The following is a 71,779-nucleotide window of genomic DNA, read 5'->3' as shown; positions in this document are numbered from 1 at the left end:
GCGTGTGCTCTGTCTGAGAAGACACCAGCTGTGTCCCAATTCAAGAGGCGCATCCTTTGGAAGCTGCATTTGAAGACAGATTGCGTCATAGCACAATAGGGATGTCCCATTTCAAAGGCTCCTTCAAATACAGTCAAGAAATGTGGCCTTCTTTTTCTGGGCAACCAAGACTCTAAGGCAGGGGTCTGCAACCTTTATCATCAAAAGAGCCATTTTTGTCCATTCTTTCACCAAATATAATTCGGCTGGAGCCGCACTCATCTCCAGTTTGGTACTTGTATGCTTGTTCTGAAAATGTCTTTCAACATTACATTTTTTGTTGTTCGCTAATTTCTCACCACATATCAAGCATACAGGTAAGCCAACATCGTTGTCAGTGAAAGCATATGAATCTGTCCACGTGGGATTAAATTCTCTATTTTCCTCCAAGACTTTTCTTTCAAGGGCAGGGGTCGATTAGCCACCTGCCGGTAAAGGCGCTGGACCATAGACGTATTAGTGTGACGTATATTTTAGTTGACAAAATATTAAAGCTTTTTTTTTTACAGTGTCACAATATCACTTCGAACACCTCGAGGATAACTGCAATAAAATAAATAGATAAATGAACAAAAATTAAATTTTAAAAACGTTATTTATTTCCATGTTAGTTTTTGTCAAAGCTACAGGGAGCCACTGCAGAGGGGCTGAAGAGCCGCATGCGGCTCCGGAGCTGCAGGTTCCCCACCCTTGCCCTAATGGGTGGGTCTTTAGCGGCCCAACCTATCCCAAGATTAATTGCATGCTGAATGAAAATAATATGGCAACAAACAACCAACAGAGACCCTGGGATTTACACTTAAAAACAAGTGTGTGTTTTCAGCTCAGTTGAACGGCTAGCAACCGAACTGTTAAAAAACCAAGGGCCTTAAAAGTTTTTGTAACAAAAAGTTACATGTTGTCAAGGTTGCTAGGCGACAGGAGCAGCGCTTCGTGACTCAATGGTAAGGTCTCATTTTGGTTGAGCTTTCATGGGTTACAGCAGCGCCCTCCGAAGGCTAGCTAGCTGTACTGGAGAGATTTATTTTCAATAAAATACCTAAAAAATAAATGACAAATGATATTCAACCAAATAAAGCCAGCCCAACTTTTATGCGCTTTTTAAGTTAGAATACATTACTTTGGTCCACAGACATTCAGAGACTCGTTAGCTAGTGGCACGTCCCCCATTGCTTAGAGGATTACCCATAATCCTTTGCTATTACCACTCTGTGTAGATACATATTTACAACAGTGGGCGGCATATTTGTCCCATTTAGTGGGATTTAACCTGAACCTTTTCAACTATGTTACATTAGCATGTTAGCTACCTCCGGCCAGTAATACTTGATTGCCCACAGTTGTTCCTTTTACCCCAGCACAAGTAAATGTCACCCTGTGAAATTGTGTCTGACTGCATCATTAAGACTTCGTCACACTAGCATCTACCATCTACCATCATCTAGAAGGTTAAATTTCACAGTGGAATCATTTCAAATCGTTGTAAACTGCAAATCTTTCATGTCAAGTTCAAGTTTGGTGAACTTTACCACACATATTTCCAGTGTCAACTAACAGAAAAACACCCTCACCCGCTGACGGGCATGTTTTGAACGCACTTATGAGATTGGAGTCAATGTTACAAATAAGTCTGAAGTTATTGTTACATTAGTGACTGAGCTAAGAAGCTTGCAAACTGGGGGTTAGCCAGCAGGCTAGCTCAGAGCTTTTGCAGCCTAATCATAGTCCTGCCTGACTGGTGGTAGCGTTTTATTGGTTGGTTAGCGTGTTAGAATGTTCATTAGCTCGCCACCTACAGTAGTTCACCAACTAGCCTTGTGAGTATTTGCTATGTCACTAAGTTTATAGCACTGTCTATTTTGCAAGATGACACAAACTTAAATGTGCCACTTGATGTGACCAGGCCTTATGCCTGTTCTTACTGTATAGCATGCTACAGGAATGAGTCCTAAAACCTGGAAATTTGTTCGCATTTTAGCACTTCTGGTTCCCTCGTCCCAAAGTCTATGGATATTATGAATGGGTTTTTTGGTCAGATAACTTCACAAATTATTCTATGACATAAAACATATCACTAAGGAGCCCAGTTGGGATTTTTTAAGATTTCTACAGGTTTGGCAGGAGTTTGGCAGGGACAATAAACTTCATCATGCCAAACACCAAACTACTCACCAGTCCACTTTGACAGTCTTGTTGTGGTTATACTCACGTTTTTGCAGACAGTTGGAAGTTTAGTGGTGGTGGCATTAAAGTAATGCGACCAGGGTGGTGGTAACTTCCGAGTAGGCCTACAAAAATATGTCACCCTTGCAGAACTCTATTGGGAATGGTGGAGAGTGAATAGTTTAGCTACTTCCTTGAACTACCACTCTCCTCATCTGCCATCAGGTCCTAGGTTCAGTTGCAGGCTATTTAAACGTCCTTACAACCAATATCTTATCTGACTCTAAAGATAGTTTTCATGTTAAAACATTCAGTGCTGCCCATTAGTAAAAGCTTTATTCACAACAGTGTGTTTCATCCTCCTACAGCTGAAGAAAATCATTAGTTACTGTATGTGGGAGAAGACAAGCAGCTATGCCACTCCTGCTGATTCACTTCCTGTTCTTTAACGTGGCAGACTGTTTTCTCACTATTCCCCTGCTGTTTTCAATAGTCATGAAGCTCAGTAGCACAAATAACAAGTTTAAAAAGAGCATTCTTGCAAGACATTGTGAGTTTTCCCCTTTAAAGCCTAAATAATTGAAGTTGTGATGTAATTAATATGGCCATGCTTAAAATCATAAAAAAAGGCTCCTCTCTACGCGTCACACCGAAGGCAATGCACAGTGAAATCCTATCCAACATGCTTTCTATCTAGGAGGCCATTGTCAGTTTCAGTTTTTCTATTTTCCTCTCTCTGTTGCAAGCAGCAGTGTGTGTCTGCATTCACCTACAGTGAAGGAGTCTCAGAGTTAGACGATAGCGAGTCCTCAGAAGTTTTTTCAAACTGGATTGTTTGAAAAATAAATCAAAAGCAGGAAAACTAAAACAAACTCCTCTTCTCACTTTGATGGGTAGGAGTTACCCTGGTCATCAAAATTTAAATGTTTATTACACTAGGGGAGTGCTTCATCTGTGAGAGACAAAAGAGGGAATATGCACTGAACAATACTTAAGTTAATGCCTTCCCCCAAAAATCGATCCATGACATTTTTGAAAACTATCAATATGAACACCAGATTGGAAGGATACATACACAGCTGCATACAATAATGAACTTAGATTGGAAAGACAACAATAAGCCCACTTAAGTCTTTAAAAATGAAAGATGTTTTACTATAAAATTAACTTGCACCTGTCATGGAATTTAGTGAAAACCCATATCCTGAGCAACATGACTGTGAGAGTGTTAGTGCTTAACTCAACAACACACTGCTGTTAATTGATTGACATTATCATTATCACAACCCAGAGGTTGACTTTCTGGTTTAAAAATGGTCTCTCACCAAACACTCTTGCTGCAACAACTCATTTTACATGCCATCCCAGTAGCTCCATGGTAAAATACACAATAACTTTCCAATTCTAACCAATTTTACCCCACCTAAGAGTCTTACAGTCATTTTTTAGAATTCATTAAATGTTTAAATGCTCTAAAACCTCTATTTGACATTTTTACACAAAATAATACGGAGCCTGAAAATGTCTCCCATAAAATCGAATCTTGCATATGAATTTACAGCAATTAGCTTTCATTCTGTGATGAGGGCCTCCGTATTTTACATTGACCAGGATGGTGAAGATGCAAAGTAGGCCATTGTATGAGGATCTCATTACCCTACTAAGAGTTTCTCCTCATCTAAATCATGTCTGTGATGCGTCTAATAGGGTCCGAATAAAGTCAGCTCATTTATGAAGCAGTTAATGTGCTCTGTATAACTCCACCTGTAGGCCTTGTGTTTATAGCCATTACAGTATTCAAGACAATGTTTCTCATTTTTCAACATGCTACAAGGAAAATCCTCTTCACTGCAGTTAGCTGTAGTCTGTAGAATTAAGTGGAGCTGCAGCTCCGAGCACATCTCAACACGAGTTGGGAAAAAATATTGATGGCAACAGTTATTTAGAGAATAAGGCTTTAAACACATTTGCATAATCTGAGCAGTACTGCAGCTGGCCCGCAACAACATCAACTCATACGGCCCTAATTTCACTCTCATCATTTCTCTGCTAACAGAGGAGCAGCAAAAATCAACTATTCATCTCTTTCACATTTATTAGAATGACTGCAACCACTGAGCTGCCGCTGTTCATTTAGAGAGTGTGTCTTCAGTGAGAAATGTCATACGATGTTTTATGAGTGTGTTAAAAACAAGTGGCCATGAAAAACCACCGACACACTGTAAAGGCAACCTTTTAGATAAGGTGAGACAAGGCCCTCAGGAGTGCTAGTGTTTTCACAAGGGCATCCTAATGTCAGAAAGACATAAAACATCTTCTAGAGATGCATGGCGTACAGGGGCAGAAAGCAAAGCGATCTTGGTGACAAGTGGACTGTATATTTTGTATTTAAATGTGTCAATAGGTTCATTGTTGTTTTCAAGAGAGGCAGAGATGTACATTGCATTTGTTTGTTCATAGGTGTCATACATGTGTGTTTGAAAAATGTACATTTAAAAAAAAACAAAGTGCTAATGGCTAGCACAAAAAAAATATTATAGCCTACTCGCACAGCCACTTGCACAACTACTTGTTTTATGCTAGCAGTAGCTAATGTAGCATTGTGCAATGTAGCATCCAGCTGCTAACCTAAACAGAGATTAGGAGCAGGCTACAGAGGTCTGGTAAACTCACCTCAAAACCCTTTATTTCCTGTATAGTGGACTATGTAGTTTTATTTCAGTGTCTGTATTCTGAGAATGTAAATGTATGCCTCAAAATTCTTCTCTATAGATAGCAAAATAAATCCAGCCCCTACCTGGGCCATGCTTGTTTTCTTCTGGCCCAGTGCAAGGTTTCATGGCTTGAATCTGGTCTATATACAACATGATTGTCAGATGCTTCTTCCACATCTGGACCAATTCTGGTGCTCATACAGAAAATCTTCTGGCTGTCAGCCAATACCAGAGGATAACAGCTGGAATCTGCCCAGATGGGAAGGTATTGGCCAGGTTTGGGCCAAGCTCCCAGGCATATGTTGGGCCAGAAGTTCTGGGTTAATGAGTGTCTGACATCTCAACTTACTGCTCACTACTGAGTAAATAATTGAGTGTCGATTATACAGGAAGTGAACAGGAGTGAATATACAACTTTTTTCACATATGCACTAGTATTCCCCAAGACCTACAATGATGATGGAGTTCATTTAATGTTTGGTGAAGTTAGTATCTGGGCATTTGCACTCCAGGTTAGTTGGGGTAACAGGTTATGGTGGTGGTCCTCACTATTACGTAAGATAAGTCTGACTGTACATCCATAGCAATTCAAGCCGACTGCATCTATGTGCTCCAGTGTAGTGTTTGTCACATAAAATAACAAATTCAAGCCCTTCCTGCATTTACAGAGCCAGATGGCTCAACCAGCCCTTTAAATCTCTGGAGTTTCTGTCGTCAGTTAGGCTGGACAAGTAAAATTTTGATGATGATTTTGATGATTGATTTTAGGGCTGTTGATAGAAACATCAAAGGTAAAATGATTTTCTTGTGCTTCAGCCCCTCCACTAATGGAGGTTGGTGACACCAACAGTTCAGTGGGCCACATTTTAACTACTGAACCCAAATGAAATACTGGAGCAGTTAAGGATCAGGTGCAAACAACTAATGTTTCTGCGCATACTGCATTTTCATCAGTTTCAAACCTAGAAATATTTAGGGCTTGAAAGAAGTTCGGTTTTATTTAGCCACTTGTTTACTTAAATTTTTTACCATTTCATTCTAAATAGGATGTTTAGATTTCTGGGACCCTACATTCAATTTGCAGCAATAAAACAGAGCAGAGAGGCTAAAAGAGGTTCATGGAGGTAAAAGCTGTACTAAGTTGCAGAGTCCGATGAACTTGCTTATGGGATTTCACACAAAAAGTGACTATATTGCTCATTTCATTTTAATGGTAGTCATTCATTTAATAAGTGTTAGGCCTAATATAAAAGATAACTATTTGCAGATTCTAAGTATATTAATTATCATCTTAGTTGGTCTTCATAGTGTTTTGCCTTACCAGTGTTTAGAATTTTGGTTTAAAACTAAACAGAAAGTGTACTTGCCAGAAGGTGTGATTGGCAATGTCAGAGTGACACCGTAGCAAAAGAGCCGTCCAGCCACTGAGAGGTCTGTTAACTGACAAGTGTCAGTGTGTCCATCAGCTGTCGTTACGGCCCGTAAAAGTGCCCTTCAGTAAACCGCTGAACTCCTCCCCGCTCAGTTAAAGTCTGTCTACTTCACATTTAAACTTTATATGACTTTTACTTGTTGTAATTGTAACATTTAGTCGTGGGGGACGGATGATGCTCTCGGCGACCTCCACTGTAACACTGCCACTGTCACTGTAGTGGAGGTCTTAGTGTTCAGCTGTGCTTTATGTTCAGTGCAAATTTTTATTTAGCTAATGTTAGCATGTTCACATGTAAACTAAAATGGTAAATATAGTAAACATTGTATCTGTTTAACATTAGCATTTTAGTGTTGTCATTGCAAGTATGTTAGCATAGCCGCTGGCATGGCTGTAGATTGTAAAGCACCTTGAGCTACAAATGTTATGAAGACAATGGCAATTAAAGTCAATGTTACAATCACACAGTATATGGATTAACATACCAGGTTGTCTACCTGTCACATACAGAATATAAACCGTGCAAAGGCCTATACATATGCCCCAGATAGATGCTAGTTAGGTAGTTTTTGCCTCTGTAAACTATAAAAAATTGCTTAATAGATCTTTCAAGAAAATGTTAATCAAGTTGTTTCCCTTTGTCTCTCTCCGTCTCTTTTTATTGAAAGTCAAACAAGAAAATGGCCTTGTAACATGTCATGATAAAAGACACCAGAGTACTGCTTCATTATTTGGCTCAGCTTGGTAACATTTAAGAACAAAGCTTTGATACAAGACAGCAGCAGTGTATATGAAGTACACCATGGTGTACCACAGTGGTTATTGCTGTTCTGTTATCACCAATAGGTTGGAGATCAAACAGCAGGCTCATTGTTAGAGCCACATCACATCAGAGACATTGCTTTGAGAGGAGACCTTTCTCTTCTGTAGTCCTCACTTATAAACCTTTATGATGCAAAAACAGTCCAAAGAAAGAAAGTAGTAATTTAATCTCACATTGTCACTTCTCATTTCATTTTTCCTCAGATAAGTGAAATAAAGCTGACATGGGATGTGATGATTTTTCTTCTCTCTGCTACTATCAAGAAAGTTGAGGTCAATTGACAGATTGCTGCCTCACTCAGTTGAAGCAAATTATCAAAATGGGTTTGTGTGCCCTGGAGGGAGGTGAAATCATCACACTCCAAGGCTGGACATTTTTCCCTTATTATAAGAAAAGATATGATTCTCAAGACTTACAATAAGACTCAATTTGTTCTTTAGTAACCTCTCCCTAGCTTGCCTCCTCCCCTACCTCCATGCAGCTTCACACTCCATAGAGCCCTAGCCCTTGGGGCCCAGCACTGCATCCTCATCCATCATCCTGAAAGGGGGGAAAGGGAGATTCACGTTTCCGTAGGGCAGAAGCCATGGCTGCGGCTGTCAACCAATGGTGATTGATGGGCGGGGTTATGACAGGGCACCTGGGCCAATGCACACGGCTCATCCCGGGAGCATGTTGGCTCCTCAACACCAGCTGGGCACTGCTGCTCCCTCTACTGTACCAACAGTCTGGAGCAGCAGAAAACATGGCAAGGCGGTTGAATCACCTATAGGAACGGCTCGGGGTGAAAGATCTCTGTCACAGAGCAATTCTTGTTAACAGCAGTTTGAAGGCAGCAGACGTGGCGGCAGCAGTGGGAGTCGTGCAGACACCCACCACTGGGAAGATGACACATACAAACACAGACACTGACGCTGCTGTTGCAATACAGTAACTAAGCAACAGGAAACCTCACACGCTGACCACTGACACATAGTAAAAGAAATATGGGTTAGCATCTCTCTCTCTCTTCTACCGTTCCCTCTATTTCTCCTTCTCCCTTGTTTTTTTGTCAGATCCTGCAGACGTGACTCTATTCCAGTCTCAAAAACAGCTGAAGAGAGCCTCCTCTGCAGTTTACTCTTCCTCCACCTACTCTGTCTCCTGATTCCTGTACCTCTGTCTCCTCTTTCTCTGTAGTGCTCTACACCCCATCCTCCTTCTCTTACACCACCTCTTGCACTGATACCCTTCCTCCATCTCTTCAAACTCCTCTCTGTTTCTACAGTGTTCTGCACCATCTCTTCCGTCTTGTACCTCCTTCTTGAATGTACCCCCTCCTCCATTGCAGCATTTACTACCTACTTGTACTACCTACCTTATCCTCCATCTTTGCAAGGCCCCGCACCTCCTTGTCCATCTTCATAGCACTCTCCTTCTCCTTCACCTCCTCCTCCAAGAGTCCTGCCACTGCAGCAGACAGGTGTGCATTTCACACGCTATTTGTTTCCCTGTTTTGTCATTCTACTGAGCTCCAGCGGTCATCATTAATAACCCCAGTCCCCCTCTCTGCCTGTTTCTGTGTCTCCAGGCTGCTGTTTCCTCCAGCCTGTTGGCAGCGCTGACAGGCTCAGAGCCTCAGAGAGATGGAGGAGTTAGATCAGTCCAGACACACAAGTAGCTAAATCCAGAGAGCGAGCTGCACACAGCAACACAACAAGCAAAGCAAGCCTTCAGAGAGATGATGATGGTCTTGCATACAGCACACAACAAATTTAAAAAATATGTATCTTATAGTGGCATAACAATAAATAGTACTGTATCTAAAAAAGGCTGGTGAATGCATGATGTGACAATTTGCCAGGTGTTTTGTCAGAAATTAGTTGAACAAATGTGGTGTGTGCCGATGTAGAATGACACCATCAGTGTCTGGTTATTGCTTTTAACATTGCTTTTGTTGTGTTATAATATGCTGCCTCTAATAAACCAGACTGAATTAGTCTTGCCACCTTACTTAGTTCTATATTGCACATTTATGCAGCTGAAAGTTATGAGATAATAAAGAAATTTAGAGCACACCCTACTATTTCTTATTTTTGTTTGTTGTTTTGTTGTTTTTTTAACTTTATTAAATACAAATTTTGTGAAACGTGAACACCCCTAAATATCCAACAAGTCCTCCAATATCAACAACCATATAGGTTGTTTTTCTCAATGCTTTGATACAACCCATAGGAGTGAAATAGCACCATACGGCAGCAGGAATACTGGACTGAGAGTGGTGAAGCTACTTTGTAGCTATGGTTACAATAATAACTGGTTAGGTGTAGCCACTTAAACTGCTTGATTAGGTTTTAGGAAAAGATCGTGATTTGGGTTAAAATAAATACTTCCTCAAGTATTGTTGGCCCATCCATCCACCCCAACCTCCTCCTGATGTGGACTTTGTCGCTCTATATACTGCGTCACTACACTTTCTCCTTTGCTCCTGCTAGATGTTGCAGAACTATAGAAAAGAAAAATAAAGAAAGATAAATAAAGAAAACAGAACTATAGGTTATAATAACCTGCTGTACAAACAACCTATGGGCTACAGGAGGACAGTTTCTAAATAGTAGGTAGGTTGGTTTAATGGTGTATTCTCTTGGGTTTGACAATAGATGGTTGTTTTCACATTTATCTGCTGCAGGGGGAAAGTTTCTCCGTGCTCACAGGGAATCTCACTTTAAGACGTGAACTGTACATATACTCTTCTCCTATCATTTCCTGCATTGGGCAACTGTTCCCCTACGGCCATGGCAACAAATACAATCAGGAGGCCTGGCAGTTTATTTAAGGTAGCACATATTCACTTGTAGCAATTCTGTACCTTGCAGACAAGGACATTAGTTTCCTTTCAAGAGAGGCTTTTATGATAGTCTGGACTATTACATCATTACATTTTCAAGTTTAAAAGGAAGGAAAAGTGCTTATCTGATTGGTCATGACTGAAGCCAGATCCACAGATAATGGACTTCTAAAAAACCCAACCTAATTTCTAGCTGCACTGTTTGCCTCTGGCCTTAAAAATGACCAAAACTCAGTCGCCACACCCCATGCACTCGCATCCTGTGCTTGCATCCTGATTTACAGATACAGAGCCCACAGCTCGATATGGAGGAAATATGTTCCCTTCTTTTATCATCTGTTTTATGACAGCAGGCCTTTCTTCATGGTTAAACAGCACTCAAGCAGGGTAATATGTTCTTTCCTTTCTTTTTTTTACTACTATCACTCCCTGAAGGTTTCCTTCTTTCTTACTGCTCCTCTCACTCCCAAGTCAGCTTTCCTCTTTCTTTCACTCGTCTTTTCCCTCTCTGTCCCTCTCTTTATCCATTCTTTTCTTCCTCTCTATATGCTCACAGTGTGGTTCAGTGAGGTCATGGAAGGATCTGTGTCCCTTGACCTCTGTTAGACAGTGTCCAGTTGGTGTAATTATGATGGATGGAGTAATTTCCAGAGGCGCCTTTTGCCAACAGGGTTGAGCCCACCATGCTTTCTCTCCACTTTAATGACTTTTTAATAGAGCTCTCTCGCAAACCTACATCACATTGAGTGCCAGTGAGAGTCACCGACAAATCACTGCTGTTAAAGTAGATAATGGCACAGCAGGACATGGGTGGTCCGGGCTCTTTAAAAGCAACTGCCCCCTTAGGTAATAGCAGCTCTGTAGATGTGTGTTTGGCTCTCTGTTACTCTGTTCCACACTCATCTGGAATCCACTACTTGCCTGTGAAGACTTTTTGAAATTAAAATTAAAAGCAGGAAAAAACAGCAAATTAACAGTGTCCCATTTCCAAGTTAACATCAGTTCCAGATGCTAACTTCCATTTCCATTATTAAGTATTGTACTCTACAACAAAGGTTTATAGAGAAAAATTTTATACAAATACAGACCATGCTGATGAACTCTTGTTAGATAACCACAAGGCCAGGCTTCTCTTCTATATTGAGCACAGTGCTTTGTTCTATATGATCTGATGTTATGATTGAAGAACTGGAGATGAGGAGGTGACTGGAGACATCTGCCTGTGTTATAAGGTTCTCTGGGACATGGGCTTGAAGGTTCTGCATCTGTAGGTTATCATATTTCACTGGATTATTTTTGAAGTTTTGGAAAGGAATGTTTTTCAACCCACCCAGAATCCCAGTTATCTACTGTGGGTAGCTTTCTCAGTATTAAAGTCCATATTTAGATATTACTATAATCACGTTTTGTGGCTTTCACGATCAAGTGTCATCTGCATAGAAATATATTTGTCAAGATGATATTATATGATTAATACACATGTAATCAATTAAAAGGGTCATTGATAAAGAAATGCTGTTTGACTATTCACCAGCAACAACAATAACCTGAACTGAAACACTATCAGGTCACTTGTCATCCAACGCAGGTACAATGTGTTTGACAAGTAGAGATGATGCTAAGGTTTCCTTACTGCTGTTGCTCACATCACAACAGTCACTAATATTGAGATAATGATAGATTTTGACACTGACATGTTCTCATAGTGTGTGGGAGACAGCAGGGCAGTCTAGTGTTTCGACACAGAGCTTTCAACAGCCCTGAGTACTCAGCATCAGTCTGTGAGGAGCCAAAGTCAAAATGTGTAGGTAAACGGTCCCAGTGCAAGTGACTAAATCTCTACTTCGTCTCTCCTGATAAATTCCTTCAATATAAATGTAAAAATGTCAATTCAATGCAGTGCTGACTAATGCCTCTGCTATTGGGCCTTTTGAGACTCTGTATAGACTGGATTAGACTGTTACTGCAACATCAGCTCTTTTGTCCAAAGGCTGAAATAAGAATTTCCAAAAACTCTCTCTGCCTTTTTTTTAGCGCTTTTACAAGTTATTAATTTCACTTTTACATCATATTCATTTTGGTATATGAGTTCATCTGAATGTACTTAATAATAATGCATTTTATTTGAATGGATAAAGCAAGTTATATGTTACCTGAAATATAACTTAACTTGACTTTTGAAACTAACACTGAATGTCAAATTAAAGCAGGCATTCAATTTAAGGCCTCATGTTGTTAAACCATAATAGCTTTGGTCCTTACGACCAAATAAAATTGTTTAAAATGATTTACATTCCCACACCATTCATCTGTCAGTGCAGCACCTCAGTCATACTCACACCTGCTTTAAGTTTTATTTCGGGGATTTGAATGAATTTTTGAACATGTGGAGGTGGTATTTTTTCTTTTTCTACGATGAGGTGTTAAGTTGCTCTTTATAAAACTGAGCGGGTGTGTTGACTTTGTATTGCCAGCAAATGGCAGGAACAGCAAATTAACACAGAAGAAAAGAGCAGATCAGAAAGCAGAGAGCTTATTACTGGCTAATAAATAAAAACAGTGGTTGATGGGGGGGGGGGAGGAAATTAGAAATAAAAGCTGGGTGTTTTGAAGGCGTGGCTTTTTTTCTTCAACTGAGATAAAACACTATGCAGGTCCATGCAAGCTGAAAATGTACTTAAACCACATCTAATAGAGCTCAGGATGTGTTGGCTATACATGAACACTGCCACAGAAACTGGACAGTTATTATAGTAAGTGGCCAAATACAGAGACAAGTGAATGATGTGTTTCACAATTTCACAATGCTATTTCAACTTTTACTTATCCAAGTTAAATTTGCTAAGTACTATCTCTTTTTTTCTTATTAGTGACCAAAGAGCTGTAGAAAAGGATAAACATAACGATGTTGTAAGGGGTACACACAACAATGAACACACGCACACACACACAAAAAAGCAAAACAAAGCAAACACATCTTGTTTTTTTAACACAGAAAATCCAGTTACATGGACACAGTGTGAAGTCTGGGTACTGGATGTTTGTCAGATATATCAGATATGAGAGTGTGACATGGAGCCAAAAAATAACACAATCTCTTGTGTCAGCAGTATTCACACCCACACAGCCACAAACACTCACACTGGGCACTGACCAGTATAACCACAGTGTTAAACCCCCCTGAGCAGCTCCATTGGATAAATTAGGGGTGTTGCTCCAGGACACTTCACCAATCTTAATATCACATGATGAAGTGTTGTGAGGTGTCATTTGTCTGTTTGAAAACCTGAGGTCACTTTTATACTTCGAAGGCTCACCTGTAAAGGTGGGGCGGTCATTCCAGTGGTCGTCACTGCAGCATATCTAGAGTATGAACTGCAGAACTATAATAAAAGGGGGAATAAAAAAGGAAATTTAAAAGGGATTGACCCAGCAGGCCTGATCCAGCTGACCTATTCAGGAGCTGCCCTGTGGTGCTCTGATTCATTTGGTTTGGTACTCAGGCCGGAGGCACTGCAGCTGCCTCTGGAGCTGCTTGGCCTCCTTACTCTTCACCTATTCAATGACCCAACAAGCCAACTTTTGTTTTTCCCCTTTTCTTGTCTCTCTGAATCATAAAGAGGAAAAACAATTTTAAAGTTTTTTAAGTTTCTTCTGATATTGATTATATTTAGTTGATATTTATGTTGAGCTTGAAAATTCCCATAAATAACACTTTTTTTAAATCACATTTTTAGAACTTATGCAGATTTTTTTTGTCCTATTATCCCTCCGTTTAAGGGATTTTGAATATGATTTGTTGGACCAGGTTTATTTCAGTGTGGGTCTGTTGGCTTTGAGCATATAGTGATATCTAAAGACGTTAATCTTAAATCTTCAGATCCGATCATTCTCATAAAGATTTTGATATTTGTAACCAATAGCATCACCTGTGTGTTTTCCAAGTAAACAGCTTTACCCAAAATTAAGTTTGTTTTGCAAAGTTAATTTACCTCGAATTCCCTGTCGGAGTTTGTGTTGCCTAGGCCTCTGCATCCAAGATTACATCCAAACTCATCAGAAGCCCATCAGAAATCTGAAACTAGTCGGTTGTTGCTGTGTGCAGTACTACAGCCTAAGACAAATTTCCCCATCTTATCTTATCTTATCTTATGTTAGCTTATCTTATCTTATTCTGTGTTTGTGTCAAAGACTGTGTTTATTACCAAAGAAGAGGTGTAATCAGGTAGACTATATTACACCACCTATATACAGGGCCATCAAGCCTCTTCAATTTCCTCAGGATTTCCCTTTAGCAGATACAAAAAATGACCATGACTGACAACAGAAATACAAGGTCAGATCACTCATTTTATTTATATATTACAAAAATCACATATCAGATATTTGAAATCTGGAAAGTATGCAGTCTTTGTAGAAAGGAGTGTATCAGAGAATCTGAAATTTTGCCAGCACACATCATTTGCTTTTTGTCCGACTTGTAGCTTTGAAGCTTATTTTTCAGCCATCTGTAACTACTTCCCAAGCTGTCTGTCAGTTGTGTGTGTGTCACAGTGTCCTGAGGTCCTGCAGAGTGTTCTCTTGCAGAAACAGTGCAGAGTGACATGATCTTCTTCCTCAGTGTCCTCCTCTCTGATTGAACATTGAGGTGGACACACCTAGCGCATCAACTCTTCTTGTCAACACTGAGTGAGACGACCTTGTGTTACGGCCTGGTTGGTGAGCTTTTAGTAGAGGCAGATGATGTTCTCCCTGGGCAGCAATCTGTTTCCAGAATAAAGTAAAAGTATCCACCATTTCTTTTCTTAGACATCAACAGCTCATTTCATCCTCTTATCTTTGTCTGCTCTTCGAGGAAGAAAAGTAAATTAAAATGTAAAACAACATTAAGTCAAAATAAGTATAATAAAACATTTCAGAATGATGTAACATTAAATAAAATATCATTTGCCTTCTGAATTGTGTTAAGCCTTTAAAGACTGCATTATCTTTTTTGCACTGATACATGCTTTCAAATTTTATTACCATTTTTATTGTTACTCCACATTTGGCAATGAGGCAATGAAACAGTAAGACAGGAGATCACTTACCAAATGCTGAGTGCAGCCGCTGCCTAAAGCACTGCAGTCAGGTCCAGTTGTTTATTTAAATGGCCTTCACTATATTTGTCCCACTGTCAGCTGAAATGCAGACTTGTCTGTCTTTTAATTCAGCCCCCAGGATGCCAGCGCCTCAGTTAGGTGTAGCTGCAGCTGTATGGCCTGAAGGGAAGTAAGTAGTTGTAAAACTACTGGATGATGAGACTCATGTCTGGTTGATGCAGTGTGTGGGTTGACCACAGATCCAAGGTAGAGGTGGTAGAGACGTGTACATTTTTGAGCTGTCTTTCCAAAAACTGTCATTGTGTCTTTAGCAGTTCAGAAGGTCTCCTGATAGATGGCTCAGCTTAGATGAACCATTACAGAGTTATGGGCTTTGACAAAGCATTCACCTGTTCATCAGCTACTTAGGTGCTTCTGCTGAAGTCAGAAGGACCGATAAGTTGCTGTTGTAAGCTAACAATCTGCAACCTCTGCAGATAGAAATACAAAGATGACCGGTCTGAGATATAAGGCTAGGTTGAAAAAATCCTGAGATCCATTGATCTTTTAATATATGCCTAGTACAGTCTCCCGTGGATGTGTGAAGCTGAATTTCCATTAGTCTCCCAAGACCACCATGTGAGCGATAAAAACATGGCAGACACAGCTCCACTGTAGGGCAGACATGTGGTATTTTGGATCTAAACACTATGATGACAACGGAGAGCTGGACCAAAGCTAATCCATATTCAAGATGTGCAAGAAGAAGCATTCAGAAGAAGATGCTGTGTGTACCTGTTGTTAGACACTGTAGCCTGTGCATTAATGTAACTGCTTTGGGGATAATTCATAATCTAAGTATTAATATTTCTAATAATGCACCAGGTTAGAGGTACAATTTACAGCAGCATTTCTCTGAGAATCTCATTCAAATCCAAGCAAACTTGGAATTGTAACTGAAATATCTCTAACTGAATCAATAATGAATGAATGGCAATACCCATACCTTTAAAACCCAGCTTAGCAGCTGCGATGCTCACCACATCCATCAGTCTTAACACAACCATGATCAGATCTCTTAAGGCTTTTTCCTGGTAAATACAACCAGCAGCTTATCTGACCAATAGAGGGGCAGCAGAGCAATGTTCAGATACCACCCTGAGTGCATCTGCAGAAAAACACAATAACTGCACACCACACTGCACACCAACAGGCAAACAAAACAGTCACACCAAAATTATGATTTCAAATGGGATGCAAATCACATTTCTCCGTGCTTCAAATTCAGCTCTTTGTTGTGTTTGTAGTGGTAATAACCTTGGGTTGCTGTCATAGTTGGTGGGTTTGCATTCACACATTTCTTTGCGTTTCTTTATTTAGGCGAAGTCAGTTTTTTGAGGTTTATTTTTTAGACCTTTTAACTGATGTTAGGTCAGTTGCAGTAAGAGTCCGTAGGTCGCAGCAGTGAAGACTTCAGGTATTGCTGCTAGAATAGTGACTATGGTACAGTTTTAATGTACACCTGCCAGGAAATCAGAGGACACTATTTTCCATGGCAATGCCATATCAATATTGTATTGAATTTTCTCATTTCATTTATTTATCTTTAGAGGGACAAGTGTACAGTGTGTTGTTTCTATTCATTACAGTACATCTCACTTTCCCATTTACATTTAATAGCAGTGGCTGCCACCAATGTTCCCCAGCTCCTCTGTTGTTTTCTCCACCTCCATTGTCAGTATCCCTCTATCAGCATTCTCCTCCACATCCTTTACACCATGCTCTCCTCTTCTACACCATTCTCCTTCTCATCTTTCGCCATCCCCGCCTCCGCACAGTGGTCCTCCACCTCCTCCTTGTGGATCTATATGTTGCATTTTGCTCAGCTGTCACAGGTTGGAGGCTGTGTGACAGACTCAGATGTTTCCCCCCCATTATCCAATACTTGTCGGCCTAGTTTGGTAGCTTTACTGTGTCACCATTCACACCATCATCTCCTTGACATAAATATCTCATGAGTGTGTTTCTGTTTCATCACCTACACCGACACAAATAAACCACAGCCATTAAAACACCAGCAACTTAACAACTGCAGGTGCACTAAAGAATGCAAAAACCTCCCTAAACCTCACTGTGGTCATGCAGCCCACGGCGACCCAAGACAAGAAAGACGCTGGTCAGCAAATTGTCTTGGCCCTCCACCCCCTCTCTACATCAGCCCGTCTCCTCACCACCACAGTGCTGAGCTGTGGACTTGCAGCCTGTAAAGAGGTTTAGGTGCAAACAAACAGCCCATTTAGTAGCATCTCTCCTCCATTTAGGCCGCCATTATGGCCCTCAAGGCCTTGGCTCAGCACTGAATTATGAATTAAGTTGTCAGGAGAGCCTCTGCTTATGAGCTGAGGGGGTCATTTAAATTTAATTTGAAAAGGGATTCTGTTAAGAATGTATGCTCAGCAACCTCATGTGGAACTTCTCCATCAGAGTGAAGAGGGGTTAGTACTGACAAGGGCAAATGAAATAAAAATGGCTGGAAAAGCATTGACTAGCTATAATAATGCATAGTGTATGATGAAACGGAAGCTACAAGAAACTGACATCACCAGAAACCTTATTTGAAATCGGTATCAAAGGCAGAGTAAATGCCTGGAGTTGATCTTTTTTGTAGCCAGGCTGTTTTTTTCTGGCAGATATCTTGCATGAGGTGTTGCCTCACATCGAGCATTTGAAGTTCTGCTGAGCTGAAAGTAACTTAGCAGTCCCTCTGGGATCTCACGCAGTTTGTTTTTTTTTTTTTTTTTGAGATTATTGCTGCCCAGAATGAGGGAATGTGCAGCTGCTTTTCCTAAAGATTGTGTTCAAATTTGCAACCATTTTTGTGTTTGTAATGAATTGCAATAATACTTACAAATGGAAAAATGAAATTAAACTCTACTAATTAATTTAGCACCTGCATATGTTTTCTGAAGCTTATATGGACCAAACAGTTACTCGAATATGAAACCAATCTTAGTGACAGCCAGATTTCTACTGTGTTGTAACTTAACTTTAGTGTTGTGCACCTTTAGCAGCGTTTTTCTGTTTGCTTGTATTTTCTGTATTTTCCAAAGTGTCTCTGTGTTGCCGCATTGATGAAGATATTTTTTATATATATGACTATTTGCAAGACAAAAACGATGCATGTGGCATTCTCAGGATATATTGTGTATCAGTGGGACCTTTTTTTTTTTTTGAGAAACTGCAACATTTTGAAAAAAGAAAAACTGCATTTGCATTTATCCTTGTTATTGCAAAATCCTCAAGAGACTAACCAGTTACTGAGATTCTCTCTGACAGTTTTTCTCAACTATCAAGTGCATCATAAATACACTCTTTCATGCAATCACTGGCTTTCATTACCGCAAATCACACCTTACTCCTTGTGACTATGATGCCTCTCATATGACTTCAATGACTCACATGTGACCTTAAAGGTGTAAACGACACAGTGTTAAGTACATGGATAGAAACTGAATTTTCTTGCCTCTCAGGGGGGAAAAAGCTGAAGAGCAGCAGTAGTTCAGCGGGCAGGCGGTAAAAAAAAATGGGCCTTCGACACCGGCTGCCACCATGCATGCAGTATGCAACACAGCCTAACATTGTCCCCAAGGCCTTCCTATCAAAACTGCTGTGTCTTTTATCATTGCAGAAATGTTCCGCAGCACTTTGAAGGAAAGATACAGATGACTCTTCTGTCTGGGGAGTAGTGTGCCGTTCTGTTTGCAGTCTCTGTTAACGATGACAGCACCGTCTAACATCATCCTCTGTGCCACAGTCTCTCTTAACAACCTTCTGGACAAGGCTTTGACTTTCCTACCTTTCTGCCAGATGTTTGGTCCTGCTGTAGCAGCTGTTGTCCCTCTGCTCTCGGGGGACATCGGACAGGAGCTGCTGCCAAAGCGTAGCCGTTCAGAAATCCCTGAGGGAGCACTGATCATCATCAGAAAGGTCTTTAGAAGGGGACTCACCCTTTCACAGGCCACTGCCAACAAAATATCCACACCAGTCAAGGAGCATACTGCATGTGAGTGTATACAGTATGTGGGAAGTTTCCATTTTTATATTTATCAGATTTGATTTTGCTTCATTTGATTTTGTGTCGGCAGTTGTTCTGCATTTGCAGCTCTTTGATCACCTTAAAATTAAACACCTCTGTCTCCTCTCTTTATACATTACTATACAGTATTGAACCAGTGAACTTGTCCCAGCCTTCCTTCCATATGCTCCCAGTCACCTGGAGGTGTGATGATGCTGTGGTCCAGCTGGTAGTTGGTAGTGAGGGTCTCACCCCAGCAGCCAATCAGATGGCCTGCAGGCTAAGAAGTGGGGGGGGGGGAGTGCCACGAGGGGTTGACAGTGATGGAGGAAGTCGGGGTCAGCAGAGGGGTTGTCCGTCCTGACACCATGCCATCTTCCCGCCCACTAGGATGTGACCTTAACCCCCCCCTGCTGCGCATTCACACTCTCTATTTCCTCAGCCCGCCTCCAACCCCAACACCATATTTGTCATCCATCCATCCATCCATTGCCTTCCTCCCCCCACATAACCCACTCAACAGTCTGTTTTGGATTGACAGATCCCAGGGTAAAGGGGAAGGATGTGGGTGATGCGAAGGAGGTGGCAGATCCAGACAGTCAGACGAGGGGAGGAGGACTCGCCCTGCAGGCCGGAGGTCTGCCTGCCAGACACAGTATGAACGGATCTACATTTGTGTGTTTGCAAATGCGAAGTGTGTGTGTTGGAAGGGATGAGGAAGACAGAGATAAGGGGGAGGAGAGCTGAATGAGGTTTGTGGAAAGAAAGACAGTGGAAATAAGAGAAGAAAGAAATAAGTAAAAAGAGGAAAAGATGAGAAATTTATGTAATCAGCTATCTTTTATAACACTTACAAAAACTTACAGAATGAAAATAAAAGAGATAATTACATTCACATATGCAGCATTTACAAAACCACAGCAAAAGAAACATAAAAAATAAATCATATATTCATAATACAAATGACTGAGACACAACTTTGGATAAAGGGATTGAGGGAGGGATGGGAAGGAGGAGGGTGCGAAGGAAGGGTAGACGGAGGTGTGGAGGACTAAAGCTTCCTCCTGCAGAGTGGAGACCAGGACAGGAGGAAGCAGGAGGAGCGTCTGCCATCTCCAACTGTTCCCTCCCAACAACATCGCACACAATCTATCGCTCTGTCCACATACATGAAGATTCACTTGAGCTGGACTCTGACAAAGCAGCAACAGCCAAAAGTAAAATATGAACATTTAGCTTGATGATTTAATGCGTTGCTTCAAATAAAGATATGGCATCATGGTACACTAACTCTGTCCCTTGTAAATCCTCGCTCATAAATTCATGTTCACGCAGAAATTCACGCCATTACAGTTTTCAGCATTAAACTTAACCATTCAAGAAAAGCACTTTACAGACTGAAAAATATGGTCCAGAAAAAAAAAACATTTATCACCGATATTAACCTGTGTATGACTTCTCTCAGTGGAACACTGGATCATTCGAGTGCTGTGACCTCTGCCTCTTAACATCTTCACACAGTTTGCTTTTAGCACAACTATATAACAACAAGCTGTGATTACAGGCGCATTGAATTTGCTTTGATTTGCAAGATTCTTTTGAGGCAGTTGCTTTAAAGGAGCGTTAGACAATATTTTTATAATAACATTGAATCAAAGGACTAAGTGTTGCCCATAGTGACAAGCCCACTGATAATTTTTTACCCAACTGTGCAGTTGCCTATAGCTCGACAGAGCATTTAGCCTCCTTTAATTCATTGTTCTGGTTTTACAGCTTGCAAATGACTGTTTTGGTTCCTTCTCATCAGCAGTATTTTCAGCTTCAGGATGCAGCTGTTTTCAGGGGAAACACTTTAAAAACTTGCTGTAACATTACACTATCCCACCGGTCCAAAACCAAACAGTAGACAAAGTTAGCAACTATTTTGGTGGACATAGTGGAGGGTAAAGCAACTTAAGAGATATTTCTCTGGACTTGGTTGAGACCAAAAACACTGCTATAAGAAACTGGAATGACATTCATCAGGTCAGCTTTTTCAGGTGATAATGTTTTCTACAAAAAAAACTAAAAAACTAAAATAGCCATAAGTCAGCAAATTAGGGTATTCATTAATGTAAGTTTCACAGCCTCTAGCCATATCTGGCTAAGGTTTGCTAATATTATCAAACATTAGAGCAAACTGACATGAGCAAAGTGCTTTTTAGAGCTTATGAATTCATCTATATATTCATGAGAGGAGAAGTGTTTTATTTCTTCTTTCAACAGATACATCATCATTTTAAAGGACCAGTTCAAACCAAATACAAAAAAACATATTTTGTACATTAACAGTAGCGGTATCCAACTTTGTGTGCTGAGGGTTTGCGATATCGTCCTCTGAAACCAATTCTGCCAATACCCCTCTACAAAGCAGGTAAAATGTGTCTTGTTTCTACTGCTCACAACATTGAAAGAAAAAGTCAGAAAAGTCAGAATGGTTGTGTATTTTCCTGCTTGTGCTGGATAATACACAGATCAGTGTTAAGAGTTTTCAGAAGCACTAAAGAAATGTGTTGTTGTTCATCAAGAGTAACTGAGATATTAGAGATGTTTTTTAAACATTATTATTCAATGTTTTGAGAACAAATAATTAACATTACCGTTATATTCTGGGGTTGGAGGACAAATAACAGAGGCACAAATATGTGTGCTTACCTTTAGGTGCCACTAGAGGTAAGGGGGAAATGTTTTTTCTTGAGTTGGGTAAACTTTCCTTTCAAATTGTCCAGAATTTTATTGTTTGTATTGTGTAAGATATACAGCATATGCCTTCCTCCTAGCAAGAAATGTTTCACAGCATTAAATAAATGTCACCAACCTGTATAAATATCATACATTTATTGAATTGTTTATATTATTAGCAATATGTTATTATCATAAATACCATTCTTAAGTCTATGTACAATGTAATTTATTGCACAATAAGGATGAAATTTACAATGAGCAATAAAGCAAATGGGTCTGCAACGCAAATATCCATTAAGCATTGTAGAGGCCTGTTTAGGTGATAAAACCCATGACCTGCCTCTCAACAACATTTGCATCACCACGCTATTCTCCAAATGACACCACAGCTTTTACATCCAGGAAAATATACTCTGCTTTGACGTCTGCTTGTGATTGGAGATAAAGATGTTTTCCCAGCCAGTGGAGAGACAGAAATCACATCTCTGCGACAGGACAGACCTTCGCAAGAGCCACGGCTTGCCACAAAATACATTTTTTTATTTGTTTTTCTCTGTTTGCTTGCCCCTGTTGGTGCCTCTCTGGCTTGATGGATGGTAGACTATGAGTTCAGATGGCTTGCATCACCCCCCCCCCCTCACTCAGTCACAGATCCCCACCATCACAGTGTACAGCACCTCATCCCAGCTCCTGCTCTCACCTCCTCCTCCTCCTCCACTCTGCCAGCTTGGCTGTTTGAAATCCCTCAGCTACGCAGCAGGTACTGCATTTGTTGCATTTTCTCTAAACACTACACAGAGATACTGTGTTCTGAGGCTGTAAAACTGGCTACTGGGGTGGAGGTGGTGGGTTGTGGTGGTTTTGTAGTTAGTGCTGGGTAAGCAGTGCAATGAAGAAAACAGCAAATCATGAAAGTCAAAATATCTTCCTGGTGAATCTCTTTATCTTCAGCGTGGTCATATCTTCTTTCAAGGTTGTCAAGGGCTTAATCAGTCCTGGTTTAAGCTATTAAAGGCCTGGGAACCTTTTTCTTAATTAGCTTCTTATTATAAGCAACGAGATCCAACACACACAAAACATCTTCCACCTTTTTTGTTTACATTTTCCATTATTTCACATGAGGCATTTGTGTTTTTGTCTGCTTTTCTCATTTGTTTTAGTGGGTGGAGTTCAGTTAGAATAAGGTGATGTCATGCTCTTCTGTGCACCAATCAGGATTCAGCAATCAGAAGCCGATGATGGTTGGTTGTCTGCTTTTTTGCAAAGCCACTGTTAATTAAAACGGATCAAACCTCACCCACAAAGTTTTGATAAAGGAGATTATCTGAGGTTTTTTTTTGAGTGGAAGACTTACAAAAAAAGAAATTTAGAAAGTTAATTTTAATTTGAATTGTTGCTTATTTAGTAATGAATATTTATCAAGAAAAGCCTGATTTTTTTTCAGCAGTTTAATTCCTAATGTGCTGAATTCAAAGTATTCTTCCAGTTGGAATTTCTGGATTTTCATGACCTATATTTATCTTTCTTACTTGTATGAAAGTCAGATATTTTCCTGCTTTTTATGCTAGCTTCAAGAAATCTTATGAGGTAGTTTTTTCTCTCCACCCTGGTACAGTTTGAAACTTGCAAATTTCTGAAAATTATAGATTGCTGTGCTTGTTTGTCGAGAGGGATTGTTTGCAGTGTGGTTGCAGGAGTGGGCTGCATGGGTAGTATTGTGTACTTCTGAACATCTGTTTATCTTTACACATCTCTACACATATGCTGCTATTTGCAATATGGGGTACAAAGCTAAACTGCATTCCTTTGTTCTGGTACTGACTGTGTGCACTGACAATAAAGTTGAATCTAATCTAATCTGCTATTAGGCGTTTAGGTAGTAGGAAAACTGGTGGGAGAATTCACTTGAAATGTGGTTAGCAAAAAGGCATAACTCCCACAGAAGGTGTCTGTTTCAGTGTGTGCAGCTGTATAAAGGCAAAGCAGGATGGGGCTGAAAGTGTGCGTGCTTAGCTCTCTGTCACTGAATGATTAAGGGTAAGAAATATAGTGCAGTGGTAGCATTGCATGCTGGGAGAGTGGAACTAAGGAGGGTGGTGGTTAAGGCGCTTAAGGTGGTCTGGCTCGGCTGCGATCCAGAAGCCTTGCTCACTCCCTTACCTGCATGTTCCTGCGCTTTATTGTGTCTCACATAAAGAGTCTTAATAAGCGTCCTTATCAAATGTTGTGGTAAGCTGCTGTGAACGACTGGCCTGCTTACGTCCCACTCAGTCATAAGAGATTTGCATAAAATAAAAAAAGCTGCAGTGTGTAAACACATTTGAGAGGGAAGAGGGGAGGGGTGGGGGGGTTTGCTGTATTTTTTATGTGAGCTGAGATGTGGAGCAGTCCTTTATTCTCACTAAGTCAGGTTGACTCCAAACAGAGCCGCCCTGTTTTCTACAGATGGTTGCTGTCTTCTGGAGCCAGGCTTTGTTTATAACTACTGATGACACTGACAGGTCAGAGTGGAGAAGTTTGACTGTGCGCTCTGTTTCTCTGAGCCCATTCTCTCAGCCCTGCCAAACTGCAACTCAGTGTGCAGATTTGATCTGTACAGTGTATTTTCATAGATATTTATATGAGAATTGTCATGCAATATGTGAACATGATGTCGCATACACCAGCAGCGTCATGTAAGAGGAGATACAGTGTAGCATTTGGCAGAGGCTTTTACCCCTGATAGTGCCTGACAGTCCCATAAGTGAGTGTACTATTATTAGCACGGGTCACCCCAATGGAGCTGAGCCCCTCAGCCTGGCAGTGCCTCACTCTATGCATTGAACTTCAAAGGATCACAAGAATAAGGTTAAAAAATTCAGAGTCTACTTTAAAATCAGTTTGAAATCCCAAGTGAGAACGAGGCCAGTGTGAATGTGACAGTGTAGCGGCGGTAGTAACATCCTCTGCTCTACGTGCAACTGTTTCCAAAGCTGCACCACAGGTTGAAAAGCAGCCATCAGCCACCTCCAAGCCACACGCCTCATCCTCGGCATTTACTGTCTCTCTTTTACCCTTTCCAGTGGCGAAAAACTGCAAGACCTTTCCTTTGACATTTGTTATCCTGGTGCTATCATCTGCTATCTAATTGGATGAAGAGGTAGACTGCAGGCCAGCCAGCCTCTATTTAACTGAAATGAAGTCATGTTCTTCTAACTCTCCCTGTCTTCACCTGTTCAGGTGCATTGGTATTTGCACGTCTGTACCTTCATATGGTAAATGACAGCTGACTGATGTTTGTTGATGTACATAATTATAGAGCTAATAGACTAACTGGACACACATTCAAATTTGTTTTTCTAATTTCAGTTCTTACAGAATAAATTAATTATTCTACAAAATGAGAAAAACATTTGAATTTATTTCTCCACTTCACTCCACCTCACACACAAATTTCAGCTGAGGATTTCCACTCAGCCTGTGAAAAGTGAAAGGTGTGTGGCTCCAGAAGCTCAGTTTCTGAAGTGACCCTGGTGATCATTGTCATTGTGATGTCATCAGGGTTATCTCAGATCCAGTAAGGAGCCTCCTTGGGCAGGTCGGTTGAAAGACAAGGGCATTCAACATGCAGGGGCAGACTAACAAAAGAGATGCATTATGGGAAATCCAGTGTTTTTGAAACTTCATGGCCTTTGCTGGTTCAATTTTGACAATTTATCAATGTTTTGCACAACACTCTTACAAGAGACAGACTTAAAAAGAATGGTCAAAACTGAGGCAGCAGAGGATGAGATATCCTAACTTTTAGCTCCACACATCCCATAATGCAGCTCAATGGTATGTTTTAGTTAGGCCCTTCCTAATTAGTCATCATGTTTATTTGCTGAAATTTGACAAAGCTCCTCCAGAGACATGGAAGACAGTTTAAAACTGATTTCACAGGCTTCACAGTGGTACTCCTCATGATTAGTAAACATCATGTGTAAAATCCGTGCAGTGACCTTTAAAGAGAACTCCTGAGATTTAGTGTTGCACGTGCACAACGTTGGGGGACTTACAAGAGACAGATTTTTTTTAAGAGAATAACCAAAATCGAAGCTGTAGTGTTTGAGATATCATGTTATACCTTTCCTGATAAGGTCTTTTAGACATCAACAGAGATTTGACAAAGCTCCTCCGGAGCCACTGAAGCTGAGTAGCATTCCCCATGACTAGGAAATTGACTTTGACTTGTAGAACATGGGGAGAACCCCTTCAATCTTTATTCATTCCATCATCATTAATTACATATAATACTTGTCTTTGCTTGTTGTCTGATGAGAAAGAACAAATGGAGGTTTAGTGCCTTGCTTTAGGGTACTGGTTTAGGGTAGAGCGCCATTTGGTCACTTACTACTCCATGATGTTTCGGGATACAGACTGGCAACCTCCTGATCCCATGCCAAAGCCCTTTCACTGCAAACTAGCAAAGACACTTTCATCAGACTCCCCTAGGAGATGAAAGCGCCGACTGTCGCTCTTTCTGTACCTCTGATTGCACCTTGATTTGACGTCAGGTAGCAGAGCTGGACAGAGGGCAGCAGGAGACCATTGTCAGCCAGCAGAACAATAAACTCTGGTCCTGTGCCCAAATTGCCCAAAAGTTAGAAATGGCCTTTATCAGCTCGCCCTGACCTTCACACCTCAGATCTCTTCTGACGGAGCGGGGTTGCATTGCAGCCAATCTCACAGACAGCTCGGGCTTTCATCAATCCCTGAAAATAAAGATGGAAAAAAATCTAATACCAATGTCTTCAACATTAATAACCCCTTTTTCCCAGCAGACACAAATAGAAAGAACAGGCTGATCGCATTGAAAGAATAGGTCAGGAACATCAGAATGCTCTTACCTAAGACAAATTATCATAGCTCTTCCGAAGGAACATTAGCTGTGATGGATATTTTCAGTATAAGTAAGAGGAAGCCAAGTTGATCAGAAAAGCTCTCTCTGCAGTCTCCCTCTGAGGTCACACACACAGGCCTAATTACACAGCTTCTGACAGTGCTCCTCTGCTGCAGGTGTGCAAATACTGCCATCTACTGTTGACCATGAGAACCGGCACGCCACCGCGGCTCAACAGCTCACCTCCAGCAGGTCTGCCCACACAGTGCGCACTCAGAACAGCAGCAACATGTGGTGTTTAGTACTAAAAAACAAAACACTTAAAGCAAGAAAACTGCTACTCTATGTTAATGTGGCATTTATTTAAACTAACGATCATTTTGATGCCCACTGAATTTATGACTGACCAGGAGCAATTTGTATGAAAACAGCCTTCACAATATAAGTCAAAAACTATACTAGGAGTTGTTTTGACTCATATAAGTCAAAACAACTCCTAGTAAAAAGTAGAACTCAGAAGCTTTGAATGAAGAAGCTAAAGCAACTTTTAGTTTAGTCTGTTGTGATTCTTCAGTGATGAGTGCTGAGACTCCAGAGGGTTGTTAAATAAGGACTACAATCATGTCTACTCCAAATGCCCTCACTCAAGCAGGCACTCAAGCCAATAACAGGCCTCCAGAGATGTACTGCCACAGCTCTTATATCCAACATGTTATATTCAATATAAAGAGGAATTCAAGAGAAAAGCTTATTCAACATAATTACCACTACAGTTAGATTGACAATGTCAGATGTGATATATTAGATTATGAAGAAAATTCTAAAAGTATCTTAGGAAGGATAGAGTAAACCATTTGGAGTGAGAACTATTTGTGGAGGCTCTACAAATGAACTCAGGGTTTGACCTAAATAAGAAAACATTTCCATAAAAGCAAGGTAATATATATACAACTGGTTTCATTTGCCATTTGTATCATCTTTTTTTCATTCATTGTTGCTCTTTTAAACCCACTAGATCTCTTTGTTTCATACGCCAAACAATAGAAATATGAATTATTTTCTGACTATAATTAAAATAAATGAGGTTAAATGTGACCATTAATGTGTGTGAGTATTTAATTGTATTTGTGCCGAATCTATCAGGTCATGAATTAGATCATTTCATCATTTTCATGTTGTGATTATTGGAACAGACCTTGTATCCTTTTATCACCGTGATCATATCTTTCCAAAAATATTTTTTCTTTGTCGGGAAGTGAGTGCCCTCTGCCTCTGTGCTGTAACAGTCATCTACCAGTCACTCCCGACTGCTTTTGCTCTTATTCTTAGAGCTGAGAATCTGTGCCATTCATAACTGTGCCTCAGAGCTCAAAGTTAGTCTCCACTCTGAAATTACTCAAAAGAAATTCAGAGGTCAGAAGTCAGCGAGGAGTCACCAGCTGAGGCAGCAGCTACTCAGACTGATAAAAGATAGTGTCCGTCTCAAAGCACACACTACCTGAACAACTTATAACACTTCATGACATAATGGACTCAGCATGATACAATCAAATGCCCATAATAACCATGTCTATATCAATCTATACACATTTATATCACTAATAAAAAGTTAAGTAATTATTATTTTAGCTACTACTTTGAAATACAATAGTTATGGTGAGTTTGAAAGACAATGAATGGAAAAACATTGAAATAAGAAATAAGACATCATACTAAATATATAAACTTTACACAGAACAATTTATGGAAATGTTTCATTTTTATATTGATCTGTCTTTTTTTATTATAGTTTACACTTCAGTGATCCATTTTATTGGACCTCCACAGGTAAGGACTTAAAATGATCCTTATTTAACTAATTTAACATTTTTATGAACTATATCCCAGATAGTGTGTGTATGTATGTATGTATGTATGTATGTATGTATGTATGTATGTATGTATGTATGTATATATATATATATATATATATATATATATATATACATATACACACACACACACACACACACACACACTGTATATATAGTCAACATAACTATGGGGGAAATATCTTACATAAGCTTCCCTCTTGTAAGTTTCCATATTTTGAATATTGTGTTGGATACAATGCATGATGGGTAGTTGTAATCATGAACCGGTGTGCATGAAGCTGTGATGACTGATGTGATGACACGTCACCCTTGGAGGGCTGCTATTGGCTGCTTCAGTGCTTGAGGGAGGACATGTCCTTATTTTACGACACTGAGGAATCACTGCAGTCAGCAATGACAAATCACTCGTAGAGTTTTTGGCTTCTTTATACAAAACCTCTAAGATTTTCTTTTACTCATGCTAAGTTTAGGTCCATGTAAAGATGTTTTATACATACTGGTGTAGACATTACCTGGTCATAGGTCACAGGTCAGATCTCAACCCCCATGATGCAATGCGTGTGGAAAAACAATTTATTTATACAATAAACCACACTTGTCATGTTGACTGAAAGAACTTTGAAGACAACAGAGAAGTGATTGAAAAAAAACTTTCTGGGTCTCTTAAATATGGTTCTGTAAGTCAGTGTCCCTGGTAATAAGTTTAGGATTCACAGGTCGAGGATGAAGCGGTCGACCTTCATCATGTACGCTGGTTTCAGGTAGCTCTGCAGTTCGCTTTTCTTCAACCACATATAAGGAGAGTTTGGCACTGTGGGGGGGCCACTGTCTGACAGAATGGCCTTGAAGAAGAACACCTTTGTTCCCACAGAGTCCTCTGTCCGAGCAGCTTTGGGCAGTTTGTACTTGTACACTCCGCAGGGGGCGTTGCTGAGGAAAGTCGCCTTGAAACCGGCTGCTGCAGGAAGAGAACAAACTGTGAGTTCATGCAGCTGGAGATAAAAGGTGAGCTCAAGTGCAGATGTTCCTAAACTTTGAGCAGTTGTAGAGAATACATAAAGCCACAGTTATATTTTGCTGTGTTCCTCTGGATTATCAGTGTTTGACTGCTGTAATGAAGTGTTATATCACCTCAATACTGTTCCTCATTCTCTGCCGTGGCAACAGCACATTTCTCTTAATTAAGTTTTAATCTAATCTCATGTCATCTAAATCCTACGGTCCCAGTTGGCTCAACATGCCATGTTCGACATTCAATCCCCACTCAATCCAGCTATATTAAAAATGGATCAACTCCTGCTTCTGTAAGACACTTTAAATAAAAACCTCCACCTAATAGCACATGTTAATGTCAAGTGGAAAGCCTTTATGGGGAGTGATTGATGGAGTTGCCACTTTAATAGTTCATGAGCAATGTTGTGAAACAGTTTAAGATATTCACTCACTGCTTTTATTTAAATGCTTAAGAGCTTAAAGGCTTCGTTCCATCATGTGAAAGCGCAGAAAGAAAAAATATGAAGAACCATTCAGTTTTACAGCGGATGCTAAATATCTTGTGTGAGGGATCACAACAGGGTCACTGGATATAATACTTGTTCTATCCTTTGCAAGCTGTGACCTCTGTCCTTTAACTTCCTCCCTGTGAGTTGCTTATCATGAAGCTGACTGATGAAGTGAAGCCATCAGAGCTCTAAGTGGAGACGACAAGCTGGAACCAACTACTAGAATATGACTGGTCTAAAAATACTGTGTATGTAAATGAGTTGCAGGTCGGAGGTTTAAGGAAGGTTTGTGCCTTTTGTTGTTGATAATATAGATGATTGTGCTTTAATACCACTGAGCTATTTGAGATAAAATCACATCAAACTTTAATGATCCGTGGGACAAAACTGGGTCATTACAGCAAAAAGAGATCAGCATGTAGTAAGAATGTAACAAATGAAGCATGACTTTTAGCATGTTAAATTTTTTTCCTGTTTTGATTTATAGTTAATATTCTTTAGAAATTCTATAATTTACCATAAATTCAAGGTAAGGCAGTAATTATTTATCATAAACTATCTGGTCTCTGTCAGTTCAACAAAACGTGATTTGAGATGTAATTAAGTGGCATTAGTGCATTGACATAATCAATAAAATTATAATACACTGACATAAATGTATATCAGTACAGAAAATAGCATTCACACAGTTTTTTATTTATTTTCTAATTCACATGGAAAGCTGTGGACTTTGGACAAACTTGTTTTAGACATAGCGTGATTGCTGATTGCAGGATGCTTTACAGGACCTGGAGTTTAACAGTTAGAACAGTTAAAGAATATTACACGGACCTATACGTTTGGTTAAACATACCTCAGCAATTTAGTTTTGCACAATATAGTAGGGTGATTTGAGACAAATACATTTTAAAAAGAAAGCTCAAAATTAAAGCTGCACAGGCTGAGATTAAAAACCGCATTTTTGTCTGTAGTTTGAATCAAACTTCAAAAAGGCTGAATCATACAATACCCATAGTGCAACTCAGGAGCATCTTTTATTCGACACTCCCAACCTGTTAAATGTCCTCATCTTTAAATCCCCACACCCTCAGTTCATAATGCTAGTGTTCTTTCAAAAATATGAAGTCTCGGGCCCGATCCAAGAATAAACCGTTAAATGACCATCCAGAGCCACAGAGGACATTATACAACTGTTTTTTCAGACTTTGTTGTGCTAATTATAACAGGAATCTTCAAATTTATGAGTAATATCAGTGGAGAGGCCCTTTAAATATAGTTTTTATTAGGGATTACATTCACTTCTCTTTCACTGAAAAGGTCTTGTGGAGGTGGCATTTCTATTTTTGTGAATTATGAATTGTATTTAGACAAAAAGCTCAGTTTGCCGATGTATTTTATTAAAACTCCTTTGCGTAGAATTGAAACATGTTTGAGAATGTAGAAACAGGCCCCATGAATTACATGTAGTGATGCATGTATATAGATATAATCACATGAACGCTGTATGCATGGGGGCTTTAAAAATCTAACATCAGCTACAGACCACAGCAAAGAAAACCCACTCTTCACATTTCACTGTAAATTAATTAAAAGTCAAATTGAATATATCCCACAGCTAATAAATGGTAGACCTCACAGAGTTGGTTTTCAGGATAACATGCAGAACGTTTCATTAATTTTTAAGGTCATGACTCTCAGAGGTCTGCCTTAATCATTCTGTGCATAAAGACATTATGGGCTGCTATTTGCTTTATATTATAGAGACAATACACATAGCGGAAGGATGATCATGTCCACCTCTCTGTTCTGCGAAATATATTTAATACAATGGCATGCATTTGTTACCGTCTTGACACCAGGATATTTTGTGTGTATACGTGTTTTTATAAACTGTATTTAGAAAGTTCATATTCACTATATACACTGAACAAAAATATAAACACAGCGCTTTTTTGAAACTGAAGTTCTAAGATTCTTTCTACACACATATACACGAGGTATCGCTCTCTCAGACTTTGCTTACAAGTGTGTTTAATCCGTATTCGTGAGCACTTCTCCTTTAGACGACCCCTCCACCTGACAGGTGTGCCATGTCAAGATGCTGATTACGTGGCATGATTACTGCACAGGTGTGCCTTGGGCTGGTCACAATAAAAGGCCTCTTCAAAAAGTTTTATTTTGAAAAAAAGACATATATTAGGCGTTGAACTACAGATTATGGATAACTTTGACTACAGATGTGCATTTTCTGGGTGTGAGGGCTGAGGGTCAGAAAACAAGACAGTATCTTGTGTGACCACTTGTCTCACACAGTGCAACACATCTCTTCTGCGCAGGAGTTGTTCAGGTTGTTGATTGAGGCCTGTGAAATGTTGGACCACTCCTCTAAAATGGCTGTGGGAAGTCGCTGGATATTGGCAGGAATTGGATCATGCTGTTGTACATGAAGAGCCAGAGCATTGAAAGCAGACTCCCAACATGCTCAGTGACTGTTGAACATGCAGGCCACGCAAGAACTGGGATGTTTGTAGCTTCCAGGATTTGTCTACAGGTCCTTGTAACACGGGGCTGTGCATTATTATTCTGCAACATGAGGTGATGGCGGTGCATGAATGGATAACAACATGCCTCAGGATCTTGTCACAGTATCTGTGCATTCAAATTGCCATCGGTAAAATGCACGTGTGTACAGTCGCCCATACAATAACCCCACCACCGCCATGGGGCACTCTGTTCACAACGTTGATATTAGCAAACTGCTCAGCCACACAATGCCATACACGCTGTCTGCTATCTACCCAGTACTGTGAAGACCAGGATTCATCAGTGAAGTGCCAGACGCCATCACAACTGAGCATTTGCCCACTGAATCAGTTACGATGACAAACTGCAGTCGGGTCAAGACCCTGGTGAGGACGACGAGCATGCTGATGAGCTTCTGAGACAGTTTCTGGCAGCTTGTGCAGAAACTCTTTTGTGCTGTCTGGGTGGCTGTGCTCAGATGAGGGAAAAGGATGCAGGAAAAGAAGCTGGATGTTGGAGGTCCTGTTTTGGCGTGACCACATGTAACCACACTTTACTGCCAAATTCTCGGACACCACATTGGACACAGCTTATGGTTGTGAAATGACCTTTCATTTCACAGGCAACAGCTCTGGTGCATTAAACATGCCAAGTGCACACTCCCTCAAAACGTGCAACATGTGTGGCTTTGTGTTGTGTGACAAAACTGCACATTATCAGGTGGCCTGTTATTGTGACCAGTCTGAGGCACACCTGTGCAATAACCATGCTGTGTATTCAGCATCTTGCTCTGCCACACCTGTCAGGTGGATGGATGATCTACAGGAGAATTGCTCACTCACAGCAGTTTAAACACATTTGTGAAGAAATGCAGCTTCCGTGTGTTTGGAGGAACAATCTTAGGTCTTTTATTTCAGCTCATGAAAATGGGAGCATTTTGTTCAGTGTATATATTAATTCAAAATCCGGTAATTGAAGGCCCGGTCTGTAGGATTTGAAAACTTCTAGACATGGGGATTTAAATATCCGATATCAGTTTATGTTGTCCATTTCTGAAGTAACTGACCACACAGCTACAGAAAAACAGCCTGGAAAACCTAACATGTTAAATATACTGTGCAATATTTTAAGTAATTTAATGTCAAATTTAAGATATTTAAAAGTTATTTAACAGTAGGTCTCTCTGCATTAAGAGCTGCAGAAAACTCTGAGAAAATGATTTCAGTGGAGTTTTCCAGTGATTCGACAGAATTCACACAAAACCTGGCACAAAATATCAGCAACTTCATTGAAACATGTTCATGGTACCTGGCAGGGAGGCGAGGGCTCTCTCGGCCGTCTGTCGCAGCGTCTCTCCCTCCTGCCACTGAGTCTGAGGCAGCAGCCACAGCTTTTCGCTCCCGACCTGCTGCTCAGCCAGAAGAACCAGTGAGTCGGCGAGGCATCGCTCCACTGAGGTTAAGTCCTTATCCACATCAGCTAAACAAGAGACAAGATACAGAACTGTCAGCTGCTTCACAGTAGATATGTCTCTCTGTGACTGTCGAGCAAAATTTACACAAACTTTTGAAATGTCACAGGGAGGAAAAGGCAAATTGGTAAGGCTGCAGAAAATAGATTTTCTGAATGTCACAAAAACATGAGCATCCTGCAGAGAGTAACACAAGTCTCTTCCCTCAGTAGTGATTTACTTTAGAGTCAGCTGTGTAAGATGCCTTCAGGATGATCCAGTTTTATTTCCCTTCTGATTCATAAATAGAGCAGCTACAGTTACATCTATTTTATCAGGCACATTTGTGATAATTTAGTAGCTTTTCATAATGTGATTATCCTGGTGCACTTTTTCTGGTGGAAGATTTCATGATTTTCATACTGACCTCTGACCCTCGGTGCTGGCTGGAAGTTCCTAAGCTTCTGTTCCCAGGAGTCTTCCAGGTCCTGAGCCAACACGATATCCTGGTCCTTGGCGTCTTCCTCTTCATCAGAGTCATAGTCATCTGCCGTCTTGCGACTCAACCTCTCAGCGTCCTCCAGCAGCCGCAGCTCGTGGTCCGACAGCATGCTTTTCTCCAGCTCCATCTGAAATCAAGTCAGGGCAGGTCTCAGTGTCGAACTGCAGGACGTTTTTCAATCTGGAAATTCTTGCTGGGTGTCATCTGATTATGGTGTGTGGGGAAATACGGCTGACGCTGACCCCATATCCCCCCCCATATCCTAGCTCAGCATTAAACGATGACAGCTGATGTCACAATATGTAAAATAACAGGGTGTCAGCATAGATGGTCTATGGCAACATAAAATGTTAATATCACAGAGAAATATGGAGGAAATAAGAAGAATGATAATCGTACATGACTCCATTATTAATGTAGAATGACATTTAAGGCATGATTAAACCATGTTTCAAACACATCTAATTTGCCTCGGTGCGAGACAGTCACTTAATTGTCTTTTCTTATTAATTTAAACATCAAAGTATTTAAACTACAATTTCATCATTATATAATTATAAAATAGGGAGGACGATAAGAGTGATATACTGGAGTGACTCTGCTGGCACCTCCTCAAATATTCAGACAATGATTAAATCATATTTCCTGACTTATGAGTTATGGTCGAGTTCACCTCCTGGAGCGATTAGTATATCAGTCAATTAATTAGTTGATTGCCAGCAAATTAATTGAAAACTATTTTTCTATTTAACTATATCGATTAAGTAACTTTTTAAGCAAAAATGCCAAAAAATGGAACCAGCCTCTGAAATAGGGACAGTGGTTACTTCCCCTGTTTTCTATGACAGTAAATGCAACATGTTTGTAAGTTTGTATATTTAACTTTCAGACAGAAAAAAAGACATCTGAATATGTTCATCCAGGTGATAATGATGGGTATTTTCGCTGCTGTCTGACAGTTCATACACTGAGCAATCAATTCTTTATGGAAAGAAATAAACGTCAGACATATTGATAATGAAAAAAAAGTGTACTCATTTTAATAATACGTACCTTCTTCGTATTAAAGAAGAAGAAGAATCTAACGGAATATGATAAAGCACAACTGTACAACAAATGAGCACAGTTTAAAGTAAAATAATTAAGGTTTAACATACGGTCGCTCTACAAGACCAGGGCCGCAAGACAGGCGGATGGAGGGCCCGTCCCAGTGGATATGAATAATGTGGAGTAAACCTGGAGCTACTGGGGTTTGCGGTCTGTGACCCCCGGCAGTGCCCGCTTTACCCGGCCGGGAATCCAGCGTTGGGGTGGAAATGCGGGCATTCCCTCCTCTAATTGATCGCCATAGCTAATAAATCATTTCATTTCTCTCTCCATGGCTGTCTGCTCCTCTTTAAGCTCAACAAACGCACCTGCTGCATCATCTGCCAGAAGCGCTGCTCTATGGGGCTTCTGTCCGCTGAAACGACCGGCAGCCTCTGCAGACACACCGCCGCCATCAAGGTCCACGGAGAACTCACGCTTTCTGTCACAGCTTTGGTCTGCAAAGTCGCCCGACACAGAGCAGTGCCGGAAAACCGACGAAACCCCGTGCTCCCCACCGCTGTCCTGCTAAAACAAGACACAAACTGTAACAGGGTCCGACTCGCCATCCTTCCACACGGCGCGGCCATCTTCTTCTGATACGTTCAATAAAATCGTTACGCGGGCGACTACTGATGAAAACAGGCTGGAAGTTGGATTTCTAACCACGTTATTCCTCTGAAGACACCAGAATACAGAGTGAAAATGTAAACGCTAGTGTCTGATGAAAAGCCTTATCTTTTAATTCGTCTGGAGCATGAAGCAGATTGATCTTTACACTAGAACTTTCAGTGAGATTATCAAATTTACGAGGGTTTATCGAAGGACTTCAACGCAGCATTTTCCTACCTCTACCCACAATCCTGTGCAGAAAGACGAACAGTCTACTCTGATAAAAGTGGGGTATGGTTACATTAATATACTTTAAAAAAAATAAAAACACAACATTATACGTACTGCAGAAATATATTTTAATGTGTATTGACTGTATTGTCATATTTCACGATCAATTTTAAAAGCGAACCTACAATTTGTTATTGTGTTACAGTGTTCTTAAGACTTTACCACCCCTCAAATGAGAAGGCCATTAGTGATTTCGTCCGGAATTGAAGCTCCGTCAATGTCACGTTTGTTTTGTGGAAAAGAGCTAAATGTCTGACTGTTTCTAAACTTAGCAAACATGTATAGATTTAATTGTATGTTAGTAAGTTCTGTGAGTAACGTATGTCGACAGCTGGCTGCCGGTCTGAATGCAAACGGAAGCGCTCTGTAAGTGTTTCATTGGCATGTTTTACTAGCATCCTTGTTAGCTAACGACTGGTTGTGATGAAATCGGTCCGCTGATTGGAGACAGTTGTGCAGCATGTCTTTAATTGTACATCATGTTTAGAGCAGAGGTTAGTTTCTAACTGAAGCCAGTGCAAGCTGGTCTGTGAAGGTGCTGCTAATGAAGTTGTGTGTCTGTAGATGTGGAAGCAGCGGCCTGCAGCGATCATTGTGTAGCAGTGCTGTCAGACTCCAGCAGCCCGCAGGATCCGCCACCGACTCTGGGAAAACCTCCAAAGACTTCAGGTCAGCTTTCTAGTACTTTAGTTTTAATGTATGTGCAGACAGTAAGTAGAAGCACTGCCCACTGCAGTACACTAATTCTGATGAGATAATTATTTTAAACCCGCAGCCTTTTGCCTCCACTGCCTGGTCAGGACAGTCCACTGAGGTGGGGTGGAAAGAAGTTTGAGGAGTTACCAATCCTTCACATTAAAGCCACATACAACAAGTAAGTGGAAACAAGAAAAGCAAAAGTGGCAATAAACAGTAAGATATGTACAAAACCTTTGTTCATTATTCCCTCCACATGTGGTCATTTTAACACTTAATCTGTTATTTCAAGAAAAAACACAAGTAATCAAATTTAACATAAACAGTGAAAGCAAATCCTACATCGAGTTTGTTTTTGATAATTAATCATTATGATTAAGCTGAAACTGGTGAAGTAAAAACAATTGGTATATGGTAACTCAGGAGCCTAGTGGGTGCTGAGTTGAGTAGAAACTGATTTGTAGAACAGGATTCAAACCAGGAGAAGCTGGTGTAAATAATGCATGAGTCCTACGGAGGACAGCCCTCCTATTAACAGTTATGTGATGCAGTCAGATCAGTTATAGGGAACATCCAGCTTGTCATGAGTGTGACAGTGTATGAAATACATCCCCTTGAGAATTCAAAAAATAAACTTGCTAATCAGTTGTGAGTCAGTGACCCAGTAAACTGTGCTGTCCTGTTTCAGCACACACATCCAGCTGACAGACAGTGTGGGACAGTCGATGGTCAGGACGTCCTGCGGAACAGAAGGCTTCAAGAACATAAAGAAGTCGACACCAGTCGCTGCTCAGACTGCAGGCATCTCTGCTGCTGCAGTAAGTTCTCACATGGTACTCTCACACTCGTAGCTTACTGTGAGACAGCGGGCTGGAGCTCCGGTCTCTGTCTCAAGGACACTTGGATAACAAGTACATGACTGCTGGGGCTTTGTCTTTTGTGTTAGAGGACAGTCAGTCTAGTTGTGAGAACACCTTGTTATTTCAGCCCCTGCTGCTTCTCTGCTCTGTTTAACAACATGTAGTTTCTGAATATTAAGTGTTTGTTATAAATTAGCTGCCCTCTTTAAGGACTCTGACAGAGTGGAGCAGTCGGTGTTAAAAAGCTAATTTAGAAGACTGCTGGCCAACAGACTTAAGGTCACACAGTTTCTTCCCTGCAGTAAATACACTGGAGAAATTAAGTTTGATTATCCGGCTGTCTTTGTCTTGTATATTGTCAAGTGGTGACGATATTCTGACCTTTAAACTGTTGTTTTCTCATGTTATGCTGAAAATGAAAAAGATGAAAAGACATATTATATAGAATATTGTCTTGTTTTGTTAGTAATTAAAAAATCTCAAGTAATGTCAGCTAACCTCAAGCTATTCTGTACTATAGACTGTAACATGGGCCTGCAGCAAACAAGTTTTATTAATCTTCTGAGTTATTTTTTCTGCCTACAAAATGTCATGAAATAAGGAAATTAGCAAACACAACTTCTGAAAGCCCAATGCCATGTCTTAAATCGCTAGTGCTGAGTAAGCGATAGGGTCCAACCAAAAGATTTTCAGTCCTGAATCGGACTCTGCTGCTCTGAACAGGAGAATCACATAAATGCTACACATTGATTCTCTGTGTCTCTTCTCTGAACAGAAAGCCACAGCGAAGGGAGTTACATTTGTTCGTGTTGTGGTCAGAGGTCTCGGTCCTGGACGTCTGGTGAGTACAAGAAGAAAATACAGTGCATTACTGCGTTCATTATTGCTGTGTGATCCCGTTAAGAGTGCGTCTGCAGACCCCAAAACAAGCCCCTTGTTAATCAACTTGTAGAAATCTTGAATGTTGTTGCTGCTACAACTAGAGATTACTTTCATTATTGATTAATCTATTGATTATTTTTTGGGGGAGATCTCCCAGTTCTCGATGTGACATCTTTAGAGTGCTTCAACAGTCAAAAAACTTACATTCAGTTTACACTGATATAAAAGGCCACACTGTTTTCTTGGTCCTTCCACTGGCAAATTGGTTTTATATTTCAAACTTGCAGGTAAGCACATGACAGTTTAGAAAGTGTAAAGGAGCACAGGGGAATCATTGCATGACAGGAATCGAGTGAAATATGTTTCGAATCTTGCACTACTGACACTGTTGTGTGTTCCAATAGTGGGCAGCACAAATAAACCTGTCACTGCGAGAAGAAATAAACTCTCTAATACACATCAGACTTATCAGTGATGGTAGGTTTAGGCTGTATAGGGAGCCACAAACATTGTGATCTACTCCCCTTAGTTTTGTTAATGAATGAATGAATGAATGCATTTATCTCTGTGTGCAGTCTGCAATCAAAGGCTTGACAATGGGAGGCCTGGAGGTGGTATCAATCACCGACAACACCCCCGTGCCGCACAATGGATGCCGCCCGCGCAAAGCCAGAAGGACCTGATCTCCACGACCCAGAATGCACTGCAACAGCACGAAGCTGTTGTGTTGTAATATGCTAATAAAGTGTTTTGTTGTGTAACTTTCCTGGCCCTGAGCTGATCTTACATAATTCATTTGTGGAAATAATTGCAGATTGTGTTATTAATGAGCAGAGAACAGCTGTGTCAGTCCTCTGCTGTGACTGTTGACACATGAATAAACCTTCAGCCTCACTGCAGGCTGATGTTTGCAGACAGCACCAGATTAGACTGATGGCTCCGTGTAGGAAGATTAAACAGCGCGAGGTTTCACACCAGCAACACTGTACACAGATGGTAACCATGGGGACTGAAACCTTGAATCTGGCCATGTCACTCACTTTCTCACACACACACATACTTGTACTTCTATCTTTGTGAGGACATTCATTGACATAATGCATTCCCTAGCCCCTTACCCTAACCTTAACCATCACAACTGAGTGCCTAACCCTAACCCTGACCCTAACCTTAACCTAAACCTAATTCTAACCATAACTCTAAAACCAAGTCTTAACCCTCAAAATGTGATTTGAAGGTGTCTCAAAAAGTGAGGACCGGCCAAAATGTCCTCACTTTCCCAAAATGTCCTCACTCTGTTAGTAAAATACTTTTTTTGGTCCTTACTATGTAGCAAGTACAAGTACATGTACACACACACACACACCTGAAGTGAACAGATGAAGCAAATTCAACCTTCTGCTATGAACAAAGTTCTCTTTATATTTTACATTACACAGCCAAACATCTGTTTAATAAATACAACAGTGTAAAGATCAGGGGAGAAAGCTGGCACTTACAGATGAGTCCAGTATGACAAGTGTTAAAATGGGGACATCAGCTAAGAGACAAACATGCACCAAACTGCTATCTGCATTTGAGACAGACACACAACCCTCTGACCGGTCAGTCATCGACAGAACAGACTTCTCTGTATGTACAGCACTTTTCTCGGCCTCATTTCATGTTTTACATCTTAAAACTTTTTGGATGATATACAGTATAATATACTTTAACTACAACCATAGCTCTCTGCACTTTTTTTAACCTCTGAAATCAAAGTGACGTGTCACATTTCATATACCTCAGTTGCTAATAATTTCAAACCTGTATAGAAACCGTGTCACCCTGCGAGGACTGACGATAAGTGCAAATGTTCGGGGCCATTTCTCTTTTACCATGCAAGTGCTCATGTAGGCAGTTTAAACTAAAATAAATCACCACAGCTGAAATGACTAACAGGTCATGTGATGAGTCCAGCACAGCAGTGGTTTTTGCAGTAAAGAGTGCGTGTCTTCAACAAACCACTGGACTCTTAGATATGAAGCATTTTGTGATGATGAAAGACAGAGAGCTGCTGAGCTCAGCCAAAAGCGCATGAACTTAAAGCTGCTTTGGTTCAACTGTGATTAATTAGCTTGAACTTATAGTTTCTGCCTTATTTATACAACACTGATATGAACTTAACAACATTTTTGGAAATGATAAGCTGCAACATTAGACTAGACTTCAAGTCAATGTTGCAACTTAGTGTTAAAGAGGTGAATCACATCAAGCCAACGCAGGGCACCGCTGATGAAGAGAAATGTTGGACAGAGGTAAGAGCCGCAGCACTATGGTGACCACACTGAAACTGAGTCCAGGCTGTACTGTTACAGAGACTGGTAATAATTCACTGCACTCTCACATGCAAATATTTCATTTAATATTAATGTACCCTTTTACACATACAACTGCACACATGAGGAAAAATTTGCCCTGTATGAGCAACGCCTGACTTGTGTCGCAGCTGGTTTCTTGAGCTGAACAAGCAATTTATCCCGCACCCTCTCGGAACCACAGCGGTGCAGCAGTGCAGCAGCCATGTTGTAAAATTAACAGAATTTGCACTTTTGCTGTTCTGCTGTTAAAGCTGGCTCCACTGAAATGTGTCATAATAAGCACATGAATTCTTCAATTATGCCCAAAAACATTTTTTGTGATGTCACCGTGACCTTTGACCACCAAAATCTAAGGTTCATCTTTGAATACAAGCGAATGTTTGTACCAAATTAGAAGCAATTCCCTCACAGCATTACTGAGATGGCACGTTCACAAGAATAGGATAAATGGACAGACAACCAGAAAACACACTGCCTCTGGCTGTCGCCAGCGCGGAGGCGTAAAATTTAATGAGGCCGTCTATATTTTTGTTTTGTCAGCATAGCAGCTACTTTTCTGCAATATCCAAGCTGAAATGGTGCTGCTGCTCAAGATCAGAAAAAGGAAACAAAGAAACCTTGTACTATATTTAAACTGAGCAAACACTTGAAAGGACCAATCTGTAATTGTCCAACCGAATAAACTACAGGTAAAAACAAAACATTAGGGATACAGTACACCGTAAATGGAAAAAACAAGCAACAAAGAACTCTGATTAGGCTGCTGCCTACTGCTGAGATGTGTATTCCTAGACCTGTCCATCAGGTGGGGAGTGATTGCAAGATTGGTGGTGCTGGGGCTTTTGTTTCCATTTGGATTCATAGATTTAACCTTGTACTTTTAACATGTTCTAACTTCTAAAAGCCAGCACCATTCAGTGCACGTGCCCAGTGACTTAGCCAGTTCCCATCTGGTGAACACGCAGTTTGGTGCAGAGTCTGCTGACACCAAGAGACCCGCACATAAATGAAACACTATCTGAGTGTTTTTCTTAACAATGTTGCTGAAGTGTGTTTGAGCCACGCACGAAACCCCTAACAGCTCCAGGCCTGCTGCTCTTAAACTTAAATCTGATGTAGAAAAAGTGCAGTACAGAAAATAGAGATTTTATACGCACTAGCTATACAAAAATACATTGCTTTATTTTGAATCGCAATGAAGTCCTTACTTTACACAAACATCCAAACTCATGCAAAACTCAAGTCACCAATTAAAAATATCATGGACCCCAACCAACAGGTCTGGGATCACAGCTCCCGTTGCAGCTTTCCCATTCTAACTTCCCTCATCTTTGGATCACCTAACATCAGCCACACATTCAACAGCACATTAATGAAACAAAACTTAAGCATCAAACTCCTGCAAACATACAGTGTTTTCATAAAGTTTTCAGACAACTACACTTTTTCACTTTTTGTTATGTTGCAGCCTTATGCTGGATTTTTTTTTTTTGTAGCATAAGGCTGCAATTTAACAAAATGTGAAAAGATTGTAGGGGCCTGAATACTTTCCAAATGCACTGTAAATAACAGGTTGGATTATATCACCATAAATACATTACCACAAGCTTGACACACAGCAGAAATAACGCCACAACAGATGATGATAAAAATGGAAAGAAATGGAAAGAAATTACTTTCAGGCTTTTAGCAGCCTGAAAGCCTTTTCAACAGGACTGGAAGAGCAGTAATGGGGGGGGGGGGGGGGTCACACAAAAAAAGGTTTACTAATGATTACATCAGGCCTTTCCAGGATATGTTCCTTCACTGTAACGTATAATGTAGTTGGGCTGACACGCATCAAATCACATCACATCACTCATGTTCTTTACAGCAGCAAATTTACAATTTGAAAAACGACAACAGAGTCAACATGTACAGTGACTGTGTGGGTATTTGCACATCGCCGCTGACTTTCTTCAGACTCTTCCAGATTGTGCATTACAGTGACTGGAGCACTACTGGAGAAGATTGTCAGTCAAAATCCCTTCTGGATGGGTTAAAGTGAACAAAGTGAAGAAGTTCTCAACAGCTAGTGTTGATGTTGCCTTGACAAAGGCACTTAACCAAAGACTGTCCCAGTAAACCAGTCTTTGAGACTGTAGGGACTGTTTAGAGTGTAAAGGAGGGCAGGGCTGAAAAAGAACTGCAGAATTTAATAACACAGGAGCTCTGTAGTTGATATAGCTTAGGCTTTTGATGCCTGTTAAATATTGCACTTTGAAAGAGAGAGATGCAACATGGAAGTTAAATATTAGAGGGACAAGGAGTGATAGTGAAAACAGCCCTCTGCTCAGGAGCCAGAAAAGGGAAGAAAGGTTGGCACTGCAAGGTAAGTGCAGGAGTGGATTTGGTGAACTGGAGGAGTATCACAGAAGCCCCTGCTGAGGCGACCGGAAAGGGGTTTCTACTACTCTGCATCACTTCCCCTGGAGGTTGCTGAGCTCCATGTCTTCCTTGCGGCGCTTTTGTTGGGTGAAGAGGGAGCTGAAGGGGTAGAGTTTGGCTTTGGCTGGGTAGCGCTGGCCAGCAATGTCCACCTCATAGTCTCCACGGTTGATGAAGTCCGGGGTGATGGGTGTGGGGAGCCCCTCTAGGCCTGGCGGTGGAGATACAAAGCCAAGGCAGACGTGGCGCTCCAGGGTGTAGCTGTAGGCGCTGCTGGTGGTGGTCCCGGCCAGCTGATTGTTACGGTAGATGGGCTCCCCCCACCACGGCCACAGGTCCAGCTCAGTGTCATGATCCTCTAGAACCAGCATGACGAACCGCCGAAACACACCGTCCTGGCGCTGCTGCAGCAACGCCTCACGACCAAGGAAATCTGTGTCCTGATGGAGGTAGGAAGACAGGACGGAGGGACAGAGATATTACAGGAGAAGAGGAGGATGAAGAGGGTGAGAACGAGAGGAGTGTGGGACAAAATGTAAAGGAGAGGAGGAGATGAGGAAGTAAAAGATGAGGAAAAGGAGAGATAAACAAGGAAATACATTAGGGAATGGAGCCTGGCCTACAAAGAGTTAACATCTTCAAACATGAAACAGCTCAGCTGGGACGAAAACCACAGCTTTTTAACTCCACACCCCTTTTTTTCCAATATAACATGATAAACACATGGACTCTGACGATGACTGCTCATCTGAAAGCAATCTGTGAAACCAGTTTCACACTGTGGGCTCCACCTTTAATACTGTGCTGACATTGTGGATGTACGCAGCAAACAGCACACTTTTTTCAAAAATGAAAAGATGGTAAACTTTACATTGCCGATGTAAAGTGCCACCTGTCGTGCCTACAGGTGCAGTCTGGTGACAAATTTTCTTCTCCATCCCATCAAAGACTTCAACCCATATGTTGACGGTTTCAGTAAAGCAGATGGCAAAGAGCCTGTTGTTATTCTGCTCCTCTCTCATCCTCCAACTGTTAAACTGTAAGTAAAAGGTCAAGTAAAACTTGACCAAAACCTTCTACAAAGCATCATGTATTAATATTCATATTATTGTTGAATATCTTCTTCAAATCCCTGACCAAAATCACCATGGTAACAGGGAAAACTCATTGATGACAAAACAACACCATAAGGCCAAATAAAAGGTTTTTTGTGACTGAAAACAAGAAGCACAGTTCAGACTCCACATGGGCTGATATCACACAGTTTGACATGTTTACACATCTGCACTGGCAACAGACCTTGTCAAACTTAACCCTGAACTCTCGTCCACACTCCAGCGGGGTGGTGAACCCATCAAGGTCCTGACCCCAGAAGGCAAAGAACTTCTCAATCCGTAGGCTGCGCAGCGCGTAGTACCCTGCATTACGAATCCCGTACTTCTGACCCACTGACATCACCTCGTTGTACACATGCAGCGCATACTGTAGGGAGCAGTGGAAAATACTGATGTTAGTCATGACACACTGTACAGAATATACAGCAGCACTGTCTAAAAGCTTACGAACCGTCCTGTGGAATGGTAACCAGATAATGATTGTGTGTGTGTGTGTGTGTATGTAGGTCGCACCTCAATGGGGATGTAGAGCATGAAGCCTGGTTCTCCAGTGTGAGTCATACTCATCACTCTGATCCCGTTGGCATAGCCCACACTCATCTCCTGTAAACATAAACACACACATATGGTCAGTTACTATTCCTGGAAGTAGGTGAGGTTGTGCCACAAACTTTACTTTGTTTCTGCACCAAGTTACTATTCCTGCCAATGTGGAGATAATAACCAGACATAAACAGTTACTTGTGCTGCTTTTAGCAGCATGTCCATTACTACAACCATAGGTTCAACCTATAGAACTGCTGCTGCTACTACTTTACCATTAAACATTATTTAATCACTATAATTATTATTATTCTATTAATGTTATTGTAACTATCCTTGGTTTCCTACCTTACAGAACATAGAGGGGAAGTGGTCAGGTGTCATGGAAACATATGACAGCTCAGCCAAGACATCCATTGCACGGGGTCCAATAAGATTTAAAGCTGTGGGTAAAAGATTGGACTTGAACAAATCTCAGCAGAGATCAGGTAGTTTCACACTAAAGTTTCCCAACTTGGATCACAGCTAATGTTAACTTATTAGCTCACAACAGCAATACCTGTTCAGAGCATTGCTTCATGTGTGTTAAATAAGTTAAGAAGTCATGTAGGATTCAAGTCTGAAAATCAGAGAAAACTTTTTCATGTTTTTCATTGCTTTTGTGAAACCGTAGCTTTTTCCATTTGTATATTCGTCAGGAATTAATGTCAGTTAGCATAAAAAATATTATGGTCATTAGTTTTCAGTAGGGGTTTTATCTTGTATATAAAACCTAGAGTGTAGGCAAGGCAGAGCATGAGCATGAGCCTAATGTTGCTCACATTTCAGACAGTTAAGGTAATTACATTACAAACATACAAATTATATTTTAGATGTGTAATTAACCACCCACTTGTGTCCCACTAGTGTTTGATTTCATAAAACCAGAATCAGGCCATTTAAATAACTGGGTTAAGAGCAGAAAAGTGGATGTGTGATGCTGCCACTCTAATACTCTGTGGGCAGTAGATGGCGACTTCACTGCAGGGACCTCATTAATGGTGCTGTGTGCTCACCTGTGTACTTCCAGCTGACATCCTCTAGGTGGAGGTGTGGGTCATTGGGCATGTGTTTCTTCATCCAGGACCAACAGTGTACCTGCTGGTCTGTCGGGGAGATGATGAAAAAGCTGGAGAAGGGACAGATATGTGAGTTATTCTGAAGCTCTTTATAAACTGCAGGTCTATAGTGTTATTTTCAGGGTGTTTCAAACCTGTTCTTGCTGAGACGGACCACACTGCAGTCGTTCTCGTACCCTCCCCTCTCATTCAACATGCCGGTGTGAACGATGTGTCCAACAGGAACATCCAGGTCATTGGCACACAGATGCTGCAGCAGCTCCAGAGCCTGGTCTCCTGTTGACTGGGACATTGGGACAGACCAGAGAGTTTGACTTGGAAAACTTTGCAATATAATGTATTTCTGTCTTATGTGATCCAGTGGTGATTAACCCTAGCTGTCCAGAGTACATCATGACTCACAGTCAGTTCAAACTTGGTGAAGGAGGACATGTCAATCACACAGACAGCCTCTTTGCAGCATTTCACTTCTGCTCCAACAATATCGAACCAGTCTGGCTTGTAGAAGGTCTTACTCTGGTCCAGAGACAGCAGATCTATAAACACATACATGAATAATACATACGTAGAACCAGGCATGCTTTAGACAAAATATTGTTCATTACACAAAATTACTCCTTATTTCCTTCATTTGACTTCATTTGATTCAAATTCCCACTTCCTACATGAGATCGACAATAAAAGAGCTTAAAAGCTTGGGAGCAATATTTTGCAGCTGACATTTCTCATATCTTAAAATAGGAAAATGCAGCACAACCTTTTAAGGAAATATCAACAAGTCTAGAGGGTTTTATTCCAACCAAGCAGCATGTGATTTCACTGTTCTGTAAGCCTTATGCAGACAGGAGGGACCTGATCTGAACAGTGTAGTAAGACACTCATTTTTGGTTGTTTTGCTAATGACAGTTGCATACTATACTACCCAGGATTTTAAGACTCACTTCAAAGCCAACTTCTAGCTCCAACATACTAATGCTGTTAACAGTGATAGACATATCAGCAGCCACCTGCAAAATACTGGTCACAACATTACTTTGTTAAGTTTACTAAGGCAGGCACTTTGAAAACAAAGCACCCATCACTCCCAGGTTGTCCTGTAATAGAACATATAGTTTATAGTTACTGGTTTTATATAAACTCTTCTGGTAGCCTAATGTCAGTGTATGTATGACCTGAACGTGCTGCACTGAAGACTCTGTTTTTAATATATTTAATTAAAAAAATTATTTTTGAGGCTCACTAAAAACTTGTCTGTACCTTTCCCTGGAGGAACAAAGTATTTGGGCCTTTCAAAGCCATGTTTCTCCATCCAGCGTGCTCCCTGGGTGTCCAGACGGTCATACAGAGGGCTGGTCCTTAGCTGACGCCCAGTCTGAAAGTCCCAGCGAGGAACCTTCAGTTCATACAGCAGGGCTGGACACCAACACATACAGACACTTAATCATACCAGAGCAAAAACTGAACAACAAATATACATTCATACAATAATCGGCACCAAATACAAAATCATGACTAAATACATGTTAATTGTGTTGTAGGCCATCAGCTACTACAAATGTCATCACCAAATGTTCTGAGCTGCTCTTCTACAAGAATTTTTATATGATTATAGCACTTTTAATTATTCTGAGGGTGAAAAAAACAGAAGCAAATCTATGAATTTTCCAAACAGAGGCTTAAATTTTTCCCTCTTCAGTTACTGGTTTCATGACTGAGAAGAAGGTTTTGAGATATGAAATACTGCTTTTCGCTTAGCATGACCTTCGATGTGTGAATGACTGGTAATTAATTAGCTAGTTAGACTTGAGAGAATGAGTCAGTCACTCAGTGCATCATTTTTTCTTATTATTATCTTTTATTACTGATAAAAGATTAGGATTGTTTAACTATCTGACCCAGCCTGTCACAACAGAGGCTGGTTCAGATATTTAAAGAGCAGTATTTTCATTCTACAATATAATAAAATAAGCACTGAGAACAGAGTTTACTACTCACGCATGACTTCCATTACTCTGTGTCTCAGGAAGGTTCGGCTGCTCTGCAGATTACCAAAGCGCTTGATGTCTAGTGGCCAGACATTGGCAGTGGGGTAACCATAGGTCATCCACTCTGCCAGGTACCTTGATATCAAATCAGACAAACATGCCATTAGTACTTCATTATAACGCAATCCAAACATATGTGCATCACAATGCTGATCACTTCCACAAAGAAACTGAAGTAAAAGATATTTCAGTTGCACTCCTATAATATTATTATGTATTCAGGTGTAGAATACAATGCAATCTGGTCTTCAAAACCATTGGGTAATGTGTGTGCACACAAATCCCATAGGCCTCCAGCAAATACAGTTATATCCATGCTTACTTGCCAGCTCCTCCAGCAAAAGCCAGACCAGAGGAGTTCATCCCTGCCAGCACGTAGTAGCCAGAGACACCTGGCGTCTCTCCCATCAGACAGCGCATATCAGGGGTGAAGGACTCTGGACAGTTGACCAGCTGGTGGATCTCAGCTGACTCTAGACCAGGCATTCTCCTCAGCAGAGCGCTGAGCATAGGCTCTGGAGGAAGAAGACAGTAGGGTTGATGTACATTTTCTTTTTAGAAATTCCCTAAAATGTCCACATTTGAGCTTTTACCAATCAGTACCGTAACTTTCGTATAGTAGCAAACCATGCCATGATAAAGGCAATACACCAACATACCAGCAGTTCTGTGAGTCTTAGCATTTCTTAACATTCAGACCACACCGCTTCCTGTCATAAAATGAGGCTGCTACTTGTCTTTCTGCCCCTCTTTACCATATCTCTGTAATTGCCAAACCATATACTACTGTGAGACACAACAAGCCGAAGTTCCTGCTTCACAGAGGGAACTGCACCCTCTTCCCATGTTGAGCCATAAACAGTCCAGCAGCTTTCTTTCATGAAAGCTGACCCAGTAGCGACAATGTAAACTGCAGCGCCAGTAGAGACCAGGTTATGTCTGTTGTTTACTCTGGTTCTGTAAATGAACTTCAGAATCTCTTCAAAATGCAACACATTTCAGTTTCTTAGATTTGATCCCAGACTTGTAAAACAGCATAATAGTTTTACTACTTCCCCGTCATTACTGAACCTTTCCTTGCTCACCTATAAAGTAGTACATATTCATGAGGTGAGCTTGTGTTCTGTCTAATACCTTTTATTCATATAAATTCATGATTTTTTTTAAAGTACTACATACAATATGCAAATGTGAAATATAACTGTAATTGCAACTGTAGAACAACCAACAACAGATTAGTGTGACTCTGCTGCAGGTCAGGGTTGGTCAGTGACATACTACCGTCTTTACGACAACCTGTCACACTGCACGAGGAATCTCAAATTACTAGCATAGGGCCAAGGCCAAAGGACAGGTGTGTGTGTGTGTGTGTGTGTGTGTGTGTGTGTGTGTTTGTACTGTGAACTGAGTCCAATGTAGGACATTGCTTACAGTTGAAAACCAAGTAACAGCATGAAATAAACATACATGCACTACAAAAGGACACTGGTCTCCCATTTCATTCAGAGGGACTGACAAACAGATTTTTGCCTCCTATTCACTGAGGCTGCCTAGAAAATATGGCACTGTGACATCTCATTTACATTTGGCAAATGATCTATCAAACAACAAATTATACATGCTAATGGCAATGAATGTGATGGCAAATTAAAAGAAAAAACCCAAATAAATGAGTGGAGACACAAAGAAATGCAAGTGCAAGTGCATGGCATGGAACAATTAAACAATTAACATTCAATCATGCTCTGTGGCATCATGTGTGAAAATGTGATGCTTGTGAATTATTGCAATATGTAAATAAAAACAGAGCAGCAACTCATCCTCATGTGACTGAGAATGTCACCTGTGTAGAAAGTGCAGGACGTGATCAGACTGTGACAGCAAGTCTGTCCACAGTTACATAGAGAGGAATATTGGCGTAGGACTGCAGTGCATAAAGCCCTCATTACAAAGATGAATGCACATTTGAGAGTTCAGTGGTTCAAATACCACAGGCACTGGTCTACAGAGATATGGAAAAAAGTGGTCAGATGAGTCATCCTTCACCATATTCTCCACAAGTGGACGAGTACATGTGAGGTGTTCACCAAGAGAATGGTATGGGCCTGATTGCTTGACCCCCACAATGAGGGGATCCACTGGCTCCGTTTTGCTATGGGGAGATTTTGCTGGCATGATTTGGGTCCACTTGTCCACTGGTCACTCAAATCAATACAACATTGTTCTGAGTAACCACCTTTATCATATGATAAAACATTTCTATCCTGATGGGAGTAGTCTCTTCCAGGATGGCAATGCCCCTCATCCATGGGCCACTAGGGGTCACTGACTGGTTTGATTACTCAAATACAGAGTAAAGATGAGTATGAAAATTATGTGAATCATTTGATGTGGCCTTCACGGTCACCTGAGCTCAACTGAAATTAACACTTATGGGAGGTTTTAGACTGACATGTAAGACCGTGCTCATCATCAAAACCCCAAATGAGGGAATATCTTTTGGCAGAAAGGTGTTTATCCGTCCACTAGAGTCCAGAGACTTGTAGCATCAATGCCAAGAAGCACTGAAGCTGTTTTGGCAGCATGTGGTGGCCTAACACCTTACTAGGACACCTTGTGTGGGTTTTTCCTTTAATTTGTCACTATCTGTACCTCCCCTTTCTCCCCCTCATTGTGGCCTTCCATCCCTCGCTCTCTTCTTTACCAAAGTGGTCCCAGTCCTCCTGCATGTTCTGGATCTCCAGCTGGTTGCGGCCCTCAGTGAAGATGGGTTTGGGGTTCTTCTCAAAGCCTCCTGACAGAAGGCCTCCCTGCCATGGCCGTGCATATATCCTGCCATCCATATCAATCACCACTAGAGACAAGATACAAGTTAGTTAGATCATATTCTCTGGGCTTGTTTTTAGCCAGCCTGCAACCTAATGTGACGGATATTAATATGCAGAAAAATTTACTTTGACAGTAAATAATGATTTTCATTTTCTGAGTATACTATCAAATATTACATGGAGCCAAGTGGCTGAATCAAGAGACAATCAATTCAAAAAATTAAACAATACATTACATCCACTTAACACCCCTCTCTCTCTCTCTCTCTCTCTTTCTCCCTCTCTCTCATACACACAGACACACACACAAACTGCACAGACACAAGAATCAACGGAGTTTACTTTCCAAGTTGTATTTTTAAAAAAATTCCTTCTCCAGCCTATAAATGCATTTAACATTGTTGGTATTATGTTGGTACACTCCATTGTAATGATGCAGTGTTACACTGCACAATCCATTCTTTTCTATTAGAGACGTAACATTTAACTGGCAAAGCAGAGTTTTGGATTGGATGATGGAAGATTCGAATTTAAAATCCATTAGTAACTGAGCATGCTGCAGGAATAAGTTAATTTTCCTGTGAGTTCATGTGTGAGACCTGGCGTGCTGGGTGGAAGTGGCTCCTGGAGAGGTTTTGTGAGGAGGTAGAAGTGTTCACAGCCATGAAGAGGAACCGACACCTTCATTTCACTAGCCTGGCCCAGCTCGTAAGCCCACTGGAGCAGAGACAGACAGAACACATATGTCTATCTGCTGCTAAGAAGACAGGTATAATGACCATACCAACCTATTAGCTATTAATAGCAGAGACAACAAGCAAATCTCGGGGCTAAAGTTCACTTCAGCTGCCACCATTTAAGTGACAACTGGCTCCACTACCATCACAAGAATGATACACAAGTAATTTTATGTCATGTAAGCCCTCCCAGTGTTTAGTCATATTGCATTTATCTATGAGTATAATGTTGGTAAGATTGAAGTTCAAGTAGTACATTAAATCAATGCAGAAGTAGAGTTCATTCCTAAATGCTTACAAAGGTTTTCTCTCACAAACTCTGATTTAGGCTGGCACTGGGATTTGCTGATACGTATTTGTATCCCAGAATCGCACTCTGAGGTTTACCTGTCCAGCACAGTTGACAAAATATTCACACTCAATGGAACCTCGGTCAGTCTCCACCGCCATCACATGACCCTTCTCCACCAGAACCTGCTGAACACTGGTCCGCTCCAGGATCTGAACCCCTGGATAGGATAAGATAGACGAGGAGATGTGGGAGTAGGCAAGAAGGAGAAAAGGAGATGACAATGAAGAGGAGGACAAACAGAGGGAGACAGTAAAGTGGGTTAAATTAAAGTATTGCTGGTTAAACATTTCCTTAAAGTGATCCATTAAAGGTCTGTCAAAGGCAAGTTGTGAACTTCAGTTACCTTGTCCAGCAGCAGCCACAGCCAAGGCATGGTTCACTTCAGGAGGAGACACCACAGCATCTGCAGGGAGGTGCAGTGCCCCTACCAGGTCATGAATGTTAACAAGAGGGTGGAGTTTGGCCACCTCCTTGGGTTTAATGATGTTACAGCTGATCCCCATTACCCTGAGAATAGAGAAAAAGAGATTGAGACAAAGGCTTAATATTAATACAGAGTTTATATTTTACAGTCCTGCATATCTAGCCTGGTTCCAGAATATCTGAACAAGAAGTGTGGGCAGTGTAACATGAGCATAAAATATTGTGGAAAAAAAAAAACAGCTGCCAGAAAGTCATGAGTTCCCCTTTTGACAAATTGAAAGTAACATTCATCCGAATTAGAGGACAAAGATATGGGAGATGAGTACAGATATGATTTTCTACCAGCAATAAAATTGACCAGTCAAAGAACAAAAGTTATCTGTCTTGTTGATATGTTGGAGCAAGACACTTGAAGCATTTTATTACCATCAGGTCAAAAGTTTATGTCCTGGAGCAGCCAAGATAGAGTTAAGACCTCAATTAAATCAAGAAGCTGGGGCTGGACTTGGACTGGTGTTCACTCAAAGTCCCTGTGCAACTTGACCAGTTTTGAAGTGTGGGAAAGGTTCTGTATCCCTCTCTGCAAAGCTGCCTCACCCACATAAACTAAAATAGACAGGTTCTGCCAAAGGTATCTATACTAAATATTGACTTGAGGTTTTTAGGGGTCTTACTTTAGTCGGGATGCCAGGCGCTTCAAAGAGATGAAGCGATCCTGATTTTGAGCCAGACACAAAGACCCTGTCTTCACATAGCCTGAAACACACCAAATCCCACATCATGTGACTCAGCAGACAGATATCAAACTACTCGAGGTTATTCCCCACTCAAATACAGAGTAAAGTAATAATGACTGTAATAAACTGTAAGGTAATTATCATTCTAGCTTTGGAAAAGGCCATAATATAGAGAAGGTGTTATGGCAAAGCAGATGTATGCATGTGCAAGACAATACTATTTGCATTACTACATTGCAATAAAATTACTACACTCAAACACAATGCTATGTATACGCACTATTTGTTTGCTTCACTGTCTGAAAAGTAGGATACACCGCACAACTCTATAACCCGTTTGGAGATAAATGTTAAAATAGCAGTAAATGAGATTTAGAAACAATTAAATGTGAGAGAAAAGAAACCATGTGAAAGTTGCTAACCTGTTTTGATCCCCGTCTCCTCCTCCAGCTGCTGGTAAAGACTATTGGAGTAGTTGGCCATTTGACACTCAATTGAAATAGGCTTGGCCACGCTGACAATGCCAGCACATAGTCTAGTTGTTCCTGCACCAAGTCTGCCGACAGGATAACAGGACAAGAAATACAGCATTAACAGAACAATATCCAACCAACAACTCTTCTTATTGGTCTTTTATTGCTTCCTGAAGTAGGAACTGTTGTATTTGTCCCCCTCCACAAAGATCAGGCTTGGTGACAGCACATGAAACCACAAAGACGTTTATCTCACCTGCCCTGCTCCAGGAGCACAATATCAGTCCAGCCTAGTTTGGCCAGGTGATAAGCCACTGATGTTCCCACAATACCTCCTCCACAGATCACCACTCGGGCCTGGCTGGGCAGTGGAAGGAGCTGAGAGTCTCCACTGACAGCCATGCAGTGGGGTGAGGTCCAGATTCCCCTGCCAGCCAATCTGTAGCCCGTTTGGGGAAGAAGCAGCCTGGGGAGCAGGGCAGGGGACAGAGCCCTGGAGCTCCGCACACAGCTGCACATAGCTGTGCTTTCTATAATCACGCAAACACAAACAAATACATAGCTTCACATACAAGTCAAGTATTCAAAATTTAAGTTTACTATAAGGTAAATTAATCTGTCATCGAATTTCACCCCCTTGTTTTCATAAGGTTACGTTAAGACGCAGCGTTACTCTTAATTCAGTTGTTTTAAGGAGACTACGAGAGGTATTCCTCAGGTTGTTGTGTTTAACTCTTCTAACGCAGCATGACATTAAATGCAATATTCAACACTTGGAGTGGTGAACACGGGGCCTGGGAAGCCGGCAAGGTTAACTTGCAATGGTCCTTTAGCTTTCACAATTTTATTTCAGCTCTCAAGCATCGCTAGAGTTATACCTTTAGCAGCACTGCTAGCTTTAGCTTGCAGCACATTAAATTATCCTGGGAGCCTAGATGTAAAAAGCCATGGTTGACTTGTAAAGTATTACAGTTTCATTAAGGTTTTCTGACATTATCTGTCTTGTGAGAGCCTAGACTTGCAGTTTAGCATTAGAGGTACTGTACCAAGCGAATGTAGCTTAGGCTATCGAAAAGCTAGCTAATGTTGAGTATTTAGCTGAGTAGCTAACGTTAACCGTTTTGACAAAACATTTTTCCCTGGCGCTACTTTCATTGTTTATGACTCTCACGGAACTCACGGAATCAGCCAAATCCAGACGCTGTTATTTTAATGGCAGAGGTTAAACCCAGTGACTGAGTGGTGCGACAGAAAGTCTTGTTTGGGTGCAGGAGCAGTTAGTCCAACGTCAAGGTAGCGTCATTCAAAAGCGGCGTTTCCGGTCTAAACTTTCAAAATTAAGTGTCGTCAAAAGTAATGAGTGAACAAAGAGTCTTCATATACGAGTGTTGTTGGCATTAGTTATATTATATAAGTATATAATTCTTTATATTATATCATTTCATAAGTTAATGTTCATATTTTATATGCAATTTGCTAAAAATAAATTAGACATCTTCGAAAACTCAGGGATCTTAATTCAAAATAGGGCTTATGTATGTATTGATCAGTATTAGCTTGTACTAGGAAACCGTTGTTTCATGTTACCTCGCTTAAGTGAGATTAGTTAACACAATTACGCATAAGCACAGGGAAGGATCTCTGTAAGAATATCAGATATATGGGGAACATACTCAAAGTGTCAGTCAGATGTCACCAAACGCAATAGTATGTGCGCAATGGCCGGGACAGGAGTGACCACCGAGAGGCGCCAAAAGCCTGCTTTGCAATGGAGAGAGCTGAAGGACACTGTACTGTCTGCAAGGTCGTTGTAGTACTTTGATGAAACACAGCATCAACCATGCACACTTTGCACACACGCAAAGAAGAAGCTCGTCTTGCGAACGTGTTTTCATGAAGCCTCAGTGAAGACCTAACACCTGAACACACCAGAATGGAAGATCAAGTTCCCTTTTCTGGACTGAACAAGCTTAATTTCTGACCTGGATGCAAATCATTTTTTTTTAATTCAAAGGCGAGTGTATTGAACAGATTGAACAGACAGCATCTTGACATTCATTTCTTGAAATCTGTGATCAATAATAAAATGTATCAGATTGGTTCCACTTTCCAATGAGTCACCCGTTATAAAGGAGTTGTAATAATAGTTTTATTAATGATTAATAAATCTTTTTACTGCTACTTTATAGATTAGTTATGACCCATGAACATGAACACCATGAAGTTTGGTGTTGCCAGGCTCAAAAAAATCTTTTTAGCTCTTAAGTTTATCGTGTAGACTCCTGATCTCTGACCTATTGGAAAAGAGTTTGAGGCATCTGGACCAGAATACATAATAACAACTTAATAATATTTAAAACTGCAGATTTGATGGCTTATTATATTGCCTGAATCTATTAATTGATTTCCAACATTTGTAACTGCTTTATTGCCAAATAGTAAGGGCAAACATAGGTATTACACAACATGCTTATTATAATGTTGCTCTTATTAAAGGCTTAGAACTGATCTATAAAAGCATTGTTGTTCCAAAACATCAAAAAGTATTTTAAAGAAGCCGAGAGCTTAATGTAACCCACCCCCCATTACTGGCAGTGCTGTAAATACTGAGAACAAAACACCTCGAGACACAGAATCAGTTGTTGCATGACAGGCCACGAAGGAAATAGTAAACTATTTTTATTGACATGTTTAAATTCAGCTATTTACAAGTTCTCATAGTAGGCAACAAAAACATTTCACACCATTACAATTAAAAGAAAAATACCAAATACTCTTGGTATATATAGGAATCTAGTGTTTTGACAGAAGAGCCAGTCAGAGATGATGCTCACTTGTACGTAACGTCATGAATGTTGAGTGTTGTGTAGTCAGTTCACCACTGTACCAAACTGAAGGAGAGATCTTTTAATTAAACCTGCCGCAGCAGCAGTGTCTCAGTTGTGTTCTGGTACAGTGATAACTCAGAGAGTTTTAGCTGTGTTTTTGCATGTTTTCATTTATTTACCACAAATTACATACAGTATACTTTACATTACCGCTGACATTGCCTATCCACAATGCCAAAACATGAAAAAACACTCGTATTGTCCTTTAACAGAAACTGGGTTATGCATTTTGCCAAAAGATGGTAGGATGATAAAGAGAGTTTTCCAGCTGGACTCTGTAACAACACATTTCTCAAGGAACCCCCACCCAAAGCCAGAGGTCTCCATGTAAGAAGACTTAGCGCTTTTTACATATGACCAAGCACAGAAATAATAAATAAAATATACTGTATAATACAGGGGATCAGAAAAGCAACAGTTATATTAACTTTTATTGTTGACTTTAAGCAGACTATACTTCTTTTATTTTGTTGCAAACTACTCCAGGACTCTGACTGATTCCCACTTTGGGAGCTTTCCTCAAACGTCATGAAGTACCTAGGCAGCCAATCAAATGAAACATGATTTTTTTAACTGGTACATCCCACAGGGGCACCAAATAGGAGGTCTGAATGACTGGGGGTCAGCCAAAGCTGGACAGGGAGGGAACCCGCAAGATGCCAGGAATTATAGAGTTTTAGAAAGGACCAAAGTTTGTAGTTAATCCAATGGGATTTTCACTTTTTGGTAAATGAGTTATTTTCTGTGGGTCAACTTTGGTGACACCAGTTAAAGTTTGACACGGTGATTCTAATACAAAACAAGATCAGTGAAAATACATCAGGAAATTCTTTCATGGCAGTGGCTTAAACTTCATTCTGATTGGTGAGGTCCTCCGACACGCTGTTGAACTCAGTGGCCCGAGTGCTCATCCCCAGATACTGCTTCAGGAACTCGCTGAAACGCTTTTGGTTGTTCCACTTGCGGGCTGACTTCCGAATGCCAATGAAGCCCCCATACCTCTTCTGGTACGATCTTCCTGGAGACATTAGCTTCCTGTAGCCGTGCCTCCCCTTGATGAAGCCACCGAACCTCTTGGAGACACTCAGCCCTACATCGCCCTGTCCTCTCACTGCCATGTCAGCATCATCTTCTTCCTGCCCTGCCTCTTCCTCATACTCATCCTCAAGAGACAAAGCATTCTGGGAATTGTAGGCAGTGTTCAGGTGGCTGCCCTTGCCACCCAGATCCCTCTCATTCACTCCAAGTGCGCGGGTCACGTGATCAAACCTCTGTAATGCAATGGGCAGCAACAGACCTCCCTCCACCTGCTCTTCCTCCTCAGGAAACAGGGCCTCCGCTTCCTCTTGAGATCTTTTCCGCATAGTACCACTGAGGGAGGAAACTGGTGAAGACAGCACCTTACGACAGACGTCCCAGGAGAAAGCCGGGGAGATGTTGCCTTCACACTCAATGAGACACACCTGACCGAGACAAAGACAATAGATCATCTTTATTTCCCGTCTGAAATCAGTTCAGATCAGTTCATTCATAGAAGAATAGACACCTTTCATTGTAGAAAGTTTTTAATGTTAAACTAAAATGGGCAGCATGGTAAACATTATACCTGCTAAACATTAGCATGTTAACAGTTTCATTGTGAGCAGGTTAGCATGCCAATGTTAGCATTTTGCTCAAAGCACAAAATCACTAATGTGGCAAATACAATTGATTGTGCCTGGAAAGGTAGATTCCAAAGGAGGAAGCAGAAAAACAAGTGAGCTTTGTGATTTGGGTGAAGTGACCGTTTACACACATTAAATACCTAAAGCTTGTTTTTCAAATGTTTATAAATTATCAACATTCACAACCAAGCAAATATTTTGTCTTTTTAAAATATGATTTAATTTAGTGGGCGACCTATAAATCATTTTTAAGGACCTTTTGTCACACAAATTCTCTTTCAAACGTTTGGTTGTATCTGAGCTGGAAAATGTAGCCAACACTTTTTCACCTCAAACATGTAGAGCTGTCACTCACACATTTTGACTCGACTTTACAGGAAAGGTGCAGGTGTAACTGACAACATGAATTAACATGAAACCGTGTCACTCAAAGCATCTTATGAGGGTTTGGGTGGAAAGTTCTTAAATCAGTTTTATCTCAGACAAAAAAACCTCAATATGGCAGAGGGAAATTGATTGGATTTCTAAGTCACTTATCACCTATAGCTTTCTCTTCAGGGGTTTAGTGGAAATGGAAATGTGTCGGTGTTATGTCTGTATGTGTGTGTCTGTGTGTTATTGTGTGAGGGAATGTATCTGTTACCATGGATGAAATACTGAACTGCTTTAAGTGCTGCTGTTTACTTGAAGCAGGCCAATCACAGAAGCTCATATACATAAGTAAAACGTCACATGGCTGGTGATAAAAGAGAAGAGGAAATTAAAATACGCTAAGGAGGTATGGATTCTCAGAAGGGTCAAAAGTCAATAGATGGCAGCAAGGTGCAAACCTTAAGACAAATGTCGTTCAGTTGTCCTTACAAGGTGCCTCAAAATTAAAGGTGTCTAACAGTTCAAACCTTTATGTTTTTTGCCATGTGCACTTCAATGTCTTTAACCAGACAGAAACAACCATCAGGCATAAACACTGAGAGGAGAAACACACATCTGTCCTCAGGAATCAATTTGCCACAGCAAATTAAAACTCAAATGCCAAAAGGTTAATTTGTTGAGTAAGAGACAGTGAGGGTGATGGAGGGAGGACAGGGTGCGTACATGGAGGTGGGGTGAGGGGTTTACACTTATTTAATCACCAAACAAAAGGAGCCCTGTGGACACATCGTGTTTGTGTGAGTTGTTTATGTTGGGGAAAAGGCTAGTTTGGTCTGGATGGAGTGTTTGCTAGCTAATATTTTTTTATATTTTTTTTTACTTAAATTTAGAAACAGTCTGTACAAGCCTTTCACATCAGACATCTTAATCTCGCACTGGTCAAATTAATATATAAAAACAATAGTATTTTACACAGTATGAACAAAACTAGGACCCTGAAAGTGAAACTGAAGCAGCTCAATTCAGCAAAATTAGTTTTACTGTTGACACCTGTAGTACACAGTACTGAGCAGCAGCCACACTTTATGTCTTTTGACCTCTATTGCAGTTCACCTTTGTGATTCCAATAGACAGGACATGCAAATTTATTTAAATGTGTTTTCATGCCTGTAGACACAACGGAAGTCTGTCCCCTCTGTTTTGGTGGGAATTCCATTCTTGCAATCTGCAGGGTGTGTGTGTGTGTGTGTGTGTGTGTGTGTGCAGTTTAGTGTAAGGACTCCTCACCACGGTGTTGAAACTGAGCTGTTTGGGCAGGATGCTGCTGCAGGACAGGCAGTCTGCCTGGCAGTCACTGTGTCCAGGATCACACAGACAGAGCAGCAGCAGAGCCACCACAGTCTTCATGGTCCCACCGTCTGCTGCACAACACAGGACAGATCAAACACACACATTTAGCGAAGCAGTTTGATACTCTTCTCATTAGCTGCCTGTAATGCGGTGAGTGGGTTGCCTCAGCCTTCAATAAGGTTTCGAACACAGGTCAACAGCCAAACATTGAGAATGTGGGAAAGTTTCACCAAGTTGAGGGCTATTTGTAAATTTTCTTTACAAGACAAGAGGTTATAATACGCACTCTGAGCAGCATTCAGGGCAAATTGGAGGCTACGGTGAATTGCTATCGGAAAGTGATGAGAGAGGCCAGAGCTAGCTGGTTAGCATGCTAACTTCTGTAAAAGAAAAGAAAAGTTCTGCGTAAATGAACAATTATTAATAGGCTGCTCTTTCTAGACCTGCTAGCTCCTGTTGATAAAAAATTATATCCGGCATGTGAAGTATATTTTGGTATGCCTTTTTTCCATATTGAGAACCTTTGCCTTTTAACACACTGAAGTAGTAACAGCTGTTTATCTGGTAAGATATTGAGTCAATAGTACAGAGTACATTAAGAGTGGAAACAGGGGGTCATTACCCAGTGAAAGAAAGAAAAATACCTTTCAAAATGTTTTATTTATATGTTCTTAGGTAGCAAGCTTGCCACCAATACATCCAACAATCACTTTAGCTTTGATAACAGTCATGACAGTAACTAGCTTGGCTAGTGTTGCCCCTAAAGGAGGCTCTCTGTTCTGTGTGTGTGTCTGTGGGGGAGTTCCAGTACATGTAGCCCTGCTGTGTATCATGATTGAGTTAACCTTATTGTAACCCAAAATATTGACTTAAGCTATGAATATAGCACAGCTATCTGTTAATACAGTGCAGTGTGGGGTGGCAGCTTATTGTGATGTAATATTGCCTATTTCGTCAGGGTTAGCCAGAGTTCAGCTGGACTGAACTGTCCAATCCAAACAGACACATACAAGCTAATCATGAGCAGATTTTACACACCGTATTTGTATTGTTGGAAAAAACTCTTGTAGCAATATCACATGCCAACAAGAGTTCATGTGATTATGTGTTCAGTCCAAAAAAATGTCTTGTCAATGGTGGTGGCAATGATTCATTTATACAGAACCACAACTATTTTCCAATTAAGACACAGAGTCAAAATGTGTTTTTTTCTGTATCTGTTGTATCTGCTTGTCCAGTAGCACAGTAAATAGACTTCTAAATGTTGTAGGAATCTGACCCCAATGGAAAAAGGAGAAACATAGACAACAGTAAGCTCTATCCTGAGTGAGACTGGGGGACAGATGGAGCGACAATGAGCAAAGCAGATTAAAAAAAGTGACAAAAAAAGACTTTAGTTTGACCTTATTCTGGGAGGATCAGCCCAGTCTGCTGAGTCTGACGTCAGAAACACAACCAGAGTTTTCATCTCATTAAACAAACTCGTTAACTCCTTTAATTGATGCCTCAATTATTGCCTCTGGCAGCATACTGAGTCACTGTTTGTTGCTGACAAACACACACTCAAACTCACATGCACAAAACACATATTCCATAGGCAAACCTAAACAGCACACAATCACATATAGATACAAATACATGCATTCCCACACATGTCTAATGTACACACTGTGTATTTCCACTGTACATTATTGGTTGACATATTTAAATACATCCATACACACACACTCCTAGTCTGCTTTTTTACATTAGGTTGTAATTATCTATTGAACTGACATGGCAGAAAGCAAAACTAATTTGTCTTCAATCAAACATTACTCTGTAATGTCTTAGAAATGTGGAATTTATTCAAAGTAATTAAAAGCTGATAAAAGTGTAATTGCACTTCAGTTCGTTCCAATCACTAACTACCCATAAAAAAAGCAACTCTGCAAAATTAATTTAAAAAATGTATCAGTTCTCTTATGTGCAAACAATGAAAGTGTGCGTCATGTCTAATTAATTTTATTTTAGTAGGAATGAGGATGCGTTTGTCAGTGAAGGACAAAAGAGCAGCGAAGCCATTTTCGACATGAATATTGCTGGATAGCTGAGGGCGGGACAGAACTGGAAGATAGCAGAGGATTTAGACAAACAGCTTGGGTGTGTTGATTTGGCCATGATGCATCTTATTGTCCATCCTCCTGTCAGTGACTCTGTGTCTCTAAACATGAGCTTCCATGGTTCTAATGTTTGAAGAAGCCACACCTTCACATCTCTGTTGTCAACTGATGTGTGGCCAGAGGATGAACACACATCCATAATTTTAGTGATGAGAGAAAATAGTTAAAGTGAATGACATGCTTATAAACTCACCTCATTGCCTCCAGAAACCTGTGTCATAATTATGAACAAGACTAAGAGTATACAGCTACACGAGCAGCTCTGTAAGACGCTGGTTTGAGCTAAATGCTTACAACAGGACTTTAAACAAATATCACACTGATGATGCTAACATATTCATGTTGACCATCTTCATTTATTATGTTAGCATGCTAATATTTGCAAATTAAAACATATAGCACAACTGAGGCAGATGGAAATTACATAAAATATATTGTAATTAGTTGGTCAGAAGCCAAAGGTTTGGAGAAAATTTTTATGATGGCGCTACACTAAAGGCTACAGGATCACCAAAGTGGCTAAAGTTCATCCTTAGGGAGACAAAAATGTCTACGTCAAATCTAATGGCAATCCATCCAACAGTTGTTGAGACATTTTGATCAAAACCACAAATGTTAACCTCATGGTGGATCTCGAGGAAAAGGGAGAAAAGGGAAGTGACCACCAAAGTCTTTCAGATCACAGTAGATGTTTAGGGTACATGTTTACTGCAAGGGTTCACGTAGGTTCTCTGTCCCTGTGAGAGTGATTTTTACTTTACATCTTAACTTATTAAAACATGATCAAAACACATTTTGACAGCTGTCGTTGGAGGTTTAAGGAGCTGTCTCAATGCTTCACTTGGGGTTAAATGCAGTTAAGTGGCCAAGTTGAGTACGGGCAGTTCTTAACTCTCTCTTTCCTGTTGAAAACAATGTCTGATTTCCTACCCAGAACAACATTGAATGAATAAAGCCTGGAAGCAGTCACTCAAGTCACACTCAGGATATAATACATATTTACGGACACAGATACATTCACACACAAGTATGTACTCCATTGAGTATCTGTTTATCTTCTTGTTATAAAGTACTCTGTAATGTCACAATATCACAAAAAATGAACCAATCTCTAAACGACTAGTCTTTTCTGTGGTCTTACACTGACATCTGTCACATTCTCCCCGAGCCCTCAAAACCCAATTACCCTGCTTTTAATTAACTGATTAACCACTAAATAAACCATTTAATTAAGTCATTACTGTCTGTGCTGTGCTGAGGTGCTGTGGATGTAGATGATGAATAAGAGCATCTTTCAGATGAAAGGAAACACCTCTCCATAGAGGTGAAGAACTCCTGAAACAGAACTATAGGCTCAACCTGTCAACATGTGACTACAGGAGGTGATTTTGTGCCATTTTATTTGTTCTGTAACTTGAAAAACGTCTACTCCAAGTCACAATTTGAGATTAGCGAAAGAAAGCAATAGTGTATGGTGTAATTCATCTTCTGTTAAACAGAAACAGTGCTCTGATAAATAATAAATGAAATGACACTTCACTAAGTGGGAACATCAGCAGTCTGAAGTCTTGCTCTTTGAGAGTATCTATATGTGTAACTTTGTCTGGTTAAGTGGAGAAAGTGTTAAACACCACAACCACCTTCGAGTTTTTGATTAAAAAGTTTGTCTAGTCAACCATGAATAAGTACGTTTAAAGTTAATAAAATATTCCTGTCTGATTCATGGTCTCTTCATCCAACAACAACAACTCTGAGCAGAAAGTTCTCAAACTAACACCTCAACACCCTGTTATCAATGGTTTCCGCCATTATTTTTCTCCATTATTGCCCTTTTCTCATCAAGAACAGGAAGTGTGAAATAAATTACTTGCAGTGGAAGAGCGACTTAAAGTCGGATTATTCACACATGGTTGAACAGAGGAGCAGTGCGGAGTTCGTCTTTATTCTTAAAAGCTGAACTGCAGATTATTGCGTAACTTAAATGTAATAACCACAATGCTGCCGAACTCACATCAGTACACCATGTACTTTGGCTGGAACTTTTCTTACTTTGTGGTGGCTCTGCAACGAAGAGCAACTGGACAGTGTAATTGTGCAAATGCAAAAACAGCAAAAAAAAAAAAAAAAAAATTAATTGAAATTTTTGTACAGTGATGTTCAATTGCCTCATGGTCACTTAATTTGACACCCAAGTGTCTTTTTTGTTATCTGTGATAGGGTGGTTGCATCAAATTATAAGTTGAGCTCTGTCATGAGACAAGTCAAATCTAATGTAGTTTGAACCCTAAAAATATAATTTTCTTAAATTGCAAATTCTTTTTTACAAAAATTGTTGACATATTGACTTTTAAAGTATTTTTTAAAACTTGAATGTATCAGAAAATCAGGTTGATATAGTAACTGACATAATAATACAGTTCACAAATAATTTTTGTACTAGATATGCATACTCAAAGATCACTGTGCTATTTTACCTGAATAGATTTTCATAAGAATAACACAAATTTCCACATACTGACCTAATAACCTGCACCTTTAAATGTGATAGCTTTAGATCAAACTGAAGAACAATAACTCTCAACCCTTGAAGGAGAGAGGCCCAGCATATTAAAGAAAAATAATTCAAATATTGAATAATTAGAGTGTATTCATGATGTTAGCTTTGTTAAGTTGATGAGGGTTTGACAGGTAATTAAATGTTATTTAGTCTTCTGCCTGGAGCGAGATGGCAGACTACTTTATCTGTCAGAAAAGTCACTTTGACTGACAACTTGTCCCAGGCCCACTCAAAATACATTGTGCTGTTTCTTCTAATATTGATAGCTAACTAGCAAAATGGCTGAGTGGTCATTTATTTGATACATTTCAGGACACTAAATCTATACTACCAATCAGTTTGATTAAAAATGTCAAATCTATATATTAATCAGCCCTGTCACTACCTATGTGCATTATCTACCTACTGATTGAGCTGTCATTACTCCAATTCTCACCCACTCAAGCTCTTTCTCTCCCCAGCTCTCTGTCGTACACTTTCTCACTCTCTTTGTCTTTCACACACACAAAACTACTACTGCCATTGGCACAGAGCTTCACAAGGGACTTAATGCCCCACTGTTCATATTACAATGCTGCAACTAAATTAAATTTTATGAAAATAAGGAATTGTATCACACTTATTATTTTACCTCTTACTTACCAGTATCACGAAGTTAATAATCACCCCACAGGCAAAACCCGTAGGGCTAAATCCTATATTAAATGATTTCCACGCAATATTCAGAAAATATGAGAACTCTATTAAACAGTTTGCCTTAACGGCCACGTCTTATCAAATCATCCATCCAACAATTTTGACAGATTTTGGGTGATTATGCAAAAATTAATTGGAATAAAGGATCAAAACTGTGCTGCTTTAAAAAACATTATTTCTTCTGATCCTGCTCTTTGTCCCCTAGTTAGAGGTCCTGTCCGCTCACAGATGTGTCTGCACAGTGGGCGTTTTGACATATCTCCAGTCAAGAGAAGCCTTTAGAAGAAACCTTTAGTGCTTTCACAAGATGTTCCCTCTCAGTCACTCAGCCGGTGTGTGACGTGGCGGGAGATTACACGCTGAAGCCATTACAGGCAGACACGCTAAGCTAAATCAATTACCTCTCTCAATATATCTAATCACCTAAGGTTGATTAATGGTTGAGAGGTGTGCTCGCACACACTTACACAGGTCTACTAAATCCATTTCATATTTATTTCATGTTGATTTTTTGTTTTTTGTTTGAGATGAGGTTGTGTCCTGTACATTTTTACTTTTCTATCCCATCTGTGACATTTATTTGTTTGTCCTCTATTTTCCCCTTTGTATAAGTTATTATTCTGTAGCTAAACTGAATTAAACACATGTTGGTAAAATATTTAGACAAAGCATTGCCCCTGCAAAGAAAGACATTTCCAAACTCATAGCTGATAGGCCTTTGTCGAACACAGGTGTAACTAATAAAAATACTAATGGTTGCATTATACATAGGTGTTGTTGTCTCACCTACACACCTAAATGGAGGGAATCATCAATAATGTTATTTGTTACACCTGTGCTTTTTCTGCTGTGAAAGGATGAAATGAGATAAAGATATAATGAATTTTCTTAAAGGATTTTAGTCATGGACATTCTATTTGTAACATCAGTTTGTTTGAGAGGAAAAATGGAAATTGTGTGAAACAAATAAACAACATGTATCACTTGTTAACCTTGTAGTGTGTAGGCTACTATAACTTATGCTAATCGTACACATATGGGGACAACCAAAACTTATTTCTTTTTATAATATTGTTGTTGTGATAACATAATGGCTCAATAAAGGCTTTTGCTTTTGCCTCATGTGTAGGAGAAATAAGCGTTTTTAAAAAATAGGTTAAAATATTAGTATCAGATATATCATTTCATTATTTTTTCTGATAATAAAATGATTATAATAAAAATGATAGGCCTACATCTGTTGTAGGGTATCTACTGCTGTATTTGAGAATGAAAGCCGAGCAACTAAGGATTCATTTTTTAACCAATTAGCACCGTTGGTGTTACAATGAGTTTTGGCCACTGGTGCCATTGATGGTGCTGTTGTGTGCTAACATAAAACCATTAGTATGTTTTTAGAATTGGGTACTGGACTGAAAGATGGCAGCGGTTAAATTATTAAAAGCTGCTCACGAGGGTCATGTACAAAGAAAAGTTTGTCTTCATGGTTTCCCTCTGAGGTGCGACATTTACTGGCAACAACTGACTCAACACAGCTCTGTTAATGCATCCTTCCCTGAAACAAATTGTGATGGACATTTTATCTGATGTTAACATCAACTTCCAGTTTGACCTCCAAATACATATGCTTCAGTTCCTAGATGACCAAGATTACAAGGCCTGAGGAAAGGCCAGTGTGTTTCTGCTCTGATATTCTCCCCACACCATCCAACAATCATGTAATTGACAACAGAATAAGACATTTCTGTCCCCAGAATTAAAATCAGTGCTGCTGTATCTGTTGGGAGTGAGGTCTCGCTTGAGGGGAAAACAAGCTGGAGACAGTGAGGAGACATGAAGAAGGATCTGTGAAATCCTCCCAGCACAAAAGGATGGACAGGGACCCTGCTGTGTTAGGAACATTGTATGGCTGGATTAACTCCAAGCATTCACAACCACCAGAGATGTTCACACAAGCACTATTTCTATCCTTATCCTTCCTTTATTTTCCCATATCAAGCCTTTGAATGAGAACAGTTTCCCTGGGTCAAGGAAGTTTATCCATAAAGCTAATGAGGTGTGTGTGTTGCGGAGGAAACCAACAAATTCACTGATACTGAGGAGGACATGAGGTGGATTAAAAAGGATTTTTAGGCTATAAGACACATGAGGCATGAATTGTGGAAATGGGGCTGCAACTCAGTTGTTTTTTCTGCTCTGTAGGTTGAAGCTGAAGGTTAATGTTGCAAGGAATCTTGGCTTTTTTTTGATGCTGTTTGTTTTGTTTTTTGTGGCTCATTTGTCTTACTAGTAATTATGAGGCATGTACCTCAGTATACTCCAAAACTGCCAACACTGTTGGATGACTGCCATTTCTGTCAATATCCAAATGTGTTTTGATAAACCTCCGATAAAGTAAACTGAACTTGCTATTTTGTGTGTAGGTGGACAGAATTGAATCGAGGTATTTTAAGTCTATACAAAGAAAAACAAAAACAAAAACAAGAAATGGCACTTTTACCTCAAAGCACAACTTGTCTTTTCTTGTATCTTTATAGACCTTTCTGACAGTCTTCTTCAAGTTTGACAGTCAGCCCTTTGTCTCTGAAGGACTTGCAGCAAAAGGTTCACAAAAGTTGCATTAGACATTTCAAACATTTTCTGTTTGAAATTCTGTTAAGCCGGTGTTGAAATCTCATCTCTCTCTCTCTCTCTCAGTCAGACATGTCATCATCGCCTCCTCTGTGTTTGACCAGCGATCCTCATGGAACGGAATGAAATTGCCCACAAAATAACAACTCAGATCAGTCATCACCAACAGCTGTTGTGTTTCAATTTACAATCCAGCTAAAATATAAAACATCCACATCTTTGTCTCTCAATACTGAGTTTTTTCCCCCAAAATCAGCTGCATCTCCCAGCATTCAGTTTTCACATATCACATTTACATTTAAGAAATTATCTCCATTCAGATACAGGATGCCGGGTCCTATTCTATCTATACAGCCAATGCAGAAGTGCTGGAACATCACACAAAGCTAATCAGACCCAGAGCTAATCAGAGGTAAATTTCACAGCAAGCCGAAATCTGTTGCAGTCACAGGAGTGCTTTGAGTGTTTGCCCTTAGGAATGAGACAGCAGCCTCTAGATTTCTCAGTGACAAAGGACATTGTTTCAGTCTGAGTCTGTGTTATCTGTGCTTTTATACCAGCCTCTTTATAATGACATGCAAGAAGCTTATCACAACCACATACATGCACTTTCAAAATAAGTTCTCACCAATAGTTGTTGAAAGAGCCTTTTTGAACTGTGCCTTTCTTTCAATGTCAAATGAAAAGTGAGCCCCAAGCAACAACAAAAGCATTATGTTAATTATTCAGTGTAAAATAAATAAATAAATGAAAAGGTGACACTCAACCTTAAAGTGAGTTATTAACTTCATAAATCTTTCCTGACAGCTTTAAAAAGGCATGTACCTCCTGATAATGAGATTTACATATAAATGCCTGAAGGCATAAGAAGAGTCATTTTAGCCAAACAACCTCAGAAATAAGCTTGTACACCATAAATACCATAAACAGTGGCACAACCCCAATCTTTTATGTAGGGGTTTATAAACTAGCTATAATATAGAAAATTTGACAAAAAATATTTTAATGATTTAATAACTTTCAGGTTCAGGTTCATAAAGATCATGAGGATCATAAGGATCTACAGCAAAATTAGGGGCCAGATGTGGCCAGATGCTTTATATGTGGTGAGTAGAATCCATTTACATTGCTGTCACACTGTCCTTTTACCTGTTGTAGGCATCTTATATTAGTCTGGTTGACAGGGTCTGAATGTCAAGACCCAAACCAACTAACTTTAACTAAAATAAAATGACAATCAAACTGAAAACAGAACCCACTGCTCGCTGTGTGAAAGCTCACATCACTTATTTTCAATGTAATATTTTAGATTTTTTTGTCATATTTTAACTCTCATTTGACAGAGGAATTATCCTTAGAAACAAAGCAGATCAAATTATTGACTTCCTCTCAGGCAAATACCACTGATGAAAATGTCCCCTTCCATTCATGAAACCCACCAGAGCACAACAGTAAATCAGGCTTTAACGATTAATGACTAATCAAGATTTATTTATTTATGACCTTTTCCTTTCTACTAAATATCAACACACAAACTGCATGTGTGTAATCCACAGATTGAGTGTAATGTGTACATCATTGCTGCCTTATGCTTTTCACCCACATGTATTTAACCTTGGGCATCACAACACATAATAGCCTGCTGTTGCTGCTTTAGAGGTGATGCATTCGTTCTGTGAAAGGCATCAGTGGTTTGTTAACTACACTGACCTGAGACATTGTCCTAACCTGCTCTGCCATTCATCCACCTGCCTGTCACCGAGGTCAGCCATAGGTTAAACTTCAATTCTTTGATTGGCGCAGGCACTCAGCCATAAAGAGCTCAAAGGTCAAGGGGTCTTCGGTGACAATAACTGCAGTGATTATCCTCCAGTCGTCACTGATGATCGAGTGATGGAGACACAGACTGATTGGGGATAATAAAGCATTACCATTAACAGGGCTGACAAAGGCTTACAAACAAGTCTGCCCTTGTGTCTAGTTGTTTTTTGTCAAATTTAGATTTAAGAGAATTCACATTTGACTTGTAGCCATTTATCTAAATTCAACTGGCATCACCAACATCAGAAGCAATTAGCAAGGAGGCAAAGAGATGTAAAACTGCAGAGAGTGACACATGGTCCTCCTCTCCTGACTTAACAAATGCAACCAAACCTCAGATATTATCTAAATGACAAAAATACAAAAGGATCTATATCAAAGGTCAGAGGTCAACCTGTTTCTTCTCCTCCTTCCCATCCCTCCTCCTTCCCAGGGTCTTCTTACCTGTGTTGGTGTGAGATAGTGGGTGCCTATTGGGGATCCCTCGGGCGCAGGTTGAGTTTTGTCAGCTTACGTTTCCCTCCCTCAGTCTCACTGTGGGTTTTTCTTGCGACGTGGAGGCTGGAGTCAGCTGCTCTTATAGGGTCCCACCCCTCCCCTTCAACCTCCTCCTCTAATTCTCTCTCTCTGTCTCTCTCTCTTTCTCTTTCAAAACTCCTTCTTTCATCACGGAGAGAAAGAGAAGGAGGGTGGGACTGGAATCAGGGAGGAGAAAGAAGATGGGGGTGGGGGGTAGGGAGTGAGGAGGAAGGTGGGAGGGAGAGAACCAGGGTGGCAAGGAGGAGAGGAAGTGATGGAGAGGTGGAAAAATGAAAGTGGGGAAGAAGAGAGGAGGGAGGATCTATCTGTCTGAGTTGGTGGGTTTTATGCTTTGCTAAGATATTTTTAATTTTTCACAATTTCTGGTTGAGTTAGCGTACTTGATAAGAACATAAACAAACAAAATGAATATAATGAATAATTTGTTGATATGGTTTATCCAACAAAAATTAATAACCTCATTTAAATTCCTTAAAGTTAGATATACTCCATCATCATCACTGAAAATACAGAATCCATGAATATGCAAATATTTTTCCAGTGGAAAACACATCTCCTGCTTCACCAACTCTCACTCCATTCTCAGTGTATGTGACCTGGAGGTTTCAAGTTTAAACAATTTGTGTAGATGTCTATTGGACTTATTGTGATGTCACAAATATATGCGATGTATTTACACGTCTTACAGACCGCCTCCGATAAAATCAAGTTTTTAACCTTTTTAACGTGTCCATGTCATGTCTTTTATATAATACAAGACATATCATGAGTCAAATAATCAGTCAACACCATGACTGATTATTTCCGCCGTTGAACTGCAGTGAACCACTGACAGTCTCTTAAAAACAGATTCAGACAGCCAGGGATTCATACGTCATATAACCTATGAAACCAATCCCATCAACTTGTGGGGACAGGGGGGC

At 40.3% G+C, this 71,779-nt stretch overlaps 4 protein-coding genes across 5 annotated transcripts; 1 reads left to right on the top strand and 3 right to left on the bottom strand.

The window, feature by feature from the left end:
- Nucleotides 1-29,168: 29,168 nt before the first annotated feature.
- mrpl46 (mitochondrial ribosomal protein L46) lies at nt 29,169-36,340 on the bottom strand. 2 transcript variants are annotated; one of them, XM_071488290.1, is made up of 4 exons: nt 36,006-36,340; nt 34,516-34,717; nt 33,947-34,117; nt 29,169-29,568 (listed from the first exon to the last, which is right to left on the bottom strand). In XM_071488290.1, the coding sequence occupies exons 1-4, from the start codon at nt 36,264-36,266 to the stop codon at nt 29,324-29,326; spliced, it is 879 nt and encodes a 292-aa protein (XP_071344391.1). In that variant the 5' UTR covers nt 36,267-36,340; the 3' UTR covers nt 29,169-29,323. The 2 variants fall into 2 exon arrangements, with proteins under 2 accessions (XP_071344391.1, XP_071344390.1); XM_071488289.1 differs by having other exon boundaries at nt 29,169-29,571; nt 36,006-36,330.
- A 420-nt stretch (nt 36,341-36,760) lies between these two features.
- mrps11 (mitochondrial ribosomal protein S11) lies at nt 36,761-39,778 on the top strand. Its single transcript, XM_071488291.1, has 6 exons — nt 36,761-36,945; nt 37,144-37,248; nt 37,355-37,453; nt 37,964-38,093; nt 38,911-38,976; nt 39,593-39,778. The coding sequence occupies exons 1-6, from the start codon at nt 36,857-36,859 to the stop codon at nt 39,698-39,700; spliced, it is 597 nt and encodes a 198-aa protein (XP_071344392.1). The 5' UTR covers nt 36,761-36,856; the 3' UTR covers nt 39,701-39,778.
- Nucleotides 39,779-40,413: 635 nt separating this feature from the next.
- pdpr (pyruvate dehydrogenase phosphatase regulatory subunit) lies at nt 40,414-55,490 on the bottom strand. The gene is made up of 18 exons (XM_071488288.1): nt 55,356-55,490; nt 54,432-54,705; nt 54,125-54,258; nt 53,640-53,721; nt 52,886-53,049; nt 52,578-52,699; nt 52,053-52,170; nt 51,330-51,479; nt 48,948-49,140; nt 48,576-48,700; nt 47,838-47,993; nt 46,983-47,116; nt 46,715-46,863; nt 46,518-46,630; nt 45,811-45,905; nt 45,433-45,522; nt 45,104-45,286; nt 40,414-44,244 (listed from the first exon to the last, which is right to left on the bottom strand). The coding sequence occupies exons 2-18, from the start codon at nt 54,692-54,694 to the stop codon at nt 43,837-43,839; spliced, it is 2,679 nt and encodes an 892-aa protein (XP_071344389.1). The 5' UTR covers nt 54,695-54,705; nt 55,356-55,490; the 3' UTR covers nt 40,414-43,836.
- Nucleotides 55,491-56,810: 1,320 nt separating this feature from the next.
- Nucleotides 56,811-70,902, bottom strand: pnoca (prepronociceptin a). The gene is made up of 3 exons (XM_071490115.1): nt 70,761-70,902; nt 60,387-60,520; nt 56,811-58,526 (listed from the first exon to the last, which is right to left on the bottom strand). The coding sequence occupies exons 2-3, from the start codon at nt 60,504-60,506 to the stop codon at nt 57,909-57,911; spliced, it is 738 nt and encodes a 245-aa protein (XP_071346216.1). The 5' UTR covers nt 60,507-60,520; nt 70,761-70,902; the 3' UTR covers nt 56,811-57,908.
- Nucleotides 70,903-71,779: the final 877 nt, after the last annotated feature.

Source organism: Trachinotus anak, unplaced genomic scaffold (genome assembly GCF_046630095.1).
Source record: "Trachinotus anak isolate AG129_WGS33_773 ecotype Australia unplaced genomic scaffold, CSIRO_AGI_Tana_v1 ptg000011l, whole genome shotgun sequence".
Lineage (NCBI taxonomy): Eukaryota > Metazoa > Chordata > Actinopteri > Carangiformes > Carangidae > Trachinotus > Trachinotus anak.
The sequence above is the reverse complement of the archived record's forward strand: the minus strand, read 5'-3'. Positions and strand labels throughout refer to the sequence as shown.

Excerpts from the sequence above, each read along its gene's own strand:
- mrpl46 (XM_071488289.1), bottom strand. The coding sequence starts at position 36,266 with ATGGCCGCGCCGTGTGGAAGGATGGCGAGTCGGACCCTGTTACAGTTT. Across the intron at positions 34,118-34,515 it reads GCCAGCACCGAGGGTCAGAG|CTGATGTGGATAAGGACTTA; the intron begins GTCAGTATGAAA and ends TCTCTTGTTTAG. Across the intron at positions 29,572-33,946 it reads AGCCCTCGCCTCCCTGCCAG|CAGCCGGTTTCAAGGCGACT; the intron begins GTACCATGAACA and ends CTCTTCCTGCAG.
- mrps11 (XM_071488291.1), top strand. The coding sequence starts at position 36,857 with ATGTATAGATTTAATTGTATGTTAGTAAGTTCTGTGAGTAACGTATGT. Across the intron at positions 36,946-37,143 it reads AATGCAAACGGAAGCGCTCT|ATGTGGAAGCAGCGGCCTGC; the intron begins GTAAGTGTTTCA and ends GTGTGTCTGTAG. Across the intron at positions 37,454-37,963 it reads ATTAAAGCCACATACAACAA|CACACACATCCAGCTGACAG; the intron begins GTAAGTGGAAAC and ends GTCCTGTTTCAG.
- pdpr (XM_071488288.1), bottom strand. The coding sequence starts at position 54,694 with ATGTGCAGCTGTGTGCGGAGCTCCAGGGCTCTGTCCCCTGCCCTGCTC. Across the intron at positions 47,994-48,575 it reads CAGAGTAATGGAAGTCATGC|CCCTGCTGTATGAACTGAAG; the intron begins GTGAGTAGTAAA and ends GTTGGTGTCCAG. Across the intron at positions 45,287-45,432 it reads TGCTCTACATCCCCATTGAG|TATGCGCTGCATGTGTACAA; the intron begins GTGCGACCTACA and ends TGCTCCCTACAG.
- pnoca (XM_071490115.1), bottom strand. The coding sequence starts at position 60,506 with ATGAAGACTGTGGTGGCTCTGCTGCTGCTCTGTCTGTGTGATCCTGGA. Across the intron at positions 58,527-60,386 it reads AGCTCAGTTTCAACACCGTG|GTGTGTCTCATTGAGTGTGA; the intron begins GTGAGGAGTCCT and ends TGTCTCGGTCAG.